This window comes from Rattus rattus, chromosome 8 (genome assembly GCF_011064425.1).
Source record: "Rattus rattus isolate New Zealand chromosome 8, Rrattus_CSIRO_v1, whole genome shotgun sequence".
NCBI lineage: Eukaryota > Metazoa > Chordata > Mammalia > Rodentia > Muridae > Rattus > Rattus rattus.
In genome coordinates, this window is record NC_046161.1 from 26,626,459 (window position 1) to 26,698,080 (window position 71,622).

Below are 71,622 nucleotides of genomic sequence, written 5' to 3' on the forward strand. Positions count from 1 at the left end.
CAACTCTGAATTAAGTTCAGATTCCCAGTCACAGGTTGGCTGGCCAAAGATCTAACCCCCGCCAGAGACTTGGCTTCCTTGAGCTGACAGGAAGCAGAAAGAGGTGGACCTGAGCCACTGTGTACACACAGTTTAATGAGCTACCAAAGCCAGGGGAACATGGGCTCAAGAGTTGCAAGGGATAAAAGCTAGAGATCATCACCTAAGCAGAAGGATCTAGAAGCCTGATGCTGCAGAAGGTAGGCCTCCCAGCAGCACACTGTATTAGGAATTATTTCCAGGGGATGCTAAGGTCTTTTTTCTCAAAGACCTTATTCAGTGTTATAGGCCCGTGGATCATCTGGTAACCTTGAGAACTAAGAGGTTGGAAATGGGATAAAACACTCATGCACAATTTGTTTCCCTGAGAAGCTGGATGTTAAGTCAGTCACATCAACAAACTCTTCTTTATGCCATTGTCTTTAAAGCATATGGGGATTTGGTCCTCACGACAGTCTTATCTATTTGTGAAGAGTGGAAACTAAGGCGTATAATTAATCATGGCCACAGTTCACTAAGTGCTGACACCATGCATGCGTTACACATGCATGACTCTATCTAATCTTCACTGCAGTCCACTGAAGCAAGGGCTAGTTATCCCCTCCCACACACAAGAAGCTGATGCTTCAGGAGCCTCGGATCACATTGAAGACTCGTGACCTGAGGGTCTGTATGCCTGGGGATTTAGAGGTCACCACCAATGACTCAGCAATACTTGAGAAGATGTCATATTCTTCTGTGAAATCTAGGAGGTCAAGGTAAACACGCATGCAGAACTCTACTCAATGTTGTTCCCTGTTGTGTGTGTCTGTGTCTGTCTGTCTGTGTCTGAATGTGTGTGTCTGTGTGTGTGTCTGTCTGTGTCTGAGTGTGTGGGTGGGTGTCTCTATGTATGTCTGTCTGTCTGCCTGTGTGTCTGAGTGTGGATGGGTGTGTGTCTGTGTGTGTGTGTGTCCTAGTGTGGATATGTGTTTGTGTTTGTCTCTATGTGTTTGTGTCTATGGCTATGTGTCTGTGTATATCTATGTATTTATCTTTATGAGTGTATTTGTGTGTATATGTGTGTTTGTGTGTGTATGTGTGTGTGTGAGTGTGTGTGTATGTGACTCTGTGTATGTGAGTGTGTGTCTGTCTGTCTGTGTCTGTGTGTGAGTGTGTGTGTGTGTGTGTGACTCTGTGTATGTGAGTGTGGGTGTCTCTGTGTGTGAGTCTGTCTGTGTCTGAGTGTGTGTGTGTGTGTCTGTCTGTCTGTCTGTCTGTGTCTGAGTGTGGGTGTGGATGTGTCTCTGTGTATGTCTGTCTGTCTGTGTCTGAGTGTGGGTGTGTATGTGTCTCTGTGTATGTCTGTCTGTCTGTGTGTCTGAGTGTGGATGGGTGTGTGTCTGTGTGTGTCTGAGTGTGGATGGGTGTGTGTGTGTGTGTGTGTGTGTTGTGTGTGTGTGTGTCTGTGTGTGTGTGTGTCTGAGTGTGGATGGGTGTGTGTCTGTGTGTGTGTGTGTCTGAGTGTGGATATGTGTTTGTGTTTGTCTCTATGTGTGTGTGTCTATGGGTATGTGTCTGTGTATATCTATGTATTTATCTTTATGAGTGTACTTGTGTGTGTATGTGTGTATATGTGTGTGTGTGTGTGTGTATGTGACTGTGTGTGTGTGTGTCTGTCTGTCTGTGTCTGAGTGTGTGTGTGTGTGTGTGACTCTGTGTATGTGAGTGTGGGTGTCTCTGTGTGTGAGTCTGTCTGTGTCTGAGTGTGTGTGTGTGTGTCTGTCTGTCTGTCTGTCTGTGTCTGAGTGTGGGTGTGGATGTGTCTCTGTGTATGTCTGTCTGTCTGTGTGTGTGTGTGTGTGTGTGTGTGTGTGTGTGTGTGTGTGTGTGTGTGTGTGTGTGTGTGTGTGTGTGAGTGTGTGTGTGTGTGTGTGTGTGTGCATGTGTGTGTGTGGGTGTGTCTGTGTGTGTGTGTGCTGAGTGTGGATATGGGTATGTGTCTGTGTATATCTATGTATTTATCTTTATGAGTGTACTTGTGTGTGTATGTGTGTATATGTGTATGTGTGTGTTTGTGTGAGTGTATGTGACTGTGTGTGTGTGTGTGTGTGTGTATGTGTGTGTGTACATGCGCTGTCCTGAGGGGAGTGGGAAGCAACAGGGTTATTGGGGCCAGAAGGCATGGGTCATAGTACAGACAGAATCAGCAAAGTTTAATCCAAAGCACTCAGAAGTTTACCACCCGGGCAGTCAAACTCGGCTTCACACAGGCAGGTGATAGTCACACCTCCTAATGAGTTAACAGTTTTTCTGGCCAAAGAAAATCATGAGGGTGACCAGCCTGAACCCAAGGGATCAGAGTCAGTGACAGGCACTATGAATGCCCAACCTTTGCTTTCCTGCCTGTGTGAGTGATGTATCTCTTCCACTTCCAGGAGCTTCGCTAGAGACTTCAAATTCCCTTCCTTTCCCTTCCTTTCCTTTCCTTTCCCTTCCCTTCCTTTCCCTTCCTTTCCCTTCTTTTTCCTTCCCTTCCCTTTCCTTTCCCTTCCTTTTCCTTCCCTCCCTTTCCCTTCCTTTCCTTTCCTTTTTCAAGGGCCTCATGTTCTAGAAAGCGCCCCCCCCCAGAGCTCTAAAAAGCTAAGAAACAACCACTGTCAAAATATCACAGGCAAGCTTGGGACAGGAGAGAAAAATGGAAGATCTGAGAGAAACACATAGTAACGGAACAAAAGTTAGGCCAGAGCACCGTGTCCTGAACACCAAATCACAGGATCCCAGTTGGTGGAGGTGGTGACCTGGAGTTGTTAGCCCTATGAGTGAAGCCCAAAGCCTACAGGACAAGCACATTCCGTGGTTCCCAGACCACCCACACACTCACCCACGTCCCAAGCAAGAGAAGGGGGGAGACATAGGCACAGGAGCCTAGAGAACTGGGTCCCCGTGCTAAGTGGGTGTATGTCTTTGGCCAAATCCCTCCTTCCCTCAATATCTGTTTGCTGCCCTGGAGGAGAGCCAGTTCTCGACTAGAACTTGAACCATCCGATGGCTTAAGCCTTTCCTTCTTTCTCCAGTCTAAATGTTTAGTGCCTTTTGGCATTGTTGGTTACGACAAAAACACAGAGCACGGCCTACTTTTAGAACCATAAGGACCCACTAAGGTACCGACTAGAGCATGCTGAGCTCATAACTCACAGGGAAACACAGGTTCCTCTGCCTCAACTGTCACTACACTGCCTGTTCCCACCCTGCCCCTCAGAAGTGACCAGAGCAGGACCAGCACTGACGTGAGATCCTAACTCCTCTGTAGCTGGTGGGGGTTCTCTGCATCTAGACATCTTTTCTTTACAGAGAGTGAACCTCCCTCTTACACACAAGCAATTGTAGGTCCTTCCTGGCCAGGAGCAAGCTGTTCTTTCTGTCCAGAAGCCTCGACTTCATGGATTAAACAAAAGGAACAAGGAAAAGCCAGCAAGGTCCTGAGGGGAAGGGTGTAGAAGGGGACAGAGGTCCCCCAGTCACCAGCCGGTCACCAGCATCTTTGAGGTGGGAAGGCATGCTGCTAGGGCAGAGAATCTGTCCCCCTTCACCCAGTAAAGGAAGCAGACGACAAATCTAAGATGCAGAGCTTCGAACGCCCACAGGCATTTGCCCAGGGCCCAGCTGTGGCATTTATGGCATGGAATGTCTCCACCCTTCTTGAATGAACTTAGAGCCACTTGAATTGCTTTAACCTCCTTAGCTCAGGCACCAACTCTAAAATACAGAGTCTGTCCTGTTTCTTTCTCCCAGAAGACGAAGGCACCTTTCAGCCCGGTCTCTACCCAATTCATTCTGTCTGGAAATTTGCCATTTTCTCTTACAGTCCCAGTTGCTTTTCCCAGAGGATCCAAGGATCATCTTAGCCAAGAACTTAATCCTCCTATACTCGTTTCCTGACTTTTCCTCGTTAGGATTGGTGCTTTAAGTAATTAAGGCTGGCACTCTGTGGTGGCCAGGTCCCTCTTTACCAACATTGCTCCACACACAATTGTTGCCAAAATTCCCCACTAACCGCCCTCCTTACACTCTTCCTTACCTCCTCTGTTTCACATGTGCAAACTGAGACGCTGTTTTCCAGCAGTACAAAGGAGAAGAGAAGGGAACAAAAAAAAAAAAAAACCAAACACGGTTATTTTATTTTAATTTAGCAGGGAATAATCTATGTGTTCTCATGTGACCAAGTTTGTGAGCCAGGGTGCATCATGGGAGCTGTATTCTAGCATCCAGGATGGTCAAAGAACTTCAGAACCAGCCTCTCACTTTGCTGATGGGCTAAGGTAACACACCTAAGGCCATGTGCTGTCAAGTGAAGCTTAGGATCTTGAATTCATAGCTTTAGACACTGGGGTCAACACAGCAGTGTTCTTTGCTCCAAATTATATCTAACTAGGAAGGATACCACGATCACCCACAGAAAGAAACAACAGGGCCCTTGACTCATTTCCCACCCTAAGCCATGCCATGTAACACCATTTTTTGGTCCATCGCAAAATCCATTTGTTTATGATTTCTAATTATGGATTTGCTTTTCCAGGAGTGCAATCTAGCAATTCAGAGCTTATACAATTAAGTTAAAAAGGGGTATAGAGCAAAGCCCGGAAGGTGGGCTAGCACTATTAACAAATGTGGTGTGATCACTCATGTAAATCCTTCCAGATGTAGAAAAATGGTATTACCGCAAGAGACTAGAATAGTCCAAAGGACAGGAATTTCCTCGCTGAGGAAGAACAGAAGCCAACCCTTGCAGGAAAGCTGGACCTCTCTAGAAACTAGGACTTCAAGAGAGGGCACTTGTCACCTCTATGATGACAGCGAGCCTTTATTGGGCTGCCACAGGGTCCCAGATGCTGCTGCGGCATGAGTTCTACCTGGACTACTCACTGAATCCCCCTTTTGAAAGAGATGCCATTGTTAAGCCCTGTTTTACAGAAGAGACCCACGTTCGGTAAGTAATTATCCCAGGGTTGCAAAGATCCCCTGGTTGAGTAGAGTAGAGCAGAAAGGTGGAGAGTACAACCCCTGGACTGAGCTCTAGCTGGAATTCCTTATCGCTTCTGGAGTACAACTATTCCGAGATGAAGATGCAGAAGATACTAAAGAAGGAATGATCAGCCGCCCTAGACCACCAGGTCAAGACAGTGCTGGTGAGCATAGGTAGGGAGACCCCGAGGGAGAGGGAACTGGTTAGATTAAAGGCTATCAGTGGCATATGATATAGGCCATGCTGGTTGAACAAGCGACTGGCTCCTTGCCTCACACCTGCATAGACACACTGACCCTGTCCCGGCTGTGCACCCTGTCTTCTGACTCCAGAGTGGATTAACATGCTCCTTGAAGGGGCCCTACCTTTCGCTAGGGCAAAGCCTCTCGGCAGAGATCCAAGGAGAAGTGCCAGAAGAAATCAACACTGAAGTCTGACAGCCTGAACGTTGGATTAATAGTCCCCAGGCCGAGGCAAAGTACCCAAGTACTCAATAGCTTCGAGCAGCCCACACTTCCCCCTGAACCCTCCATGCACTTGATGAACCACCAGATACATGGGCCTGTGCGGGGCTACAAAGATATGACGTGATCCCTGCCTTAAAGGGATTGGCAAGTACTGGCACCCATAATCCCCACACAAATACAAAGGTATTAATCAGGCAAGCAGGATTGCAAGGGCAATGAGATAGAATGCTTTAAATCAAGACTATCTTAAATTTACATTTTGGCAAGGGAATCTGTATGTACTTGTGGAAGAACGAGAAACATAGCTAGAGAAACTGCTGAGGTAATACAAATGAGAAATGCTCCCATTGGATGACTATGCTAGATGATAGAGCAGCTCATCCTCAAAATAGCCCCCATGAGGGGAGTATCATGCCGGCTAAAGATGAGGAAAGTGGAGTTCAAATAGACTCACATTCCAGTGACAGGAAATCCAAGTGCTGAGATTCGAACTTGGCTCTACTCAACTCCTAGCCAGTGGCCTTTTCATTGGACCATGTGTCCAAGTCAAGGAATCAAGACACAGTAGGAAGCATACTGAGGTGTGGAGGGAAGAAAACAACTATGGTGGAGTTCAAAGGAAGGTAGAGAGCAATACCTAAGGAAGGAGAGATTGCTTTTGTCAACTAACCCTGTGTTAAAAAGAAGGATTGGACCCGGAGAGATGGCTCAATCGTTAAGAGCACTTTCAGTTCCCAGCATCCACATGGTGACTCACACCATCCAGAACTCCAGTTCCACAGGATCCAAAGCCTTCTTGTGACTCAGGAAGGTACCAAGAGCACCCGTGATGCTCATACACACATGTGGCAAAACATTCAATGCACATAAAATAAACAATGTTTTTAATAAAAGCAGTGGGTGAAAGGAAGGAGGATGAGGCAGGAGGATGAGGACTTTGAAGCCAACCTGAGCTGTGTCGTAAGAAAATATGAAGTAAGAATATGAAGAGGGTGGGAAGGGAGCAAGTAAAGAAGGGCCCCTCTCTCCTAATAGCTTCCAAAGTCTGACTTCAGAACAGAGCCTGATGCAATAGCAATTCCTTCTCGCCATGTCGGGAGGTGGATATAAAACACGAATCGTCACTTTACAACTCATAGCTGTTAATCTGAACACTGAATGCACTACCCACTGCAAGTACTTGATTCATAGCAAACATCAAGCTCTGCTTCCTTAAAGATTCTGCTCTGCACAATATAGAAAACATCCCACTCCGTGCCCAACACATAGGATCTGGAAAAGTGGCTTAACAGTTAAGAGCACATACTGAGCTGAGCTCAGTTCCCAGCTCCCAAGTCAAGCAGCACAAAACCACTTATGACTCTAGTTTTAGGGGGAATCTTACATGTCTGACCTCCAAGGGCAGATACATTCATTCGCACATGCACATGCAGGTGTCACACACACACACACACACACACACACACACACACACACACACACACCACTCCTCCCCCAGAAAATATGGTACCGCTCAAAACCAAATACCACAAAATCAATGTCAGGCTTCGGGGTTGTGAACGGGAAAGTTCGGAGTGTGAATGAAGACCGTAAGACAGTGGAGTCCACCTCGATAATCCCCAAAGGAGGAAGAAGGGAAGGAGAATGCCGTGAAACGACACCGAGCAAAGAGAAATAAAATGCGTGAAAGCAGGAGGGAGACGTAAAGTGCAAGTCATAAAAAGGAAAGTGAAGTCATGTCAAAAGAGGGAACATCACAAATAGCGAAGCAGTTGGAGAGAAGGTCATTTATAACAGAGACAGACAGCTCCTCCTCCAGTGCTCCATGAGAGAGAGAGAGAGAGAGAGAGAGAGAGAGAGAGAGAGAGAGAGAGAGAGAGAGAGAGAGGAGAGGGGGAGGGTGAGGGGAGAGGGAGAGGGATAAGCCAGGACCCTTTCTGCACAGGAGGAGAGGGAGAGGGAGAGGGGAGAGGAGAGGGAGAGGGAGAGGGAGAGAGAGAGGGAGAGGGAGAGAGAGAGAGAGAGAGAGAGAGAGAGAGAGAGCCCCACAGGGAAGCACTTAACATACTATGCTGTGATTGACAGCTCTTGGTCACACTGACAGTTCCTACGAGGGCTTGGGCCACACCTTCTTAGAATGAGCAGCTCCAGCCAGAATGGTACCTGAAAGTCATAGATGCTCAAGAGAACGAAGGAATGAATGGACAAAAGCCATTTGTACCACAAAGGGTTACAGAAGCAGCAGAGGCACTGGGCCTAAGAACAGGGGGGAACTCAGCAAATCAGGGCCTAAGGAGTCACAGCAGTAAGTACCTGGCATCTGCAGCCCCCATGCAAGGAGAAGCCAGAGAAGTCGCACACTCTCCGCAGACATAAATGAGAAGGACTCTGGCTCGATCTGTTCCTGGGCTGACCTCACCCTGCTGTTAGGAGCCTGGATGCTGGCTGCTTTGCAAAATCAGATGTGCTCTCTTTGTCCACGAGCTTATTCTGAATCCTTACAGAAACTCTTCCAATTGTCAAAACACTTGCTGTATGATCAATGTATTCTCTCTTCCGGACAGCTAAGGTTCCTGGAGACCACATTTGTCTTGGTCTAGAAAGAACAGCTGTTTGCCCATGTTCTCATCCAATACTGTACCTTCCCCGGGGGAGATTTGGGGGAGGAGGGGTTGTGCCTCAGGAATGAGATGTTCCTAGGACTCTGAGAGCACAGCAGGCCCCAAAATCCGCGCTGGTGAGGAGGTGGGGGAGGAGCTGTTTATCCAAGCTTGACACTCGAACCTTGATGACCCTCTAGCTTTACCCTCTAAATACCTAAGAGAAAACCCAGCTTCTCACACTCACATCCACACATCACCGCTCCTGACCCAAGTGGCCGTGCTGCTTTTACCCACTATGCTCAGATGACATGGCCCACTGGGGGACCACCACTGAGAAACAGAAGCTGCCATGCTGTTTGATTGCTTCTTCAGAAAAGGCCACCTCTTCTGATGGAGCGGCCTACTTTCCCAGCGGGGGCTCTTCTCGGGGTGGACTCCAAAAGTCAGCCTTAACTGGACTGAGCTCTGGTACTCCAGAGCCAGGGAGTGACCTCCACAGGGTCATCTCAGGTAGCGGATGGGACAGCAGCTGCTTTACTCATTAAGATATCCTGTCCTTGGCCTTTGCTTTTTCTCCCAGCAACCTGGGTGCAGAAGCTGAAGCCTCTTCCGCAGTTTCCCCGTGACTCAAGCAGGGCTTCTAGGGCTGGGGCTGCGGCCGCGTAACAGACCTCAGTTGGAAGAATGAGCACAAGGAAGCAAGGCTCGGGCCAAAGACCTCCCTAGAGAAACCAGGTGGTGGGAGGGGAAGAGGCTGGGAAAGGAGGAAGTTCCAGCGCAAGAAAGGACTAGCCGTGCCAAATGGGTTACTGTGGAAGACTCCGGCTCCAGCTCGTGGGCGCCAGACCAACTCTAAGTGGCCGTTTAGAAACAAGGAGAATGAGAGCCATGGAGGTAACAAAGAACCCTGTACGGTGGCCAGAATGCCGTGGTTATGATGATAAAAAAATAAATAAAAAGGATGCTGCAGGGATTCAAATCACAGCTCCGAAAATCAGAGAAAGCAGGGCATTTGGATGACTCTTCTCCAGTGTCTAAAGAATTTCAGGAATCCAGATCTTCACAGCACCCAACTTTTAGGTCAACATTTAGGGATCTAAATGTTCACAGGTTAATAGCTTCTTGAGATAGAAGATCTGCTAAAGACGCTAGGAAGGCAGGGCTCTCTTCCCACATCTGGATCCGTCTCTAGTCCCATCTTCCCAAGCCTGCAGCTGGACTGTCCAAATACTCTCGACTAGGCTCACATCACCTTGCACAAGGGCTGAGCAGGAGTCCTGCCCTTGACAGAGGGTCTTCAGACTAAAGCGTAAGCACTCTTACCTGCTCTACTGCTTAGAACACAGCTAGGCGAACAGGTCACCATCTACTAACAAGGATCAGAGAAAACTGAAAGGCAGTTTCCCCAGCTCAATTCTAAGTGAAGCTCCAAGTGAAATGGCTCCAGTTCCAAACAGGTGGCCTTCCGAGACTGCGCACTAGGAATCCTATGGACAAGGCCCAACAGAAAAGGATGTAGGGAAAAGCGGCAGTGGAGCGTATACTCAAGTCTGGCCTTTCACAGCCACTCACAAACTATTGCCATGATCCCCTCCATCTCAATCCAGGATTCCCAGACCCAAGACAGAGAAAGAATGACATGTTGCCCACTAGAAATGTAGCGGGCACTGACCTTGAATCTCCTTCCAGTAAGTACTCCATCCAGCAAACGTTAGCCTGCTAGGAGACGTCAGAGAAAACTTAGCCACCCACAGAGGAGAGGGGAACGAGTTCCCATTCCCACCATCTACAACATCATCCTCATAGCGCCTCCTATCGGCCTCGAAGACAAACTGCAGCGCAGGGGCGGCAACTTCCCAGGTTCCAGCCCCTCAGTGCCTGGTCCAGAAGGCGCTGATTGGCCCCATCAGGACAACACCTTCGGAAAAAAGCAGGATCTCCTCCAACCTCCCAGAAACACATGAGGAAGCTCGGCTGAGCCTAGGAGAGGACTCTATTTAGAACTTCCATTGCTAGGATTCGAAAGAAACCAGTTTAAAGGGGACATTGGGTGGCACAAAGGATCTTTGGAGCTCTAAACTCAAATGACCCTAAGAAAAATAGGGTTGAACCCAAAGAGGTGACAGATCAACTCACCTGTCTGGTGAAGAGGATGGCTGTGTCCCAGTACTCGGGGTGCTTGTCGCTCACTTTGTTCAACTTTTTCTGCCAGGCACAGAAGTTGCGCAGAGTCAGGGCCGCGTTGCCTGTGACCTTGGGCCCAGTGTCACGATCTCCTAAGAGTAACACCTTGACCACAACGATGTTGATAGGGTTGAGGATGCTGGGGTGGCGGTAGAGTCGCGCCGCCGTGGCCAGCAGCGTCAGCAGATAATGTTCCAAATCCGCGCCGTGAAACTTGACCATGGACTCGTCCGCCACCACCAGTGTCTCCACGTACCGTGGTATAGACACGAAGCGCTTGGCGCGCCCAGACCTGCGCCGGTTGTGGCTTTCCCCCACGCCCGTCCGCCGTGGTTTATAAGGGTCCAAGGCCCTCAGGATGGCGGGGTTCCAGCCCGAGGCCACCCCGCAGCGAGAGGTAGGGTCTCCGGAAGGCCCTACGGGAGCACCCCGGCGCTGGAGAAGGTGTGCGCCCTGGCTATGACGCTGCGCCTCAGGCGCGCTGGTGTTGGGCAGAGGGCTAATGACATACTCCGCACCTTGGTAGCCAAAGGCTCCGCGGAGACCCCCGCATAGGCTCACAGCAGCAAAGGAGTCTGGCTCCGCGTTCACATACCCGGAATAGAAGCAGCGTCGCAGGTCTAGAGAGCTGCCAGTGAGCCTTTGCAGGGGGACACCTAGATACTCAGTAGCAAAGGCGGGAGCCAGGAACTGGGCATCTGGCGTCAGGTGTAGATAAAAGTCCTGCTGAAAAGCTGTGATCTGAAAAATGAGACCCTGATCCCCGGAGTCCTCCGTACCCCTCCTGTAGTAGTGGCGGCCATTGATGTCCGGGTCCCGTCGGATTGGAACGACCACCTCCCACTCTGGCTCGGAGCTGCCAGCAGGTCGCCAGGCGAGAGCCAGGATTGAGATGCCCAGTAGAAGCATGGCGCCGGGCCGCGCACAGACGCGCTCTGGGATGAGACTTAGCCCGGCTCCCACGGCAAGCACTGTCCCTTGTAGCCCACACACCAACGCCCGGGACAATGGGCAGTTCCCAGAAAGGACAGCCAACCAAGTCCCGGAGACTCCTCCCAGAACAGCGAGCGTGCACAGGGCAGCCCGCGCCTCCTACCTGTTCCTCCCTAAGCAAAACGCGCTCTGGGAGCTTTAGTAGGATCGCTGTCAAGTGCACAGGCGAAAATTTGCCGTGGAGAAGTGACGCGAGGTGGCGGGCTGCTCTGCGAACCGTAGCGGTTCGCGGTGCAGCAAACTAGGCGCTGGGCGAGCCTATTAAAGGCCCCCTCCTCTTTGGACTGCCCAGTCAGCGCCCCTCCCCTAACTCCCCTCCCAGCCTCCCAGAGCTCGCAGCCTGGAGCCTCCAGGGGCCACTGGAGAACTCGGTCCCGCCTCCTGAGCAAGAGCCACTTGGAGGGGAGGGAGTGGCGTTATGCTGAGGCAGGAGGCGTGGGCTGACCTAAGAAACGAACGCTGGAACCTACTCACGGTTTTTTGCGCTAGGTACCCCAGTGAAGAGATGCATCAGTTACTACTGCCTTGTGGACATCTGTGAACTCCCTGAGTCTTAGCCTTCCCAAGGCAGCTGGCCCCGGGAGCACAGCACTGACCTCCTTTTCCAGACCCACCTCTTTCCTCCCATTGCAAAAGCTCCCACCCTGCTTCTTAACCATCAAGTCTCCAAACGGACCTCAAACCGAGGAGGGCCCTTTAAACGTCCTAGTGTTGGGAGAACAACCTTCAAGAAATACAGCCAGTCCTTCTTGAACCCAGAGCCACCCGGGCCCACAGGGGCTGCCCTGTGGGGTCAGCACTGTGCTAGATGGGCTCAGACCAGACTACCGGGTTTTCAGGATCTCTGCCAGGCAGATGTTAAATGCAATCATCATTTAAAACTAAATGATATAAGCTTATAACTAAATAAATTGTATTTTAAAACAAAGATGATAAACTCTCAAAACTCCATCACTTCCTAACTATCTGATTGTTGTCTCTGGTCCTGAGCCACTGAGGCTTTCAACCCCCCTCCCACCCCCACACACACACCCCAGAGCTTCCAGAGAAGAGCAGAAGAAGGTGGGAATTCAAATGGACTTCCACTTAGTGTCTCCATCTCCCCATACAGCCACATCGCAATTGGCTTTCAAACTAGGTCCTGGTGGAGGTACAGCTAATGCTAGTTAGCAGGCCTTGAAGAGAGGTGGCAAGCCCATAATACACATTTATTAGTATCCTAGTGCCTGAAGGGAAAAGACAAGCAAATGCCAGCTGTCTTCCAGCGGGGCGAGCCAACAGACTGGTGGGCAATAGAAAAAGTAGACCCTGCATCCTCTGTATGTATTTTGATCCTTACCCAAGTGTAGGGCAAGGCACTGGAATGGAAGACTGAGTGTGGATCAGCCGGAGAAAGCACAATCACATTGCAACATTCCGTTCCAGCTTGGAGAGAAGGCTGGGTACCTGTACGTAGCATCAGACCTCGAGATTCCAGTATCTTTGCAGAATCTGGAACTGGAGATATAGCTCAGTGGTTAAGGGCCTTTGCTTGTCCTTGCAGAGAACCCAGGTTCAGTTCCCAGCACCCACCACAGTGGCTCACAGCCATCCATAACTCCAGCACATGGGGATCTGATGCATTCTAAACTCTTTAGGGACAGACACACCCGGTCACACGTGCAGACAAAGCAGTTGTGTACATAAAATAAAATAAATAAATCTGTGCAGAATCTCCCCCCACCCCCAACCAAAAAGAAACCTAATAGAGGAAGGAGGCTTTCCTGCCTAGTCTTTCTTGACAACTAGAAAAATCTTTGAAGAAACAAATCTCCCTGGCTTGCAAGGGAAAGAGAACGCTTGAAGGGAGTGTCACTGGTTTAAGGATAAAGAAGGTGCTAAGGTTGGAGAGTTGTACTGGGATGTGACATTGGAAACAGGTTCCATTGTCAAAGGAAGGAGAAAGCTCAGTCAGGTCCACCAGCAAAGAGCCTATTATCTTCTCCCCATAAAGAACCTTGAACGAGCCCTCCAGGGCCTTGCAACAGGAAGACTGACAGATGCCCATAATCCTACTGAGGCTCCTCCTCAACTGAGACAAAGGATCTGAAATTCATTATGCTGAATGAGTAAGAGATGGGTGTTTATGCTCTATAAATGAAAGGGAAAGTAGCCATATGGGAGGAATGTGTGTAAAAGGGAGTTACACTTTACAAAGGCCTTGTGTCTGAGTGTTCAAAGAGCAGCTCAGCAACGAAAAGTCATTTATTTAGAGCGAGCAGTTCCTTTCCTACACCGGACAGTTTTGATGTGGGTTACAAGGTTCCCAATCACATCTAACTTTCACTATGAGGGGGTTTGAACAAGGTCTTGCTGCCTGTCAATCAACATGGCAAACCCCGGGAGAGCAAAACTTGTCCCCTCCCAAGAACTTCAAATCTCCCCTCCCCAGCCCAAAGAGTGCATACCTGACCATGGAACCTGACCTTGTGGAATGACTCAAAGACGCTGACATGTGTGTTGCACACTTACTAGGTGCTACGTACTGGACCAAAAGTTTTGTGTGTGTATTATCTTCTTTAGTGTTGGGAAGACAATTCTATTTGGTCACTTCTGCCAGGGGTTTCCAGTGAGGAAGTCAAGGCAGAGGGATATGGGGGTAGAAAGCACAGATGAATCAAAGTTAAGAGAACTCAGTACTCACAGTGCTTTTATTACTGATCTGATTCTCAGAGTCCAGATTTCCTTGTCTGTCGAGTGAGCAGGGATCAATCTAGGTAAGGGGTCCTCTGCCATTGGAAGGACCTCACTGGAAAGCTCTGACTTCTAAAGACACTTCTGCATCAGGTATTTATGACGATTTGACTGAGGCCTACAGATGGCAGTGTCACACAGGTAAAGGCACGGGATCAGCGTAATGAAACATAGATAGATAGATAGATAGATAGATAGATAGATAGATAGATAGATGATAGATGATAGATAGATGATAGATGATAGATAGATAGATGATAGATGATAGATAGATAGATAGATAGATAGATAGATAGATAGATAGATGATAGATAGATGTGAAATCAATGGAACTCTTTACATATATAACAAGAGAGAGAATGTGAGAGAGAGAGAGAGAGAGAGAGAGAGAGAGAGAGAGAGAGAACAGAAACCAGATACCAGATACCAGATACCAAATACCAAATACCAGCTGCAAACTCTTGGGCACATTGCAATATTTTCCTATTCTTCAGTTTCTCCTTTGTTAAAATGGGGGAGGGGACAAGGATAACACCTTAGTTCTAATAGTTGTGAAGATTCTATAACGAATACTTCCAAATGGAAGAACAGTGTTTAGAATACGTAAAATTGTCTCTTAAAGTATTATGTACTAGAGATGTTGCCTGCAATCATCATCATTGCCATCATCATCATCACCGTCACCATGACCACCGATACCAAGCTTTACCAAGCCCTTCCGTTGACATCATGGCCTTCTGAAGTTTTCCATATTTCCAACAGGCAAGGGGAGAAAGCTTACAGAAACATCCTCCCCTTCTCTGCAAGGGACTCCCTTGTGGCTTCAGTTGCCCAATCCTGCGATAGGACCCCACAGGTACCACCCCCTTGCTTCTCTCTGTCCTCTATGATGTGATTATCCTTGGGAGGTAAAGGTAACACCTCCTCCCTCCCAGAGAGAGATCAGGAGCCTAACCGTGTTGTCACTCTTAAACAGCATTTCAGTCTCGTCTTTAATACTCTTGAAGTCTCACCCGACAAGCAGCTCCTCCCAGGGCTCTCTAAGCCACCAAAGCTAAATGTCACAGTGCCATTATGATGGCATATTGTGTTTAAATCCTAGCACCTATCTCTATTTTTAGAAACAAATTTATCTGTGAGTGTACACATATGTGTTTGCATGTATGACTGCAAGGCAGAAATGTGGAGATCACAAAACACTCACCAGGAATCTGTTCTCTCCTGCCACCTTGTGGGGTCTGAGGCTGGATCTCAGGCATCAGGTCGGTGCAGATATCTCTGTCTACCAAGCAATCCCTTTGGCCCTGGACACACACACACACACACACACACACACACACACACACACACACACACCTCTGATAGAACAAGAGTGGGACCTTGTTTGACTTGCTCACTATTCTAGTCCTCCAGACCTGGCATAGTTCTGGGCCCTCCGGACTCTCCATAAATCCCGATTGAATGATTAAACCTGCTCTATGCTCAGCTTCGTGAGCCACAGCTATAAAACTGACAGGCTATTTTACCTACCAGGTGGAGTAAACCTGCCCCATGATGTAGACTCCCCAATACACTGATTGCCTTTGCAATTCTCCATGACTCCTCCCCTACCCCCTCCACCTCTCCGACACAAACTGGAGCTACTACCTCATTACCTCACCCAGAACCTTCATTTCAGGGTTGAGACATCGAAAGTTCAAATGAGTAAATTGGTTTGTACAAAGTCAGCCAGCTAGCTGAGACAGCCCTACAGCCATCATGCCCTGGAAACTCATCAAAACCACGGCTCCTTTTTCTTCTGTGCCAATCTCCATGACTGTCTCCAGCACAGGAGTTGGCTGCATGGCTGGGCTAGGTTCATTCAGGAGGTTCCAGGGAGAAGGTCAGTTCAACAGGAACACCGAGGCCAGGTGAAGCCACAATCGGGTTATATTTTACTTCTGTCAGAGGCGAGGCTGGTGATTTTCTAACGTGAATACCAAAGATATTGGCCCGGGCATCCTGGGAGTCCTTCCCAAAATACCAAGATGAACCAAGCAGCATACCATGGAGACTAGGGGAGCAAGCACTGTGCTGGTTCGATGAGATTTTTTGAAAAATGATTGGAAGCATTTTGATCTCTCAGATTGGAGACTAAATCATTGGCTCACCGAGTTGGGATTTAGACCATGCTCTACACCACAGCATGAAAATGGATGTGTGAACTTATCGATTCTTCCCTTGTATCTTTATGTCTTTATCGCTCTTTGTCAAAGATCCCGAAAAGTTGTCAGGCAGTCACCTGCCCATCATGGAATCTACACCAAAGAGGAGAAAAAAAAGCAAAATAAACGGGAAATAGATTGGCCCAGCCTTACTGAGGAGCACCTTGGAGGACCAAGGGAATGTTAAACCATAGAGCTGAGAGCACCCACTGGCTTCTACCACCGCTTGGCCCTTCACTGCTCTCCTTCCAGATGGGAAGGTTCATCTAAGTCCCTGTGAATGATAGCTCTGGGCTGGGTCCATTCTTCATCGCTCAGGGAAATATTTAACTCCACTTTCCCTCTGAGCCACCCACTCCTGTTCTTTTCTCTGGGTCTAACTACTTAAGTAGAAGTTCCTCTGTCACTTCCTATACTAGTTCCTTCGAATGCCAGATCAGAACAAAGGGTCTTGCTTCGGCTTACGCAAACTCAGCAAGTAATTCCAGACTGTGTCCTTCTTCTGGCCTGAATTCCACTCGTATAGTCTTAAATACCAGCCACCACCCCTGGAGCTCAGGCTCCCCAACTCAGCCATTTACTTTATAGCTTCACATGTACACGCCCCAATGTCAATTGCTTCGGACTTCTTGTCTGTTGGCTGCGTAACCACACCTTTGGCTTTTAGCTGGCTGGATGCCTTCGGTGGAGATGAACTGAAATGGCTGAAATGTAAGTTCTCGACTCCTGCCCAGAGACTTCAAAAGCAATCCAATTGCTTTGCCAAACAAGTTCCTGCCTCCTCTGCTCATCCACCATACTCTTTTCTCCAAACTCTATCCACGATAGAACCTCCGAGATTGGGCTTGCCCTGTAGCCTGAGGCTCCATCTGGATAGTAATGAAGAACAGCCTCTAGATAGTGGATGAAGCTCCGAGATAAAGTCCACCATTCCAGAGGACATGGTGACAGGAGAAGGACAGGCTGCGGAGTGGGAAGGGGAGATCAGAATAGATATAACCAAGCTATATGGATTACATATATGAAGTTGCTAAAAATTAAAGAGAGTGTTTAAATTTTCATCATTCTCCAGAAGTAAATTCATTTCCTCCACCAACCCATTTTTCTTTCTAGTAGAACACCAGGAACCTACAAAATTCTATGTAATTTAGAATTCACACATATCTTCTCACTTTACCCTTATGACTAATAGGAGTCTTTAATACCTCTCCTTTGGGTAAGATAAACTTAGTCTTGGGGTAGCATGATAGCCCAATAGATAAGGAAATTTCTAAGCAAGTCTTATGACCAAACTTCCATCCAAGAACCATAGTGGAAGGATAAAACCCCTCCTAGAAGTTGTTCTCTGACCTCCATAGGCATACCATAGCACACACACATATGTGCTCTCTCTCTCTCTCTCTCTCTCTCTCTCTCTCTCTCTCTCTCTCTCTCTCTCTCTCATGCACACATATCATATCACATGCACACATCACATATAAACACATTCATTAATAATAGACAACAATGAAGGAATCAGAGAAAGGACTGGAAGAGCTTGTAGGGGCTTGAGACCCCATATGAACAACAATGCCAAGCAACCAGAGCTTCCAGGGACTAAGCCACTACCTAAAGACTATACATGGACTGACCCTGGACTCTGACCTCAGAGGTAGCAATGAATATCCTACTAAGAGCACCAGGGGAAGGGGAAGCCCTGGGTCCTGCCAAGACTGAACCCCCAGTGAACGTGATTGTTGGGGGGAGGGGTGGTAAGGGGGGGAGGATGGGGAGGGGAACACCCATATAAGGGGAGGGGGAGGGGTTAGGGGGATGTTGGCCTGGAAACCGGGAAAGGGAATAACAATCAAAATGTAAATAAGAAATACTCAAGTTAATAAAAAAAATTTAAAAAAATAATAATAGACAACAATAAGAAATGTTTTAAAATAGCAAAGAATTTAAGCAAGAAAAATAAATAAGACTCACACTTTGAATGAGTGACACAAATCTCCTTGTTAAGAGTCCATGGCAGAGTTAAGACCATGACACTTATTTTCTATTAAGTTCTACACAGGGACCCCTCGGCCCTCCTGATTCCACATTCACTACCTTCAGTATCCGTCCATGAGCGACTCTATACCTTCCTTCCAGTCGCACACTCCTTAAACACATGCAAGTTGGCTTACGTGGAATTCCTAAGAATCCAATCCAATGTGTTGCCTGGGTCAACAATTAACACAAGAGTCTAAAGTGGCGTTGTCTACCTTCTTTGGAGCTTCTACAAAGAAAAAAAAAATCTATAGTCAACTCTCAGAATAGAATGGCACTGCTCAAGTTGAAGTCCAAGAGAGTGTTTTCCACGTTACTTATTTTAATTAGGCACCACTCCGCCACCGCACCACTGGGAGGACTCAACTTACTGGAAATCTGCAGGAATCGCCAGGGCTCCAGCACAAAGAGTCTTAATGATTTGGGAACCTCAGAAAGCACCATAAACAGCGAGGAGCCTCCCCTTGAAAGGGCACCAAAGCACATACACATAGATATTACCCATAGCTTTGGTTCCATGTAGCCCCTTCTTTGACTTCTAGGATAGCCAGCCCTGTCCAGGGCCAAAAAAAAGTCGACAAAAGTCTCTTCTCCAATTGATTAGATGTTTGAAATATTATAAAAGTTTATGCACGGTGGGAGCACAGTGAGTCATGGCGGAGAAAGAGGACCAACAGGCCAATCACAGTACAACCAGAGGTCCACAAGCCAGGCCCTAGGCAGCGTTGTCTGATGCTGCTTCATTTGGAGGCACTAGCTACACGCTCTAGTCTCCTGGAGCTTTGAGTTCCTTATCCTGTTCCTTAGAGACAACATTCTTATTATCACAGACACATTGGATCAGCAGCGTGAGTAGCACCATTTGGGACTCATAATTAGAAAGTGTGACACAGTTCTCGCTTCAGAAGTTTGAAGTTTATTTGTTCTGAGAAGAAGAACTGGGATGAGTTGTGGATTCTCGCTCACTCCGTTTAGGCAAAAATTAGAGAGTAAGGCCTGGGCAAACCCAGAGATGGCAAACTCCTTTTTCGCACACTCCCCCGCCGCCCGCTCCACGTCCCCCCTCCTGTCTCCTCAGAGCCTGCCTGCCTCCCTCTGAGCACACATTCGCTGGCTGCCCCTCCCACCACCACTATGCTTTCTGTGGCTCTCTCTCTCTTCCCACGCATCTTCACTCCCTTTTCTCTAAACTGTGTTGCCAAGCATTTCATTCACACTGACGCGAAAGTCATAACAGCTCAAACATGGCTGCCATCGGTATGTCTTTATTTACACCTTAAAAGATTCAAATCATTTCTCAGAGCCAAGTTCTGATAGTGGAGCCTCAGATAGTACCCAGAAAGGACGATCTTTGCTGTCAGCACGCAACTCTAAGACTCGTGACGCTCGCCAGTGAAGACCAGCAGAAGCAGAGCGGCAGCTGAGCCCACCTGCTAACCATGCTCCAGCCAGCCAGCATTTTCCTGACACCAATAGCGTCATGATGGGGAGGCTTGCAGTAAGTCGGTTTCTGCCCTCGAGTCTTTGGTCTGGCGGCTCATTTTGAACTGTGTGGTAAGATGCTCATCTCTCAGGCGTTCTCTCTTTGGCAGTAACCTAGTGGATAGATGTTGCCTTCCTCCCAGCTTCCTCCATCTCTCCATTCCACTCCAGAGGTGGAGAAGTGAGTAAATCCTGTGAGCACAGGTTCCTCTTCCAGAGGACCCAGGTTTGATTTCCGGCACCCACGTGACAGTTCACAACCACCCATAACTCCAGTTCCCAGGGACGATCTGGTCCCCACAGGCACCAGGCACACACACTGTGTACATGCGTACATGCATGCAAAGCATCCGTGTTGATGTCCCTCTTCTTGCCGGGCTTCGTTCTGGCTTGAGTTTGCATGGGGCTTGTGTATATATTGTCACAACTGAGGTAGGTTCACATTCTTGTCTGAAGGACGCTTTTCTTTTGTCACCCACCACCCCTTGTCTCTTACAGTCTTCCCGCCCGTTCCTTCACAAATACCATTGGGCCTATCGATATCAAGGAGGGAACGAGATACAGATGCCTCATCTGGGGCGGAGAATTCCGAAGTCTCCTGGCCTCTGCACCTTAGCCAGCTGAGGGTCTCTGTGATAATTACCAACTACAGCAAGGCAGCCATGTCATTTCCCTGCTTAAAAGCCCTTGGTGCCTCTAGATGGCTGCCCGGAAGAGAGTTCATTTTTTCATACACTCCCCCCCCACCCAAACTTCCCCAGCAGTGTTCCTCCGCAGTTTCTCACACTGCGAACCTGTGAAGCTGCTCTGTCTCTAGGGCTGAAGATTTAGCTCAGGGCCTTGGGCGTGATAGGCAAGTGCTCTACCAGAGAGCTGCCTTTCCAGCCTTTTCTAAATCAGGATCTTCCCACAGCCTAACCTCAGACTTGCATCCCTCTTGCCTCCGCCTTCCTAATGCTGGGATTACAGACTTGCTACAATGTATCCAGCCAATTCCCCCGTTATCAGAGCCACCTGGCACTTCAATGTCCGTGTGTGGGAGAGCATGCACGCACATGCAGCTGCACATTTGTAAGAGTTTTCTCCTTCTAGTGCCTAATAAACTATTCATTCATTAAAGTTAAGAAGAAAAGAGAAAACACGCAGATGGGATCTTCCACAACCTGCTCTCTTCCCATCAAAACACACATATCTCTGGGCTCAGATAACTTAATGCTTTAGTCCACTGGCAGTGTTCACTCAACTCTCATTCTCTGCTCCAGGCTTTTCCATACAGTGTCACTCTTGCACCTGTAATGTCACCTGGCAGTTACCTGACTGTTTCAAGAGCGACCAGGGCTGTCTTGATGAAACAGACAATCGGAACACCAGGACTACCTTTCCTCATTTCTTTGTCCCGATGTCTAGAACCAGTTCTGGCACACGGGAGGTTTGTGAAATGATTAAGAGTGAAGATACAAGTGGAGAGCAGCTAGGAGAGGAAAGGCAGGAAGGAACAAGATGCAGAAAGAAGAAAAACTGTGAATAAAGTCAAGGAGAAGAGAGGAGAATGAAGTAGAAGCCAGGGGTCCAGCAAGAGAAAAGTAGGAAAGAAAAAATAGAAAAGTGGGCCTTGTTTCTTATCACCACTCCTGTGTGTGTGTGTGTGTAGTGTGTGTGTATGCATGTGTATCGGTGCATAGGAAGGTTGTGTATGTGTGTAATTGAATGGGTAGGTTAGTTGTGTGTGTGTGTGTAGATGGATGGGTAGGAAGGTTGTGTGTGTGTCTGTGTGTGTGTGTGTGTATGTGTGTGTAGATGGGTGGGTAGAAAGGTTGTATGTGTGTGTATGTGTGTGTGAATGCATGGGTAGGTAAGTTGTGTATGTATATGTATGTGTGTGCATGTGTGTGTATGAGTAGGTAGGAAGGTTGTTGTGTGCATGTGTGTGTATAAGTGGATCAGCAGGTAGGTTGAGAGAGAGAACTACACACACACATAATGCAATAATTCAATGAAATCCTTCAACATTTGAAGCTTCAGTATTATTTAAATCTTAGTATTGATTATTCAAGAAGCCACATCTGGTCCTCCCTCCCTCTGCCTCTACTTCTTGAGGCTGTAAACCCCATTCTCTTTCTGTGTCCTCAGGCCTGGCCCCTTTCCCAATCACCTTTAAGACAAACAAAAGTCAGCTTCATGTTCTCAGTGAGTTCATGTAAACTGCGGCACTCCTCTGTAGTCCGTCATTATGACTAAAATCAGGAGACTTCAAATTCTTCTGTGATGGGATATTCTTTTACTGAAAGAAAACATAAAGGGCTAGAGAGATGGCTCTGCAGTTAACAACACTTACTGTTCTTGTAGAAGACCCAAGTTCATTTTCCAGCACCGTATTGACTCACAGCTACCCGTTAACTCTCTAGGGGATTCGACATCCTATGGCCTCTATGAGAACTTGCATGCATATGGTGCACATAAATGCACACAGGCATCCACACACATTCACAGAAGCAAAATTAGAAAATAAAAAAAATCTCACTTTTAAAAGAAGACAATCATGAAAGGAAGGGGTCAGAATGAAAGTGCACAATCCACTGTGCTAAGAAGAACACTGAAATACATCAGTACATCCCCTGCACTCTGATAAGCCAAGTTCTGCTGGCAGCCCTGTCAGTGGACAGTTATGGGTTCTTGGTCACACTATGCACAGATGTGACATGGAGACATTGAGAACCCAAGGTCCAGCCTTAATCTCCCATCAGCCATGTGGCTCTGGTCAGATGACTTAAGAGTCTCATTCCATATCTGTCAGAAAGGGGATCTCTTAGGTCCTACCCCCCTATACTGTCTATGCCTCTCTTCAAAATTCTTTAATGAAAAAAACAAGCAGGATGAGACCCAAACAGACTGGGCTGCCTGGAAGGACACTTGGGGACAATATAATCCCTGCAACTTAAGGAAGACTGGCAGACAGGGGAAGAATTCTCAATAAGAATGATGTCTCAAGACACAGCAAATAATCGAAACAAGATGTTCTTACCCAGAATCAAAAGAATGTCCCATCATTCAATAATATTTGATAATCCCAACAGGTGAGTCTTACAATATCATCTCCTTCCCCCTTCAGAATCCTCCTTTTGAACATTTTTACATGTGTCTCTTGCTATTGCTTGAATACTTCCACCAACCTATTATGGTTACAGAGTTCTGCCTGGAAGCACGCAGCGGTAGGCAGCCCAACTGCTGAAGAAGACACGGCCTGTGGCCCTGGACCCTCCCGTGCTGCACTGACAGTGCCTGAAACCCTTTCGTTGTTAATTTCTCTTGGGTCTCTTTTGTCAGCTCTCTTACAACTTGAACGTTCCTAGTGGTTGTTACTACCAAGCCTAAGTGTTCCTAGCTTACTGATTCTCTGCTGGTCCTCAAAGCACAAGGTCAATGATGACTGTGGTGGTGGTGGTGGTGGTGGTGGTGGTGGTGATTTATAACTGTTAGTTGTGCCATGACACGTCACATTCTAACTTATAGTAAACATATTAATAAATGACTTGCTAGCTTTTCCCTCAGTTCCCTTGATAATCTTTAGTAAGCACCTTGCCATATCTGAAAAATCATTCTCTATCCTGAAGTGCCTACCTCCTTTTATTCCTCTCCCCTCTCCTTTTGAAATAAGGTTAAACGGGTACAAAATCAGGAGAGAGAGAGAGAGAGAGAGAGAGAGAGAGAGAGAGAGAGAGAGAGAGAGAGCTCGCACGCACACTGCACGCTTGAGAAATGGTTATATGGAGATGAGACCATTGTTTAAGGAGGTTTCAGACCCTCTTAGAGCAGCTAGGGAAGGTAAATGTAACAAGACTTCCATCTGGTGGTTGCAATAAATACTGGCAATTTAGGGAAATGTACTGCTTGCATTAGTAACTAATTGGGTGTACAGGAGCCAGGGCATTCTTGAGACGGATGGGCACTGGAAACATCTCAGCTTTTTCTGCTTCTCTTGAGTTGAGAGGCGCTGGTCTTAATGAAGACCAAGGATGGAGGTGAAGAAAAGTTAGCAAGGAAAGAAGCACACAGGTTCCGTTAAATAAGATGGGCAGCTGTCCTCCTTCCACGAGTGGCTGCCAGGAATCTGGTGAACATTCAGCTTTCTGGTCTGTAAAATTAGGAAGGACTGCTCTTTCTAATCTTACATGACATGATAGCTACTTCTAGAAATACTAAGTTCCAACAGCACCACCTTCTGGTCACATGCAGCCACGCCACTATTCTCATTGTGGCCATAGTTAGTGCTCAAATATCCAAGGAACCCTTGCAAGTCAATTACATACTAATCACAGATTGTAATCGTGGAGGCATTCTATCTGGAACCCTGGACAGCCTTTTGTGTGCGTGTGACTTGGAAGACAGGGGCCATCTCTTAAGCAACGTTGTGCACTCGTTAGCATACACAGAAAGCTCAAGCAGGGTTATTGGCACTTTTACTTCTCTAAATCCATTAAACTCTTGTTAGGAAGAAGAAGTCAGTATTACCATAAGGTCGTTCATGCTAGTCTGCTTCCCGGTGATAGCCATAACACAACTGGAAGCATGGCTGTGAACACCGTCTGAGCACACCACAGAAGCCAGATGAGAGCAGGGATTAATCAGAAGAACTGGTTCTGGGGTTGGGGATTTAGCTCAGTGGTAGAGCGCTTGCCTAGCAAGCCCAAGGTCCTGGGTTCAGTCCGCAGCTCCGAAAAAAAGAAAAGGAAAAAAAAAAAAAGAACTGGTTCTCTGCCACGGCGGACTTGAGCACATGAACAAATGGTTCTGGAAATACTGAATTCTATCCCAGAGGTTTCACTTGGGACTAAGAAAGGACCAAGAAGATAGAGGTACAGGTGGAGCCTCTCTTACACGTGACTGACGAACACTGAAGCCTGTGTTGGGGAGAAAACAGAAGGTGTGAGTCTATGCGAAATTGATGCTGGAAATGGATTGAGGCTTGCCTGAAATGCGTGTTCCATGGCAGGACAGAGAGGCACTGTGAAGTCCTTTCTCCAGTGACTGTTAGGTGGAGTTGTGGCCACCTCATGATAGTTTCAATAACAGAAAATGAACTTACTTATGGCACATAAAGGTTTAAAAAGAGTGAACTTTGCTTATGTATATTTAAGGGCTGTGGCTGGACTTTGAGAGGAGCCATTTTCTTTTTTCTTTGAAACCTTGACAGAAGGGCCGGGGGGGTGGGGAGAGACTTTTAAGCATCCTCCCAAAGAAGGACATTGGTCCATTGGTCCATTGTATCCCAACATTCCTCTCTAGTTCTATAATACGATGGCTTAACTCTGTGTGAGATGTTCTTCCCAAAACAATGATTAGCAGTTTGCACACTTTGGTGAAGAATCCTGTATCTCCCGAGTGTTACCCAAGCACCCCAAGCCTGCACATCACCTGTGTAACCCTCCCCGCCCCCTCAGGTCAGCGTTTAGCAACTGCAAGCACTCAAAAGAGAGCAGCTATCACCGCTAAGGAGCAAATGAGGCCAAGTCAGTGAAAGTGAGCACACAAGACAAAGCCTTACCCACAGTTGAAACTCAGTCTTAATGGAGAAACACAAATTACAAAGGAATCTTTGGGGCGATGCAGTCTCTGTCTCCCTGTAGAAGGGACCATAGCCTTTACAGCAGGAAAGCCACCATCATGTACACAACTCTGGGTAAGTGACTGAATTCTGCATTTGCCCTCTTCTTCAAAATGCAAGCAGAAGTGGATTAGTTGACCACTAATGTCTCGCCCGGTTTTGAAAGAATCCGGAAGCCTAGAGACTACCAGATCTTAGTGCACACTACAAATTCATGGGGTAAGTCTCTTATTAGTGATAGACAGAGATAGTATGAATTAATTTAAAACTTCAAATAACAAACGTTCAGAGCTACAAAAACCATGCACCAGTTGAGAGAGCTTGCTGCATATTCATGAGTGCCCATGCAAGCCCCATAGCCAGTTCCAAGAGAAATGGAGATGGAAAAATCTCTGGGTTTTGCTGGCTTCCAGCCTAGTCAAGAAAAAGCAAATCCCAGGCTCAGGAAGAGACCCTGCCTCAAAAGAATAGGCAGAGGATGGTAAGGCAGGATACCTAGGGCCTTCTTCTGGTCTCCTTGCATGTGTAGAATTATGCACAAATGGACAAATACTCACACAAACACACACACATAAATAAATGAATATGTCAAGAAAAATGAAGAGGCTAGAGAGAGGTCAGCCGTTAAACACACCGGCCACTCCTCCAGGGGACCTCGGTTTTGATTCCCAGCACCCATCTGGCAGCTCACAACTGTCTGTAGCTTCAGTTCCAGGGGATCCCATGCCTTTCTCTGACCTTCGTGGGTGCGCATGTGAAGCCTACAGTTGAAGCCGATACAAAAGCAATTAATCATTTAAATGCCAATTAATGAATAGCTGTTAAACATAGAGTTGAAGACATCTTAACTTTTCAAATAATTTCTTATTCATATTCACAGCAAAAAAAATATATATTATTTTGAGCTTCTTACTTCCTAAGAATCCTATAGGTGGCATCTACCTCCCACGCTCCAAATTTAAGAAATTCAAACCAATGCTGTTTTACATTTGGTCATCAACCTCTTTCTAGAAATAGCCAGATAGTAAATATTCTAAGCTCGTTCTTCCATATCCTCTACAGCTCAAATGCAACCAGGGTCGTGTGAATGTCTGTGGCCAGTAAACTTTCTTACAAACACTGAAGTTTGAGTTTCACAGCGCTTTCAAGGTCGTGAAATAGTAATAGTGTGTTTTTTTATTTACCACTGAAAATACATAAAACATTTTTATTTAGCCCGTGTAATATATGAAAGCAGCCTTAGTCCGGGCACCACAGTTTGCCAAGCCTTTGGGCAATTATATTGAGGCTCAAAATGGCAACGTAGGAACTCCACGATCGACCCATTTGGGATTTTCCCTGGTGGGCTGGGATAGTGTTTGTTTTGCTGCATGGACTTCACCCACCAAATTTCTCAGGGGCTTCTCTGCAAGTCACCCACCATCCCTGCAAGGCTTGGGTAAGCATAACTAAGGTACGGATGACACCTTGTGGCTGCATTGCAAACTGCAGGCACATCCCTGGAAGTTACCATAAGGGCACAAGGATGAACCCGGCAGGTTTCTACCTAGCAGCCAGGCCGGCTCCCGGGATAGTTTGCCAGACAGCAATTGTTGTGTGGTTGTAGTTGTGGTTGTTAATAAAGTGGGGCAGAGATGAAGTCCACAGTTCAGTGTCTGTCTCCAAAGGCAGTTTTTCTGTTTTACAACAGTAGCAGCTGCAGTTTGCAGAGCTTTCCCAAATGAAAACACAAGCGACATTTAATTTTCCCCAGCCTGGTTATAGCTACTAACATGTAAGGAGAAAGGAGAAGCTGGGCCCTTGGATAGGATAGTCACAAAGGAGAAAGAAGGCTCAAATGAAGGGCCTAACTACTATTGGAAACCAGAAGTTGAAAGCCAGGCATGAGGTCGCAGCACTTATCTGTGACCTCGGCACTCATAAGTCTAGAAGGTGAAAGGCTAAGAAGTTTGAGGCCAGCCTGGACTATGCAGTGAGAACTTGTATCAAGAAAGACAAGAACAACCAGGGAAAAAAAACAACGGAGTTCCAAACTGGAAAATAATGAACAAGGAACTTAATAGCAAAGACCAGTAATTGAAATGTCACCACAGCCCTGAGGCGAATGGGATTGCCCATTTAACTGTACAGGTCACACTGTCCCAGGGATATTAAACTGTTGAGGGATGAGCATCTTGTTCATTTTTGGTAAAAAGCAGAGATGCTTCCCGTTCCCCTGCCTCTAGGAGTGTTTCACCCAAACTTCCAGTTCTCTGTATAGGAAAAGGAGGAGATTCTGCACCTTGAAGGTTCTCAACCGCTCCTTTGCACTGCTAAAAAAATGGAGAGAACTTGGGGTGTCGGGGCCTTTCCCGAGGTTCTGTAGTGACATAAGTCACTTTAAGAGCCTCCTCTTCGTAGGTAACAAGCCCTAAGGAATCCTTCACAGCTACAGAAATGGATTGGGCTGGCTAAACGGAAGGAAGGCTCTGCTGTAGGCACGCTCTGTCCACATAAGCAAAAAGCTGCGTCGTAGTTGGGGATAGGCGAGCTGCCAAGTGCTGTGCCCTCCGTGATTTGCCACTCAGAAAGGACGCAGGGCAGGGGCCTGGGAATTGTACTGGTGCTGAGAGAACATGATTCTGAGTCCAATCTGGACCTGTACCCTTAATAATGTAGTGGATACAAATGTTGCGTTCTGTGGTCTTAAGACCGTCATCACTCTTCTGGATCCCACTCTCTTCGGCAGGAAGGTGTGGTGTATGGCAGGGTGAGTTAACTTCTTACATATTGATATGTATTTGGAGCTGTGGGCAATGCCATCGAAGGGACCTGGCCACCTCTCCCCATGTCACCAAGGCAACTGGAAGAACTGTATGTCAGAAGACAGACTGGTGAAGTACTTCCTACCAGTAGGAAATGAGAAATTAGTGGTGTTGAATCTATTTTGCCTTGCTGGTGGTAGCCTTTCACCCCACTATGCTCAGAAGCAAGCCATTAAGCGTCCTGGCCAGCCTTGACCGGTGGCATTCTTAAAGTTCTGCGGTGGTTCTTAATGGACAGTGTGGTTTCGGTATGACTTTCCTACCTCTCACTTTGTATTTGACCATTAAGGACTTTAGAACCTTCCCCACAAACCTCTTTTAACACTGCCAGGTTTGTACAGGAATCTGAATACTGTCGCTGAGACCAGTGCAGAGTGTGTCTGTCCCCAGCACCTGGCTCTAGCACAAGAAGAAGCTAGTGTCTCTCCCATCCAGGACTTGCCTTCAGAGAGTGTCCAGCATTACAGGAATTGGCGTGGGTCTTCACGTGGTCATGTAGAAAGGGAAAAAAAGCTGTAGTTGACACTTAACTACTTAACTGTCGGGAGGGGCTCACTGACTCCTGATTGGTTTTACATTTCATCCCTTTTTTTTCCCCTCCTCTCCTTCTTTTCTGTTTCTGTCTCTGACCCCAGGGGAGGGGAAACGGGAATAGTGAGCGATCAAAAATAAACCTCTTATGTCAAAGCCGGGAAGGAAGTATAAATACTAAGGGCTCGGCAGCCCACTCGGTGTTTCCCGAGGAAGGAGGCGACTGCACGGGACGCGGCGGAGGACGCGCGCTCGCAGCCCCGGACGCCAGCTGCTCGAGTTCTGTAGGTTGGCTGGCGGGCGCAGGAGGAGCGGGCTGCGCGATCCAGAGGGGCCGCCAGGGGACCGCCACGCCTGCTGCCGCTGGCCGAGTCGGTCTCCCCATCCGATTGATCATTTTTCCTGGACAGAGCGGCCCGGCCGCCTCGGGCCACCAGCACCTGCCCGAGCGCGGCGGTCTTTTTCCCTCTCCCGCGCTCCGCAGCCCTCTGCCCCCATGCTCCGCGACCCCACCGCCACCCGGTGGCCGCCCCTCCTGCTGCTGCTATTGCAGCTGCCGCCGCCACCACTCGTCTGCGGCGCCCCGGCGGGGCCGGGAACCCGGGCGCAGGCCTCGGAGCTAGTGGTGCCCACGCGGTTGCCCGGCAGCGCGAGCGAGCTCGCCTTCCACCTGTCCGCCTTCGGCCAGGGCTTCGTGCTGCGCCTGGCGCCGGACGCCAGCTTCCTGGCGCCGGAGTTCAAGATCGAGCGACTCGGGGGCTCGAGCGCGGCGGCCGGGGGCGAGCCGGGGCTGCGCGGCTGCTTCTTCTCTGGCACAGTGAATGGAGAGCGGGAGTCGCTGGCGGCGATGAGCCTGTGTGGTGGGCTGAGCGGCTCATTCTTGCTGGCTGGCGAGGAGTTCACCATCCAGCCACAGGGCGCTGGGGACTCCCTGGACCAGCCGCATCGCCTGCAGCGCTGGGGGCCGGGACAGCGCCGCGAGGACCCCGGGCTCGCTGCCGCGGAGGTCTTCCCCCTCCCTCAAGGACTAGAATGGGAGGTGGAGATGGGTGATGGGCAGGGACAGAGGAGAAGTGACAACGAAGAGGACAGGGAGCGGGACAAAGAGGGGTTGCGCAAAGAGACAGAAGACTCCCGCGAAGTGACACCACCCTTCGGATCCAAAACTAGGAGCAAGAGATTTGTATCCGAGGCTCGCTTCGTGGAAATACTTCTGGTGGCTGATGCGTCCATGGCTGCCTTCTATGGGACCGACCTGCAGGTAGGACTCGAGAGCCTTCCGCAGACCCTGTCTAACAATCTATTGCTTCCTCTAACAATCTATTGCTTCCCGGAGGTTTTCAATTCTTCCTTTCCCATTGGGAGAGAAAAATCCCTCGGGTTTCCAAGCCCAACCCCGAAGGGGACTTTCTTCTTTCTGAGAAACAGCAGTAACTCCATTAACTTCTGCCATCCCGGCTTCCTACTTCCCAATCCTTAAATCCCTTCCAATTTACAGTAGAGGCGCTGGCTCTGTCTCATCTGAGCCGGCATCCTTAGTCTCCTGCCCTTCCCAGGCACCTGCTTCTCCCAAAAGGAGATAAAAACTGTGTTTTTGAAAGAACCCTGTCCTTCCTGGTTCCACTTCCCTCAACTCTCTCTACTATACTGGGATTCTCTGAGACTCCCCAGGAGAGGAAGCTGGGCTGGGACAAGGTGGCTGTGACTGTCTTTGGGTACAGAACTGAGGTGTCTGTAAGTAAAAGTCGTTAGAGGGAAGCGGACCTGGGAAGACGCTGCCCAACTTCTGTACGCCCAGCTGGTTCTGATCAAGGGGCATGGGCTACCTTGCCAACCTGGCGCTCAGCCCCGGCAGAACTTGGCAATGCCAGCATCCAGCTCAAGAAGGAAGGAGAACAGAATTTCTGCCTGGGGGCTCAGCCCAGAAAACTGAAGTTTCGGTGAGAAACGGGAGGGAGCAGGGCTGAAGGATGAACTTTTCCAGTTATTGTATTCAAAGGAACCAGGGCTGAGGTTGGTCCACCCAGCCACCCTTACAGCTTTCAACTGACCTTGGCAGAAAAAATTGAGTCCAAGACATTATTGCTAGTAGCTGAGCGTTCCTTACTACACGCAGTTGGTGCTGACTCAGCAAGAAGTGCTCCCACTACCTCCCCTCCCAAGATAGGGCAAAGATCTTACCAGAAGCAGAAGAGGTAAGGGTCCCGTTTTCTGGAATATATGAAACCATAAGTGTTAGCTCAGCTAGATGAAACTGTCCAGAGCTCATAGTTCCCCCAGTCAGGAATCCCAACACTGCAACAGCCCAGTCAGCACGTTGGCAGTGATGGTGTCCTTGATCAGGGTCCCTATCCTAGTTAGATTCCGCCTGAGCCCGACTCTGCTTTGGGTGCCAAGGGCATGGGTGTTACCTTTGCAGAATGACCAGACAAAGGCACAGCACACCTTCTGCTTGTCATCTGGTCTTTCCCGCCTCCTGTGACGAAGAGGTGCTTGATGAGAAAGTTCTGGTGCAAACCATGTGGGGAGGACAGGAAGGACTGTAGGCAAGCGGTCCACCCGATGGCTGTTCTATCTGCCGCACAGACCAATGAAACCTGGGACGGGCTCTCTGCATGGTCTTGTGGTATTGGCTCCGCTCAAAACACTGCAAAAACAGCTCTGGGCCATTGGCCCCTTAAGGTTTGATCTGTGCTGATGTCATATTTCATTCTCTGCTTGCCCTAAGAGGAGGTACCAACCATTTCTTCTGAGTCCTTTCTCCTGGTATGTATTAGAGAAGTAGAGAAGGAGGGGCTTTCCAATTCACCAAGACCACTACATCTGGCTCTAGGCTTCTCCAGGAACAAACCCAAAGCTAAAAATTATATCCGCCCCCAAATAAGACCCTGGCATCTGCTTGAAATCCAAAAAGTAGAAAGACCAACAAGAACATGGAGAGATTTTGAGACAAGTCAGTTTTTCAGAATGCAGAGCCAAAATGCCTTCCCTAACTGCTCTCTCAACTCCTCATTTAAACAGTGAGTTGTTAAACATTTCCTTCAAGGAGGTACTTGGGGTATTTGACATCCCCAAATCTCACAGCTGTCCAGGCTCCAGTGTCCCAGAGCTACAGAAGCGGGACATCTGGTTCAAACCCAGATTATGCTGGCTTCTGAGTTCCAGGTGTGTCGCTCATATCTCTGTGAAAACCACCAAGTCTGGGTACTTTAAGACCTGTCTTACTCAAAGCCACCTCCTCCAGTAACCTGGGGGAGACTCTGAGAATCCATTCGGACAGATTGAAGTCACTTTGGGATGCCTTTGGGTAATGGCGCGTCCCTAACGCTCTAAGGAACAGCAAGGCACTTGGAGAAGGTAATGCGCTCTGGTCTGAGCATCTGTGAGACTGTTTCACCATGAGCCCAGTTTCTAAAAGGTTCAGCTACTCTCTGAGCACTTTCCACTTACAGAATGGTTTTACATGCATGATCTCAGCGAAAATGCTTGTGAGAGAGACAGGGGAAGAAGAATATAGGCTCAAAAAGGATTTGGAAGTTCCCTAAGGTCACACTGGTAGCACACACCCCAGGTTTCCTGAACCTAAGTCTATCACTCTTTGTCTCTGTACCATACTGTATCTTCTCATGAGGAAGATCTGTAGTTCTATTCACCCTCTCCCAACTGTCCTCATTGTGGTACGGCTCCTTAAATCCAGCAGGCTCAAGATACCCCATCAAAGTGCCAAGCCCCATTCTAAAAAGAAAACAGCATTGCCTTCAAAGCTTCAAGAAAGAATTGGCTATGATCCAGACTGGTGTCATTGCCTAAGTGACAATGACATTTGAAAGAATTCTGGAAGTGAGTTCACTTAATCCCTTCACAAGAGGGGCCCCTCCCTCCCACTTTCTTATCTGGCTTCAGAGTTAAGGGCTCATCATAAGACAGTCTCACAAATGTTTAGACTAGAGCTCATTACCTTGTCCAAGTTCCTTAAAGAGCCAGGGGCTTTTATCGTCACCATCAAACACCCACCCATTACCCAAAGACACCCCAAAGTGACTCCAATCTGTCTGGATGGATTGCTCAGAGCCTCCTTACAGGTTACATGTTAAGGACTGGCTTCCGTACGGAGGAGGTGACTTTGAATAAGCCAGGTCTTAAGGACCAGGACTTGGTGGTGGCTTTCACAGAGAAAGCCACCTGTGTGAGCAGCACACCTGAACCTCAAGCAGAAGTCAGCATAACCTGACAGAACCAGACGTCCTGCTTCAGTAGCTCTGGGACACTGGAGCCTGGACATCAGTGATTTCTGTCAGAGTTGGGAAAGGGGAGCCTTTCTGAAAAGAGGGACCATCTCAGAAGAGTCCACTAACTTTGCGTACATCTCAGATGCTGCTAAGTGTCCCCTGGGTGGACTTGGAGCAGAACAGAGTTCCAGCAGGGAAGGTTCCAGACCTTCTAAACCTACTTCTCAGCAGGGAGAGTCTAGGAGTGGTTCTTCCTCCTCAAAACAGACCAGAGCATTTCCCGATGCAAGGTCCTGGGAGCTGATTCTAGGGAGACGCTGTTATGGTCATCTCATGTCCTTCTGCAGTGAATGATCCCCAGAAGACTTAGTTCTATAGTTATCCTATACCCTGGCTTGCCCAGAGGCATCTCTGCCTGGTTGCATAAAAACAAATAATGCCATCTTTTGATGTCAATAGTGAGCTGGTTTCGGTGACACACAGGTCTAGACTTCATCAGCTCTGTATTTAGGCCAGCTTTCGTGGGAGAAAGGAATGTTACATTAATTATGTTCAGCCCACCTTCCAAACAATGTGTCCTTGCCGTCCCTTGCTGCAGTGAGAATGACCAAAGACACTGACTATTTCCCAAAGAAAATATCCAAATACCCAAGTGTTTGGGTATGTGTAGTTCAGGACAGGGCTTGCTTATTTGCTTGCAAACTTTGGGTTTGGTTTTCCTTGTAGCAACCAAGATTGATGATAGTGTAGTAGCTGGGAACATAGCCTTAGAAGGAAATGAGATGTAACTGAGAGGTCCAAGGCAACTATCCATCTCTGTGTACCTCGGTTTCTTCACCAGGGAAATGGGACCAGTCATACCCAAGTCCTAAGACTGTCTCAAGAAAGTAACAAAACATGAAACTCATCAGAGCCTGGTAGATAGTTGGTGCTTGGCAAGGCACAGTTCTATTCCTAGAGTTGCTGTTGGTGATTAAAAGCATTTGACAGTGCGGGTACAACGGTGTAGCTACTCATCACTGGAATGCTAGCTACTGCGTTTCAGCTTTGCTGTCCCACATGGCCAAGAGACCATCTTTTCAGACTGCTCTAGCTCTGAGTGTTTATGGTGAGCTTCTGGCAGTTCTGAAGAAGGGTAGCTTCTGCAACAACACCTTTCGCTGTTTGGGGAACAAGGTGTGATAAAGGACGGCTACGTGAGTCTCACTCTTCCCTCTCCCTTTGCTTCTCCCTTTCCTACTTACAGAGCTATCCTAGGCCGTAGGGTCATATCAGGAAGAACTAAGGATACCACATGTGGACATACATTGCCACTTTTCTGATGTCCCCAGACATGCCATATAGAACTTTGTTCTTCCTGTGCAGAAGCCATTAAGCAAAGAGCTACAAAGTACAGGTGGCATGGTAACCAGGATGAGACACCGCTGCTAGTGCACTTTGCCAAAGCTCGGCTTCCACAAGAATCCCAACAGTAGGTTTTCACTGCCATAGGAGCATCTAGGATCCTGGGGAAGGATTTTTTTTACTTGTAGCTCAAAGAATTCTGGGTATACTGAGAAGGTCCCCAGACAAATGCCACCTTTACCTGAGGAAACTTAGGTTGCTTGACTCACCTTGACTGTGGAGACGATGGGCATAGTTCTGGAGGTTCCTGCCAAACAGCAGGGGCCTCAGTCAATAGGGGAAGAATCTCATCCCCACTCTTTAGCTGACAGTTTGTACTTGTGTGGTAAGCAGGGAGGTATAAATAGACACCAGGTGGCAGGTCGAGCAAGCCATTTGACCTTTTCCTCGACTGGCACCTGGGCCTGCTCCCTGCATCAGTAAGTCAGGTTCATCCTTCAGGACCTAGAGAGGACAGATGGAGAATCAGAAGCATACAGATGCCAGGTGACAGGCTTATCCCAAGCTTGGCAATCCTTGTCCCTGGAGAGCTATGAGATGAACTGTGATGCAAAGCTCCTGCCATTGCATCTAGATGATAGAGCTGGCCATGGGAGATAGTGGGGATGCCCTACTTCTCAGTGAGATGAGGACTGGAACGTCTAAAAGGAACATTGGACCACAGAACCTTTGTGGTCCTCCCCCATGAAGATTATCTTCTGAGATAGTTGGTGACAGGAAAGAACTTAGGTTGTCTTCATAGTCAGCTGTTGCCTGAGGCAATGACTCCTTGGCCTTCTCAGCCTAACCACAGCCCAATATCTGGAGAAAAGGATCTCCTGAGTTCCCTATGCTGCCCTCCCTCCATAGAGCCCATTACCTTTTCTCTGAGGGACTAGGGAATCATCTGTCACTCTGCCTAAGTCAGTCTGGCCTGGTAAGCTTGAGTATACAGAATACAGACCATTCTTGGTCCCCAAATCTTCAACACCTCATTTTAAACCACCTTCTTGAAAGCCTAGAAGCCAGCATCTTGGCCCCAGACTGTTTTAAAAAGACCTCACCCTCCCTAGTTTTCATACCACAGAACTGGGACTCAAGAGAAAGAAATCCTGGAAGGATAGTTGTAGATTTCTTCAGAAGAGATCCCCAGGGGTTGGTCCAGTCAGATTCTAGTCTCACTAGACAGACCAGGAGACTGTCTGTCCTCCCTCAAGATCTGGCCAGGAACTTGTCTCCCAAGCTACCATTCCTCAGGACTCACCCTCCGTTGCATAATGATGTAGTTGCATATTTCCCCCTCAGCCATCCGACTCAGAGAACAAATGCCAAGTTGCAGCTTTGCTGATAAGATGTTTACATCAACCTAAACAAGCTGGAGTGCATGGCATGCTGAGTCACCTGAGCTGAGAAACCTGCCAAGCCGTTTGTAGGAGTAACGAAACATCTGGTCTACCGCCTGCAGGATGAACAGACAGGTCCCATGCACGAATAATGGAATGCATCTGGAACTCCCACATAAGGCCTTCCTCAATGGAATGTCCCCTCCGTAGCCTTCCCTCCCCTTCTACTCCCACCTTTTAGACCACAGGAGAACAGAGAGAGAGGAGCTGAGGGCGGTGAGGCTCCAGGAAGCAAAAAAGGCAAAGCATGCAAGCAATTGCTCAGCTGGCCACACCAGGGGCTCAAGGCATGCCAGCTTGTCACCCGCTGTCTCTGCCTCTGAAAAATAATCCACAAGGTCCCCAAAGCAGGACAATAAGCTCTCATCTGGCCTCCCCTCAAAGCCTTGGAATCCAGGAAAAAAAAAAAAAAAGGCAGTTGGAAGCTCAAGGATAGGCCAGAGGCCAACTAATGATGTAAGGCTATAGGCCTTTCAGTTGGCCTGGGGGAACTGCAAGCAGGTGGGATCCTCTCTGTATGTGAGGCTCATTAGGCCCTCTGGCTTCTCTCAAGCTCCAAATAGAAGTGAATAAATACTGGGAGTGGGGGCGGGGACTGTTCATGAAGCAACCAGAAGGCTGAACTCTAGGAAGGAGTGTGAAACACACATACACACACACACACACACACACACACACACACACACACACACACACACACACACACACACACACCTGAGCCGGCATCTTGACTTTAAGATGAGTAGTGTGATCTTCAAGAATTTATTGAACTTGAGTGACTTCTATTCATAAGCAGAACAGCAATGCCTCATCTAGAGTCGCTATGAGAAGCTAATGAGGTAATGCGTCAACTATGGCCAGTGACTACTGCAGGGTAGCTGTTGCTAATGGTAATCATTAGAGCAAAGTTTTCAGAGTTAACAGTTCTCATGCTGAAAAGTAGAAGTTATCCCAGTGAACAGCAGGAAAATGCTCAGACAGATTCTAAGAGGGAAATTCCACTGACTGTAAGTCCTCAGACTGTTGCTTCTGGAGTGAAGCCAGGGAAGATGGGGATGCTTGGCAAGGTTGGTGTCCTGGGCAGTCAGAATAAGCCATTCAACCCAAGAGAATGTTTTATTTGCAGTTCCCATGCAGCAGCCACGTTTCATGTACAATTGTTGCTGCATTTGAAATGTTGCTGGTGCAATGGAAGGACCGTGTGTGTCGAATTTTAATTAATTAACTAGGAAGTAGGTCACCCATAAGCTGGTCTAGATATTCAGTGCGTAAGTTTTGTGATCTAACAGGACAGGGATCAGATGATGGTTCATTAGTTTGTGATCTTGGGCCAGCCACTGAGGCTTGATCTTCTCTGGGGAAATAACACCAAGTCCTCAAATGCTTTTCTACTCCTCATGGGATGCTGCATGTCTATAAAGCCCAGTCAGAGCCTGACATTTATAAGATAAGCATCTCCTAATGAGGTAGTAGGAGTGGGCAGCCAAGGCAATGAAAGTGATTGGCATTCTCCCACTCTTCCCCCTTCCTGGTAGAACCACATCCTCACAGTGATGTCAATGGCAGCCCGAATCTACAAGCACCCGAGCATCAGGAACTCCATCAACCTTGTGGTGGTGAAAGTGCTAATAGTGGAAGAGGAAGGCTGGGGCCCGGAGGTGTCGGACAACGGGGGGCTCACACTGCGCAACTTCTGCACCTGGCAGCGGCGCTTCAACAAGCCCAGCGACCGCCACCCCGAGCACTATGACACGGCCATCTTGTTCACCAGACAGGTGTGTGGGCTGGTTCTGAAAGCCTGGGGAGGCTTTTGGAAGATGTGATGGGCAGATCAAAGGGAGGGCTTTGAGGCTTGCCCAAACATGGGAACTGTCTCCCTGCTGGCCCCAGCTGGACTTTGGAGGCCTCTTGCTGGAATGATGAGAAGAGGGTCATGAGGACAAGTGTGAGGCCTTTGCAAGGGGAGAAGAATTTAATAGGGGCACTTTTCCAAATGTTTGGGACCAGCTGTCTGCTGAGGTCATACCAAGAGGAAGCAGGCTCAAGCAGCCCTGCTTGAGCCTGGAAATGAGAGGTCTGGAAATGAGAATGGGAAAGGGGTTCTGTCTTCAGTCTGGTTAGGCATAGGAATGGTCGCCTAAGGATCCCTGGAGTTTTCACACAGGAGGGTGGCTACAGTGACTTAAACAGCTTTCCTGAAGACCAGTGGGCACCGTTGAGTATGTCAGGCCCAGGTCACCGGTCCTCACAGAAGCCACGGGTGGAAATAAAGTGGTGTTGTATCCATTTTGCAGCCGAGGTAAAAGAGGCCATACAGCAGTAGTGACCAAAGTTAAGCCCACGCAGTCTTACTGCAGGGCTGGCCTCTGAGCGATTGGGAAGATCTACCTCCTAAGGCAGGCCTTAGAAGTCCCAAACAGGCCAACTGTCACTCACTGCCCCCCACACTGCCCTGTGTGTGTGTGTGTGTGTGTGTGTGTGTGTGTGTGTGTGTGTGTGTATACTCGTGTGTGCACACACATGCACATATGGTGTTAGTGTTAATGTTGGTGTTGTCTTAACAATATATGTTTCTTGGACCCCTCTCCAGGTTAGAAAAACAAGGATGGGTGAACCAACTGTCCCAACTAAGACAGAAAAACAAGGAGTTGGAACAACTAGGTGGACTGTCTAGGTGCTGAGCTCTACTGATTTTCCCATTTAAAAAAATAACATGTTAGAAGGCTCAGCAATGCTCCTACCATCAGGTGTTATCTCTCCAAAAACTGAGTGGGACATCGGGCACTTACCTCTTGTCTCCGTGCCTATCCTAATAACCTAGCATGCTCTCTTCACCAAACAGAACTTCTGCAGGAAGGGAGAACAGTGTGACACCCTGGGGATGGCAGATGTTGGCACCATCTGTGACCCCAACAAGAGCTGCTCAGTGATCAAGGATGAGGGACTGCAGGCAGCCTACACCCTGGCCCATGAACTAGGTAAGACTTATCATACCAGGGCTTGCTTCTGAAGTCAGCAGCGCTGCCTGGCTTCCGAGAAGGAGGCGGTCTCACAGGTAGCCATTGGCAAAGTAGTTCTATGTGTGTAGATGTTGTACTTGATATTACTAACTCCATTCCTACGCTGAGCATAAAACCGAAATGCCAAATTGGTGTCCTGGGCCAATAGCAGCATTACCCAGAGAATGCCAAAACATGGAAGAAGTGGTTACCATGACGATCTAAGGAAGCTAAGTAGTCGGGCTTCATGGGGAGGTGGATTATGAAGAGAGAGATGTGTTAGACAACCAATAGTAAAAGGGGATGTGAGATCCTCTTTGGTCCAAAACTAAAGGGGTCTCCAATGGTCCTCTGAAATCTTGAAAGACTTCTTGAAAGTAGGACACTGAGAATAAGACCCAAAATAAATGTGTTCAGGGAGTCCCCGTGACCATGGCAATGGGAGGTGGTAACAGGAAAGAACAGCTGAGACCTTCAACACTGGTGGCCACGTAGGGATCATCTAGGCAGGACAAGGCACCTGGAGGTATGGACAGCTGGAATGGACCACAGCTCTCTGCCTCCCTTACCCCCAACCAGGACACGTTCTCAGCATGCCCCATGATGATTCTAAGCCATGTGTGAGACTGTTTGGGTCCATGGGCAAGTACCACATGATGGCGCCATTCTTCATCCACGTGAACAAGACGCTGCCCTGGTCTCCCTGCAGTGCTGTCTACCTCACAGAGCTCCTGGATGATGGTCATGGTATGCCCCACTCAGCTCCTCTCATATTCTCCCCACCCATCTGCTACAGAGCTGTCCATGGCTGTTGGCACCTGCTGTGGCCTGGGGACTCCCTGCAGCTGCGCTTTCTCACAAAGCTCATAGGGTGGGGAAAGCCTTCAGAGGCACGTCATTCTAGAAAGGCATGCTAAGCATCCCCCCAGAATGCTCCTCCTTGTCCTCATCTTCCCATAGCCTGGGCTCTGGGCTGACTTAGATTTATTCGTTCCAACGCAGAAGGAATTAGTCTGAGACGGCTGTCCAGAGGCAGTGAGTTTAAGCAGAACGTAGAGGAATGGAAGGCTGTAGTTTGAAAGAGCAGAGAAGAGAATGTTCCGGGCTGGGGTGGTAGACTGAATAGCACCTCAGAAATGACAAAAAGCCTGTGATGGGCAGGTCATATGAGAGCCAGGATCAAGGGCAGGGGTGCTCAGTTAAAGATGTTTAGATTGTGAAACAAAGCAGTGAAGCAAGTACTCTAGCTTCTTCTGAAGGAGGCAGAGATAGAGCCAAGGCAAAAATAGTGTACAAATGTCAATCTTCAGGCTTACTTTGCACATCAGGGTTCTTAAACTTTATGTGGGATGTGGTTTTATACTGCAAGTGGCTGGCCATCATGAGGTGCATACTGAAATATCACAGGAAATACAGCCGACACATTCCGGACAGCCCGAGAAAACTTGTCCTACAGAAATGTTTGCTACGGTTGCCCAGAATTAAACAAGTTCTATGTACATGGTTGGATGTTGGTGGTGTTTAGATCAGGGATGAAGAAACTGGGCTGCCTAGACACTAAAGTACGTCATTCAGAATTGGAGTTTTGTGCAGGAGCTCAATGTAGGAGATTATGCAGAGCTGAGAGTGGAGCCTTGTCCTTGTTCTGACTCATCTGTTTCTTCTATTCTCAGGAGACTGCCTCCTGGATGCCCCCACCTCGGTTCTGCCCCTCCCCACGGGCCTCCCAGGCCACAGCACCCTCTATGAGCTGGACCAGCAGTGCAAGCAGATCTTTGGGCCTGATTTCCGACACTGCCCCAACACCTCTGTGGAGGACATCTGTGTCCAGCTCTGGTGCCGTCATCGGGATAGCGATGAGCCCATTTGCCACACAAAGAATGGCAGCTTGCTCTGGGCTGATGGTACGCCCTGTGGCCCTGGGCACCTGTGCCTGGATGGTAGCTGTGTGCTCAGGGAGGAAGTGGAGAATCCCAAGGTAAGGGAAATGGAAAGAAAGAGAAGAGGGAAAACACAATGAGAAGGCAAAGGCCCCTCCTACATGTGACAGTCAGGATCTAAGATGCTTCAGGCCAAGCTGCAAGTGTTACTCATGAGAAAAAAAACAGTCATCTTTCAACAAAACAAACCGTAATTACCCCCACACACGGGGATCACTGAAGCTTGCTCATGGTCAATGGGATGTTGCACTGCTCCTCAAAGTTTAGCATCTCCTCCTTGGTGTTGTTTATGGGTGTTCTGAGGGCTCGTGCAGATGGTAAAGGCATGAAAGCCAGAAGGTGGGCACTCAGCAAGTGAGAGCCCAGAGGAATCCACTATAAATAGAGAGTGACACGGAGCAGGAACATTTCATAAGGGCTGAGTATCGATAGCTTGCCATGTTTGAGCTGAGTTCCTTAGTAGAAATCAGAGAGTAACTGTAATGGTAAGAATGTCATACTCCGAGAGGAAGGGAGACGGGATCCGAGTGGCCTGTGTCCAGAGAGAGAAACCTTGGCCCAGTACAGAGGAAACTTGCTTGAAACCCCAAGGCAATGCCAGTGAGGGTTTTAAGTGGTTCACGTCTTCTCTCTGCTCTTAATACATCCAAACAGCAAGGCTGATCACATTTCTCCTACTGCAAGCCATGGAGCCTTCGTGATGAAATGCCATCCGATGAGTTCCACAGCCTGGGCCCTGCCCAGCACTGAATCGCCACGGTGGCCTGAGCACGTTCCAAGGGTTGTCCTTGGTGGCATGCTCTTGTGTTGACTGGGGAGCCTCCCTGGGCTGTGGAAGCCACGCATTCTCAGAGAAGCCTGAGCTAGTGCAGTGTTCATGGATTCCAGCTCAGCCACCTCCCGATCTCCCCATTCATTCTCTTCTCACAGTGCTGACAGAGGAGAAGGGTCCAACTACCTGTCTCAGAGGCGGAACCTTGAGAGTGGCATAAAACAGTCACAGGATCATCTATCCTCCAAACGAAGAGGGCGGGGTTGGAAACTGAGCTTTGTACACAGTATCATGGCCCTGTCACAGTAGCATGCCCCTGTCAAATGAGTTCATCACTGCTGTAGGATTTTATGTTGAGAGCAAAGGGATGAGAGGATACTATGACAATCACGGGAGCGGTATCTTTCTGGGCCGTGGTACATTTTTAAAGCTTTTTTTTTTCTCTTTCTTCCTCCCTGTGTTTATTTTTACAGTCTTCTGCTTTCATTTTATATGGGCAATCTGTTGCTTTAATAATAGGAAAAGACGTGATTTAGACTTGATGGCACTGTCAAAGGAAAGGCTTTGTTCTCCTAAGTCAGTTATGAGCTTGGAAGTGATCCTGTATGTTGCCTAGCACTGGCCTAGCACTGCAGCCAATAGCTTATAGGATTCTGCCAAGACCTCTCAGCAGCCATTTCTTTAGACCAAGGGTCCTCAGCCTCAGCACTAGTGACACTGGAGCTGGAAAAGGATTGGTGGGGATTGTGCACTGTTGGTTATTTCGAAGAACCATTGTCTTGACCCACTACTAGGGTCATATGTTCTCCCCGAGTGAGGCAGCTACATTGACTCCAGACCCTGCCCATTGAGGGCAGCATGAGCACCAATGGAAATTTGCACCAGACCCAAACTTACCCATAAAAGACTCTCCCATACCCAGTCAGTCGTTATTGTGTTGGGCACCTGGGTAGGGTAAGGTGCTGCTTATATACACTGCTCATGAAGCCACATCCAACCAAACCACAGTATCATTAACCAAGCAACTGAAATCATTTACAGAAGTCCAGACACTCAGGCAAGGAAGTTAGGCCCACGCCACCAGGTGGCATAGAGGACTGAAACCTCTTCTCCTTTGGTCCTGATTCAGTGTCATTGTGTGTTGCAGGCTGTGGTTGATGGAGACTGGGGTCCCTGGGGACCCTGGGGACAATGTTCTCGCACCTGTGGTGGAGGGATACAGTTTTCGAACCGTGAGTGTGATAATCCAGCACCTCAGAATGGAGGAAGATTTTGCCTGGGTGAGAGAGTCAAGTACCAATCTTGCAACACAGAGGAATGTCCACCAAATGGTAATTAATCTGTCAGAATAGCTGATGGTGTAGGTGCACCAGGTCCCAAGAGGAGGAGAGGGGATCTCCCCAGGGACAGAGCCCTCATCCAGATCGATATGTGCTCTGCGAGATGCCAAGCTTGGGAACCCTCACTTTAGGAAGAGGATGGTGATATCAAAGAAGAGATTACTCTTGTCCTGGTCTTCTGAGCTCTTGAGAGAGACAAAGCATGTCTCTCCCGACCAAATCTGAGAGGGACCTTTGAAGACAGATTAAGTGGAAGGTAGTAATCCTCTCGGAGGCATCTGAACCCTTCTCTGTGCAGATGGCAGCTCTTTCCAAAGCAAGTGTCAGAGCCAAACCTCCAAGGTCTCTCCAGCCAGCACTCAGCCCAGGCAGGAGGGAGGGTTTCTGGGTGTGATTGACTCCTGGGTACATTCCTTCTGAGAAGAGCTGCCCATCTTCCCTTGGAGCCATAGCAACTGCCTGACAGCCTTCCACAGAAGGAGCACCACCTCTGACTCCCCTTGCTCACCAGCTAGGTCATGCTAGAAAGCACACTCATGAATTCAAAGTGGAAAGGGGGCAGTAGCCAACTTAGGAAAGGGAATCAGATTTTTTTCTTTTTCTGGCCACCTTCCCCTCCAGTGCCAGTTTGGGCAGCTCCAGGAAGCGCTGGCAGGATGAAAAGGCAAGGGAAGCTTTAGGAGAAATTCCAAGATAGATGCCCTGGCATTGGGCTGGGTATCTAATCGGGAAATCTGTAGGCTCCGCAGTTTTGCTAAACAGGGAGGCTCAGCCGCGGTATAAGCTCTAGAAATTTCTCTCTGGTAATGAAGACTAATGAGAGTCTCCAAGGTAGGCATGAATGATAGGTGACGTTGTAACTTAGAGATCAGTCATTTCTATCAAGTGTCAGTCAGTGCCTCTGTGTCTGTAACCACAATAGATGCAGAAGGTATAAATGCACGCAGCATGGTCTCTGTCCTCAAGGACTTTGCAATATGTCTAACGGTGACCTCTTCTGCACAGCACAGTAATCGTGGCTTACTCTGCAACCCTGAGCATATGGGGAAATCAGGGAAGGAAGCTCAGAGAGTTTAGGCCAAGGGCGGTGCAGAGGATGATATGCTGGCAAGACAGAGAGTTATATGCCAGGAAGAGACAGGTATAATAAACCCCATCGATTGCTCAAGAGGAGCCAAACAGGAGTTGCAGCATGTCAAAGACAGACCACAAAGGTCCTTAAAGCCCAAAACAGCATACGTGGATTGTCCACGACAACTATCCCATCAGGTCACCCCAATGCTTTTCCAAGTACAGCCAGGACCCCTTCAGCAACATGAGCTAACAAGCTCAGCACTGTGCGTCTGTGTTTAGAAGTCCCCGTGGGCCATTCAGATGCACAGCCAGGGTAGAGATGCATGGTGGGAAAAGCAGGCTTCGTTCAGGATTGTGCAAGGAAAACACTCACATCTGAACAGTAGATTGGTCGGAAGGCTGTGCACATGTGCTTTCATGTATGAGCAGTGGAGAGGATCGGCGGAAGCTGAGTACTGGGTCCCCAAGGGGTGCCTGGGCTTGGGATTATGAGAGTTATATGCAGCCATTTGAAATGACAAGTTTTCCTGAATTTAGCAGAAGATGCCATGACAGATTAGAAATAGCACAGGGAGATGCTTGAACGTCCAGGATGCCAGGTGCCAGTCTCATTCTGGAGCCTAATAAGGAATAACAAACCAATTATCGAAAGAATAGGTAATTCTGGTTGGGGAGTAATTATAGTACCTGCAGATGGAGCTCTCCCATAGATATTCAGAATTACAGAAAGTGAGCCGAAGCGGCAAGACCAGGGCTAGAAGTGCCCTTGCCACATATTTGATGTTACTAGGGAAATCAGCATAAAGTATAAACAACAGAGTCCTGAAAATATAGCTCTGTATCAATCATACATCCTCAGATGGAAAAGATATTTGTATCAGAATCCAAGTGTGAGGCTGGATGGCTCCTTTTCATGGACCTTTGAGAAAAGGTCATGCATACCTCCCCAACCCAGGTATGTCTAGAAATAGTGGGCTTTTGCCTGTGTCCTTGGTCTGAGCCCAAAGCCTAGAGAGAAAGGAGGCCCAGATTTAGATCTTTACCAGAGTCCTTCAGCAGGTATGTGACTCCATGCTTTTTTTACTCTTCTCAGGAAAAAGCTTCAGGGAGCAGCAGTGTGAGAAATATAATGCCTACAACCACACGGACCTGGATGGGAATTTCCTTCAGTGGGTCCCCAAATATTCAGGAGTGTCCCCCCGAGACCGATGCAAGCTGTTTTGCAGAGCCCGTGGGAGGAGTGAGTTCAAAGTGTTTGAAACTAAGGTAAGAAAGAATCCCCCGGACTCTGACAGAGATGTCCTCCCCCACCTGCAGACAGTTTCTGTGTGCTAGGTTCCCCCTCTTATCTTTCCTTTCCCAGGTGATCGATGGCACTCTGTGTGGACCGGATACTCTGGCCATCTGCGTGCGGGGACAATGCGTTAAGGCTGGCTGTGACCATGTGGTGAACTCACCTAAGAAGCTGGACAAGTGTGGGGTGTGTGGGGGCAAAGGCACTGCCTGTAGGAAGGTGTCGGGTTCTTTCACCCCCTTCAGGTGAGTCTCCTAGAGGTTGTACCTAGGCAGAGGAACATAAAGGGCCTTGGACACTCAGAGCCTCCAGCTTAGATAACAGCTGGGAGTTAATAGTTGTGTTGATGGGTGAGGGGGTCTTATAAAGACTTCAAGGTTGCCTCTTCTCACAGTCATTGTCAGGATTTACTGAGGTGGGAGGCGTGGGGCACCTGGAATAGAATCTGGCTCTGAAGAGAATGGATTGGGGTAGCCGTTATTTTATTAGAGCTGAAGGCTACATGGATGGGAATGTGTCAGCTCTGAGTCAGTTAGCAGGAGAGCAACACTGAGTAACACAGGACTCAGCCACAAAGCATTTCCCCTAGGCCTGTTATGGAGAGGACATGTAACCCCAAGGCCAGTGAGCCCTGACTCCCGTGACTGGATCTTCATCAGAGCAGAGGATGCAAACCAGTGGTTCCGTAGCCTTGTGGATCTAAGAGCTCGGAGAGAATCTCACACGGAAGCACCCCACATTCATTAGAGCATCCCACATGCGTTAGAGCACCTGGGGTTCTCCAAAGTGCTTTTATTCTACCAGACAGGGACAAAACTGTTATTCCCTACCTTGGGATTGAGGGACTGAGACAGGAAAAAATTAATTGACTCTTCTAAGGTCACAGTGAGAGTTGGTGATAGACAGAAAACCTGAATTTCTTTTTCTTCCTCTGCTTCCTCTTCCTCTTCCTCTTCATTTTCCTTCTTCCTGCCATCCTAGAGATTAAACCCAGGGCATCTCTGGGTGGCAAACCAGGTTCTTTAAGTACCAGGCAATTGTTTGTCCCTTGCACTTCCTGGAGAGGAAGGTCAAGGTCAAATATTGTCTTTGTCTCTCTGGTGTCAAGTACATTCATGTGACTTTCTAGCATTCAAGCCTTCTAGCCAGCTCCAGTACCTCAGAGTTTTTGTCCCTTTACTGACTAGTTTTATACCTAGTGAAGCTCGTTCCATACTTCTCCATATCCCTCCTCTCTCCTTTCCTTCCTTTCTCCTTCACTCCCTCCCCTCTCTTCTATCTTCTTCTTTACATATGTTATGGTAGTACATATCTCAAAAAAAAAATAGAACCAGAAAACACTGGAGTGTTTTCAAATGTAAACTCAAATAAGTATGAAAAAAACATGAGCTATTCAGATCATGGGTACCTTAACCACTTTCTCCTACCTCCTAAACATATGGCCTTAGATAACTCCCCTAACCTTAGACTGCACATACAGAAAGAATAGCAAAGAATCCACCTGATGGTCTTTCTTAATAGTTTATCCCAACCCTGAATAGCCCAGATTCCCATAGGAACTGGGTTTTGACATCCTACATAAAGCCCCATGTTTACAATGGACTGGAAGCATTTCCCCCAGTAGTACCCCATCACCAAGAACCATGGTGCTCCTGGTGTTTGGGCACACTCAAGAAATGGTTCCAAAGAAGCAAGCTTTATGCCCCACCCTTCCCAGGTCCATAATAATCAAACACTAGATGCAGGTTGACTCAAAGAGATAGTGTCAGTCCTCTGTCCTGGTTGGGTTCTGGCATAAGGAAAGGACCCATATGTTTCCACAAGAGTTTGAGCTCTGAGTCTGGAGGTAGCCAAGCCCAGTTTTACCACTGCAAAGTAGTAAATGTATGTTGCCTGCCCTTTTCTCCTAGGCTCTCCTGTGTTGCTGTCAAAATCAATGCATCTAACTGCTTCAATCGCTGCAGTAGATTGCCAGATGAAGCAGAAAGCCATAGAAAGTCCAATGCCCAGGACAATTCTGTCTGCCTTGGCATCTAATTTATTTTGAACTTCGAGTCAATCACTTTGTTATTTGCTAGTTGCTTTTGTCCGTTCACCCCCAACCACCTGGGGGACCCATTTCAGTTTCTAGGCTGGGAAGCCACCAACCCTAACAGAGTTTTTCTCTCTCTATCGTAGTTATGGCTACAATGACATTGTCACCATCCCAGCTGGTGCCACAAATATTGATGTGAAACAACGGAGCCACCCAGGGGTCCAGAATGACGGCAGCTACCTGGCACTGAAGACAGCCAATGGGCAGTACCTGCTCAATGGCAACCTAGCCATCTCTGCCATAGAGCAAGACATCTTGATGAAGGGGACCATCCTGAAGTACAGTGGTTCCATGGCTACCCTGGAGCGGCTGCAGAGCTTCCAAGCCCTCCCTGAGCCTCTTACAGTACAGCTCCTGACTGTGTCTGGTGAGGTCTTCCCTCCGAAAGTCAAATATACCTTCTTCGTCCCCAATGACATGGACTTCAGCGTGCAGAATAGCAAAGAAAGGGCAACCACCAACATCATTCAGTCCTTGCCCTATGCAGAGTGGGTGCTGGGGGACTGGTCCGAATGTCCAAGCACATGTGGAGGTGGCTGGCAGCGGCGGACTGTGGAATGCAGGGACCCCTCAGGTCAGGCCTCCGACACCTGTGATGAGGCTCTGAAACCTGAGGATGCCAAGCCCTGTGGAAGCCAGCCATGTCTCCTCTGATCCCCTTGGTGGACATGTCTAAGGCTTATGGATTTGGGCTATGGGCATACAGACAAAGGTCCCCTCTGAGGTGACACTACATATCAAGATGGCATGGCCCTTCCAGGCCTTCTATTACTACAACCCTTTGGGTACCACCTAATTCATAAGGAAGAGAGAAGAGGGTGTAAGGGTAACAGACTGTAAAGTTGGCTGTCTAGTGGACTGGACCTTGTTTATGACCAAGAAGACGGTATAGGTTAAAAGGTAAAAGTGTGCTTATTGATCCAAAGGTGAGATTTCAGAACCAGCCTCTTTGCAAAGGACTAGAAAGGTTAAATGAGAAAGAAGAATTTTTTTTTTCTCTTTGGTTTCTCCAATAATCAATCTACCTCACAGCGGGAGGAACTTGGGTGTATGAGGCCAGGTGTTAGTGGTGAGTGCCAAGGCACTCTCCATAGATATCTCCGAGCCATCTTCAGAAATGGCCATGGCTGTTTTCAGTATTAAAACTCTGTTGTCTCAAAAGGTGGTGGTGTCCATCACGGGGTTATAGAAAGCCACTTGTTCTCAGGCTGCCTCCTGCTGGGGCGGACCCCTTTCAAGTATTTATGCAAATATGTCTCTGAACTAAAGTGTGATCTTATGCCAATGAAACTGTCTAGTCTGGTTCATTACTTCTTTGGAAGAGGCAGAGACCCAGCATCCAAAGGCAAAGGTTAAACAGAGCTTACCTGGGGTACACACAGGGCAGCCGCTGTCTTCCCTGGGTATCTTCAACTTTCAGTAAGAAAGTGATGCCTTAGGTTCTAAAAAAGGCCTGCTAAATCCAGCTCATGCAAGCAGCTGTTCATCTGTGTGATGCACATCAGTGTGGTTCTCAAACCCCAGTGCCTTGTAAAGGGCTCAGTCCAATATGATGGCTGAGCAGACTGTGGATCTGCATTCCCAGCAACCATCAGGTGATAGGAGGGCTGAGGTTTTAGAGACTGCATTCCAAGAACCCTGCATTTAAGAAAATTCCAACCTGTAGGTTATGTAGTTTAGGACTCTGGGATCCCTATCTTTTCATTGATGTTCATTGTGTTTTCTGATTTAGAGAGAGAGGGTCTCATGTAGTCCAAGCTAACCTTAAACTCTCCATGTAGTCAAGGGTGGTCTTGAACTTCTAATCCTCCTATCTCTACCTCCCAAGTGCTGGAATTGCAGGTATGGACCACCATACCTGGTTATCTATCAATCTGTCTGTCTGTCTGTCTATTTTGGAGGCAGGGGCTTGTTATTCTGGAGAAATAGTATTGTTCTACTCAGCAAGCTGCTGTATCATCCCTCTTATGTGCTGACCTGCCTTATTTAAGCAAAAACAAAAACAAACAAAAAGCAAAACAAAAACAAAAAACATAAGAGCCTTTTAGGATCCCAGAATTCATACCCTCTGCCTAGGGACCATCACTCCAGAGACATCCCTTCCTGCTCATCATGTGACCCCACCACCACCACATTTCATCCTTATCTTGAAACTCTTTGTACTCCAACTTCCCAATGAGCACTATTAACCTGGACCAGTCCCTACCCATTGGAAGTCTCCCCAAGAGCCTCTAAAATCCTGTCTTCCTCCCTCATCTCTCTCAGGGTTCAGCAGAGCTCCCTGGCTGTCTTCCATATAAGGAATCCAGTCCTTGGTCACAAATGGATGAGATGACGTGGACATTAAATATATATATATATATATACCCTAGGAGCTGAGGAGATGATTCCATGCATAAAGTGCCTGGTGTACACGTATGAAGTTAGGAGTCCACATCTTTTGTACCCATGTCAAAAGCCAAGTGAGCTGGACAGCCTGCGTGTGATTCCAAGCTCAAGAGGCAGCGACAGGGCACGACAGGCAGACTGACTGGCTAGAGTAACCGTCATCACAGGGTTCAGCCAGATGCCTTGCCTCAATAAAGAAAGTGGAAGACAATCAAAAATGACAGCTGATATCAGCCTCTGACTGCCACATGCATAAACACACACACACACACACACACACACACACACACACACACACACGAAAAAAGAAAAGAAAGGAAAAAATAAATGACATTCTGGCAATAGAAGGGAAATGCCTTCTATTTACATCTTCCTGTTTTTCATTACCCTTTTTCCTTCGTTCCAAGTTTCTCTCAAGACACAGGGACAAACACAAAGCTAAATGGAGTCCGAGTATAAATAAGAACTTAGACTCTTGGGACACAAGGTAAAGCCAGTAGCACTGCAACCACCACTGTCCTTCTCCACTGGCCTTTAGACAGTTGACATCTACTTGTCTGCTTGGTGCCTTTTTCATGTCCGTCTAGTTTTTTAGTGAGTAGGAGGCAGGACTTACGCAAATCTAAACAAGCATGTGCACACAGGCATGTTGTTGCTGGCTGATAAACGCAGGGACTTTCCCCCCTTTCTGTGCCCCAGTTTGCTGAGGCTGGTGTGTGTTCGCTCCAAGTCCTTCCTGCCCTTCCGTTCCTCATTCTCTCCCAAATAATCAAAGACAAGTGTGTCCTCACTAACTGCCCATGTCAGGCCAGCTGTGCCATCCGCCCGCCTGTATCATTACCAGACACAGCGTTTGCCCTGGAGTTCAGCTGGCAACAGAGTTGCTTATGTGCAAGGCAGAATGGAATCCGGCTTGGCTCTCCCTTGCTGTGTGGGCTCAGCAAGGCTCACAGAATACATACTTGTTTGTGTCTGGAAATTCAACAGCTGCAGCTCAGCACTCAACAAACAGAGCTGTGGAGGAAGACCACACCGTTGTAGGCCCTAGCAAACCACGGCCACCCTTTTAGCTCATAGAAGGAAAGACTGGATTTCCTCTGCTGAGCGGTTAAGCGTTACACCCGTTGCTCCTGGAAAGTGGTACCCGTGCTTTCTCATTGGAGGCCCTAAGGCCCTGATTCAGCAGGTAACTCAGCCACTAACCTGGATACTCGAAGCATCTAGCCAAAATATTCCAAAGGTAGTGCATTGGCATCAAGGATTTTCAGTTTGTTTGTTTCTTCATTTCTTTCCCAATTTTTCATCCTTACGATAAGTAAATCCAGAATCAGTCATGGTGGCACACCAATGCAGCCCCAGCACTCAGGAAGCCAAGACTAGAGGATCTTAAATTCAATGCTAGTCTAGGCTACATAATGAGACTCTGTCATAAAAATTAAAGATCAAGTGAATTCTTGTCTGGGGTTTCTTCTGTGTCTGTTATTCCCAAATACATGAGCAGAGACTGAAAGTTTGGGAAGGGAATTCCCCAAGTGAAAAGGGGTGCATCCCTGCCAACAATCCACACCCCTAAATTCTTCATCATTCAGATCCTCAGCCACCTCAAAATCATTCGGAACGAGCAGACAAAGGGCAGAGGAAGTGGGAAACAGACCTTCCTCCTGAGATTACAGAAGATAAACTGTGGTTCGCAGTTTGGTGGCCCATGGCAGGAGGACAGCATGGCTTTATGAGGAAATCTCTGTGCATGAAACATAAAAGAGAAGTCACCCATGGAAGCTGACGTTTCTGCAGGCTCGTTGTGGGCAACTATTCAAGGAGCAAACACTATATATGTGCTTTGCATGGGAAAACATTGTAGAAGGTCTGGGAGTGTAGCTCTGGGGTTGAAAGCATAGCTGCCATGAGTGAAATCCTGGGTTTTGATTCCCCAGCACAGGAAAAAAATGGGGAAGGAGAAAAATGTAGGCTAGAGAAGAGATAGAGAAAGAATATTCTAAACAATATTATCTAACACACCAAAGGAACTAATGGAAAACTGTAAGTGAGCTGAGACTCCCATTCTACCTCAGGAAGATTGGGACCCTTCCCAGGCACTTGTCTGTTTCTAGCTCACATATTTCCCTGGTTTGTGCTTCAAATGGGAAGATTCTCTGACATTCCACTAAAGAAGTAGCCATCCTTTCTTAACATTACAGACTAGCCCAGATAAACACCACAGAAGAGAAAAAGGAGTTCCTCTCAGAAACTGCTGGTAAGGGAGAAAAAATGCCAGTATGTAAACACTGAAACTCCAAGCTAAGGCAGAGAAGGAGGAAGACATCTGCCTCCTTTAGAACACACTTTCCTTCTAGCCTTGGCTCAGAGAAGAGATCAGAACATTCTAGTGCTCCCGCTCACCTCTCCTGGCAGGTGATGTACAATCGCACCAGCAAGGAGGAAAGTAAAGAAACCTTCCCCAGGCCTCGCTGTTCCCCATTCCAAACATCTTGTCTCAGGAGCACTGAGAGAGTTGCCCTCAGCCAAACACAACTTCCTGTTTCTAAGAAAGGGAAGGGGAAAAAAAGAGTTGAAAGGCTATTTGGACACTAGAGATTTCGAGTTTCTGTAAACTCAAGTGAATCAGACACATGTGGAATAAATTTCCCCGGAAATAAGAAGAGATGCTGTTGAGTTCCTCTTGCCGGACAAGAAAGAGGAGAAAGGGGAGTTGGGAAAGGAGGCACATCAGATGCTAAAAGGGGAGAGAAGAGCCTTGTCAGTGTCAGATCAAAGACCGGGTCCCAGTGATGACAAGGGTCAACAGTGCCCCTCCCACGACCACTTCCTGACTTGTGGATTACTCAGAGCTTCTCCACCTCTGAAGTCATAAATCCAAATATCCTGCTCCCTGACCACAACTTACCATCTTTCCAGATCTTTCACTAGCCCTACCACACATCCTTCATCCTCATGGCCTCAGATCCTTGACCATCCCCATGTTATGTACTTTCTTCATCTGCCTTTATTCCCTTGTCGTTGTGTCGTTTCCTGGGTCATTTAAACTCCATGTTCGAGCACCTTAAGGACATTGAACATCTCAACATCCTTGCCCCACTGACTTTCTTCCCAATACTCCAGCCTCAGATTGATATATTCAGCCCTTTCTGAGGTTGCCAACTTCCCTTACATACATTCTTCTAATATGCAAGGGGCCTGCCACAGATATATGCACAACCCAGAATCAGATGTATACTTACTCCAGATCATCAAGGGCCAACAGAAGCATAAAGACCTGACTGGAGTTCTAATGCTTTCCAAGACACAGGTTCCTCTCTCAGGCCACCTACTTCGTTGAGTTTCCTTGTCCTCCACTGCAGAGGCCCACTCTGGACTCATTCTGCTCAATATTCATATTCATTATAGAATCAAGCAGAATCCACACAACTGGTAAAATTATACCACAGACCATCATGTGCCACTATAAAACCATGGTGTCCACAGACCATCATGTGCCACTCCGAAAAAAAGAAAAAAGAGAAAAAAAAAAAAAAAAAAAAAAAAAAAACCATGGTGTCCACTGGGAACTGTTCCAGGGACCCAAGCAGACAGCTCTAGCTCTAGGTTTCCAGGAAAATGATTTTGTGATTTCTCCACTAGTCTCAAGTTCACAATGCTGCCACATTTCACTGTGATAAGAAGCATTAGGCTCTAGTACTCAGTAGAACCCAACAGTGCATTTCTTATCACAGGAGACAGGGAAGAAACACTGTCAACAGATCCAGCAAAGACAAATCTAGAACATTACAATTTTACATTATTCTGGAGTAGAGAAGCATATTACAATTTATGTCAATTCCATAAATAATGAAGATACAATAATTAACTCTATTAGTTTATCAGTTCATTATTCAGCTCTTAGGAGAGACACAAATCAATGCTCACACGGTTCCTCATGACTCAGCCTTTGTTCCCCATCATCAACCAAGCCCTCTGGTTCCCACCACTTGCACTATATCTTGGCTGCCCATGATCTACAAGCCATGAAAGCATCTCACTATTGAGTAGAGATAACTCTTCAGATCCCAGCAATGGAGGAAGGGAGAGGAAGGTCCACAATGGAACCAGACCAACACAGCACACATAAAGACAAATGATTTCTCCCAGTGCCAGTCTTGGCTTCCTGCCAGCCTATCTGTAATGTGTTATAATCTTAAAGAACATCTCCTTCTCCACTTTGAGTCTTATTTGCAAAAGTCCCCTTCTGTTTTCCTAGCATACAGTTATGTCAGATTGAAGGAATATTTCATTCCCTTATTCATGGTAGAAAAAAAAACACCCTCATTCACAGAAAACAGAAGTTATAGAACTCCATCTATTTCTCCCACTAATTCTGAAGTTACACCTAACTGCTGAAACCATCCTTTAAAAAACAAAAACAAAACCCCTCCCCACCCCACCCTCACAGTGATAATTTGAGGGGAAATCAATCATAAGCAGGTTAAGAGAAGCTCCTAGGCTTCAAGCACCATGCATGGAGCTCTTAGGTGAGAAAAGTATTGGGAAGAAACTGACAAGAGAAGCTGGCACCAGAGGAAGAATGATGAGAATGGAGGCTGGCATCAAGCAGGCGACAGTTCCCACGGGAACTGTCAAGAAGTTGGATTTATATCCTTAGGGTATTGGAAAGCCATTGAAGGGTTACAGTGGAAAACTGAAAGGATCTGATCTTCTTGTTTAGAAAATCACTGTGAGGGGAAAAAAATAAAAAGGTATTTGTCTCACAATGTGGCCCTGGCTGTCTTGGAACTCACATTGTGGACCAGGCTGGCCTTGAGCTCACAGAGACCTGCCTGCCTCTATCTCCCAAGTGCTGGAATTAAAGGAGTGAACAACCCCGTCGGCCTAAAATTATTTGGGGGTACTCTGTTCTTATTACATGGAAGGATATGTTTCTCCTGTCAAAATGTGTCCTTTGGAGACAGCCAGCTTTCCACCTCCTTGAGGTTCATACTTCCCACCTCTCACTCCACTGACCATTGCATGTTCTAGAATGTTGACTGGGCCAAGTCCACTCACTCCTGTCATTTCCCACTCCCCTGTGCTCTCCACACCCCTCAGAAGCACGGACTGTCTCTCTTTCCAGACATCCACATATGATCTTCCCTCTTCCAGAATGCTGATTTCCTACACTTCTATGATCTTCTGCTCATTAGTCAAGTCCTGAGTTAAAGGTCACTGTCATCCTCAGGGTGGGCTAAACACGTTGCAAGCACATTGCTTTCCAGATACTCCAGGACACTGCATTCCTTCCTGCTATCGATGCTGGACCACATGCTTTGCGAGCCACATAGTACATCTCACTTGCATTACTAGATCTTGCTCCAAGACTGTCACTTTTTCTTCCATCTTTCAAAATGTGTGCACTTCTCTCACATGCCCCTGCCCCTCCCATATTTGAGAGGACAGCTTCCCTCTCACGACCCCTAACGAGCCAGTTCTCCCCACGACTGCCCACAGGAACTGTCTGGCCAAGGTCTTTAATGACTTTGTGCTGGATCCAGCAGACATTCCGCAATCGTCGCCTGAGCTCTGGCCCTCCTGTGTATGTTGCCTCCTTTTGTTTAGGCCTCAGTTGTGGAATCCTAGAGGTTCTACCTCACGCTTCCTGGCTGACGTCACTGTTCCTCTGGGTTTTGGTTTCTTCTGTGTTCTGTGTAAGTGTAAATCCTGAGGTTTTTGAGTCAAGGACCTCCTAAAAACACACCAGCTCTTGGAGGTTCTCCAGGACTCAAGACCCAGTCTGCAGCTGAACTCTGACTAGGGTTTGTTATAGAGGTGCAGTAAAGATACTCATATCAATAATACAGGCAGTTCACACACAGGCAGAATCTGGGGAAATCCACATGCGGCCTGCCTATGCCAGCTCCCTTCTGTGAAGAGTGGGATTCATTCACTCTCCCCTGGCCTCAAAAACCCAGCAGCACAGGGGTGATATTTCCATGTTAGGAAGTCCATTAGACACTTGATGATATGGGGCTTAGTTGAGGTTGACCATTCACGTTGCCCCCTTCTGCTTAATACTATCAAACATCTAGTAGACCTTCCTATTGCTTGCATAGTCTAACCACCTTATCACTTAACCATTTGGGAGCCATTCTGAAAGCCAGGTTCCCAGATGTTGGCCTAAGGACACCCTGCAGCCAGTGATCTAGAGAACAGCAGTCAGGCCTGTTGCACTCACTACCCTTCTGCAATGACTAGGCCTGGCTCCATCTTCCCCCTCAGATTCAACACTCTTCCTCCCACAGTTCTTATACCTATGGACCCTCTTTTGTTTTCCCCCTCCTTTCTCAGCCAACCAGTCCACTGACGCTCAAGTATCAATATTTCTCTATCTCTTATCACTGCCACCTTGTTGGAATCTATGAATCCTTGGCCACAGCATGGCTACCTAACCCTTTCCTGGTCCGTGTGACCACCCTCTAACCCTATCCTCACTTTATTCACAGTGACTTTTTAAATAAAAAGATTTGTTTATTCGTGTACTTCATATATGTGAGTGTTCTGTCTCCATGCACATCACAAGATGGAATCAGATAGCATTGCAGATGCTTGTGACCCACCATCTGGTTACTGGGAATTGAACCCAGGATCCCTGGAAGAGCAGCTTAGTGTTCTAAACCACTGAGCCATTTCTGCAATCCCTTTAAGAGTTTTATTTTTCTTTTAGATGTGACAAAAATTCTGGTTTCTTCCCCTTCAAGTAAGACTTTTCCAACAAGTAAATCTATGAACACTACTTCTGTCCTTCACATATGTTAGTGGTGTTCAGAGAACAAGTATGTGAAATACAGATAAGCAACATGGCTGCTGGAGAGATGGCTCATTAGTTAAGAGCACCGGATGCCTTTGCAGAAGACCCAGGCTCAATTCCCTATGTGGTGACTCACAGTTGTCTGTAACTCCAATCCCAGTGGCATCAGATACCCTCTTCTGGCCTCCCTAGAAACCAGGCTTGCAAGTGGTATACAGATACATACACAGACAAAACATTCATACTCACAAAATAAAAATAACTTTAAATCCTACCAAATCCAATAAAAAAATTAGCAAACAAACAAAGTGGTGAGAGGTTTGTCACCTTTCCTCAGAGCTCCTCAGCAGCTCCTGCTTAAACCTAAAGTCTCCAGTTCACTTGTCGAGCCCACAATCACCCCCAGACACTACCTCTGCATTTCACGGTCTCTTAGCAGTACCCCCTAAAATGTGCAGCTTTCTTCTGTAGGCCTAGGTCCTCTGTACTCTATAGCAGCAGAAGCAGCAGAAGCAGTGCTCTGAGCATGTGATGTGCAGTAGACACAAGTGGTAAACCTGCCCAGACCCTGTAGCTTTGAAGCTACTGGAGAAAAATCCCATCTTTAGGGAGTGAAGAGTCTTACTGAGCTGGGTTTGAGTCCTCGAGAGACAAGATCATTCTGAGATGAGCACAGAGCCTAACCCTCTGTCTTGATACCATCAGTTGTGAGTCCTTTGTCTGCCTTTGGGAATTGCCCCATCTGCTGGGTAGAGCATTGCATGACCTGACATGAATTAGTGCAAAGGTCCTTTCCAAGTCCTGCAAGTGATGGATGGGTAAGTATGCACAATATGTACCCTCCATGTGTGTATGTTCTTTCCTTCTGTCCTTTTTCCCTAATTGCAGGCCCACATCCTGACTTCCTCATTAGACACAAGCTTCCAGTCAGAGGCTTCCAAACTGGTCCTCCACAACAGACAAATGCCATTGTGCACTGTCCTAACAGATAGATTTAATCAATTAGTAAATTTATCCATAATTCCTCTTGTTTGAATACTTTACTATAATTGTCGATTGAAATACATCTTGGGAAGAATTTTCTAGAGTTTCAGTCTCCTATCATAATCCAAAAGCAAAGTTTGATTTCATAGATATGACAGAGAGAAACAGAGGCAGAGAGAGACAGAGGCAGAGAGAGACAGAGAAGGGAGAGGAAGAATACAAGATAAGTTGGCTGGTTTCAAGTTTTATCTCTGTCATTATCAAGTGGATGACTTTGGGCAACCTTCAAACTCAGCTTCTGTGGACCCTACTTTCTTCACCCAGTTAATACCCCATTGACATTATTTATTAAAAAGTTTAATTAATAAATAAAGGGATGAGATGTGAATGTGTGTGGCAAATTATAGAATTAATATATAAAATTCAGTTAGGTGACAGGTTGGAACGGCATTTCAGCTACAAAAATCCCTGAATGTAAGAAGTGGTGGAGAAAGAATGTGTAGTTACTTAACCCAGTGGACGGCCAGATCTGAAGCATAAATGCTGTGTATCACAGCCTGTTGGAGAAAAGGTGGGGGGGGAGAAGGTGATTATTAATAATGCTTATTATAGTACATGTATAGGAATGTTATAATGAGATTCATTATTATTGATGTCCACAATTAATATGTGTTAATAAGATTTTTAAAAGAAAAAAAAAAGGCAAGACAAACAAAAGAAAGCTTCACAGGTCTGACTGTAGGTTCTGGTTCTGATGCTGAGGTCCTGTTCCCTACTTGGTTCTTGATCAATCAATAAAGATGACAGAGGCTGATTGCTGGGCAGAAGAAAAGGCGTGGGACTTCTGAGTCTCTGCAGGCAGGCTAAGAGACTAAGGAAGAGAAAGGGGGATTTCACCATGCTTCAGAGGAAGAAAAGGTAACCAACCATGTGATCTTAGGTGGAGTGGCCATAGGCCACTTCTCCAGGCGGGAGATTAGAAACACAACTAAGGTGAGGGCAGTTGAGGCTTGTTAAACAAGGAGAAGGTAACAGGATCACTAAGCTGAGGGCAGATTAAGAGGTGTTAAGAGTATTGGGAAGGGCACCCTAGCCATGGGAGATTAGAATCACCTAGCAATTGAGCCAATAAGCAGGTTGAAATTGAGCTCTCTCTCTCTCTCTCTCTCTCTCTCTCTCTCTCTCTCTCTCTCTCTGTGTGTGTGTGTGTGTGTGTGTGTGTGTGTGTGTGTGTGTGTGTGTGTGTGTGTGTGTGTGTTTCATCCTCAGATCCAATATTCTCCAGGTGGGGGTTGATAGCACAGTCTGCCCAGACCTTAAAGCAGGTTTATAGGAATTATACACAACATCCAACCATATGTGTGGCACTTTAATTCTAGTGTTGGGCTTAGCAGAAATATAGAACTCTAACCCTGGTCCTCCATCTTAGGAGAGTGGAAGCTTGGAAAATAAGCATAAGTTATGGGGATCATTAGAAGTTACCTTTTATAACATCAGTTAGAAACAACCTGGTGCCCTTCTGAGTATGACTAATTACATTATAAATGTATAGATGTACATTCAGTAAAATACCATACAGCCATTTCAAAAGTGGAACAAGTAAGGTACAGAACAAAATGAACAGCTTGCCATGAACTCACAGTGGCTGTGACTGACTGCACAAGACCTGTACAGTATCAAACCAACCAATCCCACCATGGTTAAGTAGGAGCTTATGAAGTCCCACCACTAGCCAAAGAGCTATTGACAATCCATAGTTGTTGCAGTAGTTTGAATGAGAATGACCATCATGGGATCATATATTTGAATGCTGGGTCCCCAGTTAGTGAAACTCTTCGAGAAGGATTGGGGGCGTGCCCTTGTTGAAGGAAGTGTGTCACTGGAGGTGGCTTTGGGGTTTCAAAAGCCCCCACCAGGCCCAGTCTTATTCTCTCTCTGCCTGCAGATCAGATATGAGTTCTCCACAACTGCTCTGGTGCTATACCCACCTGCCTACATGCCACCACCCTTCCCACCATGGTGGAAATGGATTTATCTCTGAAACTATATAAGCAAGTCCTGAGTTAAATGTCTTTCTCTATAAGCTGCCTAGATCATGATGTCTCTTCATAGCAATAGAACAGTAACTAGGACTGCTATTGAGGAAGGGAGAGTTTCGATTGCCTTTCGGGTTTTGACCCCTAGAGGATGCCCTCATTTCTAGTAGATGACCCCAGGCATCTACTGGCTGTGCTGAGTGGACTCAGTGAATTTAAAAAGGAGCACACAAAATTGAGAGAGAAAAGTTGTCTCGGTTTCAGTTTCTGTTGCTGCAATGAAACACCATGATCAAAAAGCAAGTTGGAGAAGAAAGGTTTTATTCAGCTTACACTTCCACAGCACTGCTTGCTCATCACTGAAGGAAGTCAAGACAGACACTCAAACAGGGCAGGAACCTAGAGGCAGGAGCTGACACAGAAGGTATGGAGGAGCACTGGTCACTGGTTTGTTCCCCATGGCTTGCTCAGCCTGTTTTATTTTGTTTTTTAATATTATTTATTTGTATATTCTTTTAATGTACGAGTGCTCTGTCTACTTGCATGCCAGAAAAGAGTAACAGATCCCATTATAGATGGTTATGAACTGCCATGCATTTGCTGAGAATTGAACTCAAGACCTAAGGAAGAATAGCTAGTGCACTTAAACATGGAATCACATCTCCAACCCTCAGCCTGCTTTTTTTTTAATCAAAGCCAGGACCACTCACAATGGGCTGGACCCTCCCCCTTCAATCACTTATTAATAAAATGCTCTACAGGCTTGCCTACCCTGATCTTACAGAGAGTTTCAATTGAGGTATCCTTCTCTCAGATAAATGTCAGGTTTTCATAAAACTAGCCAGCCAGCAGTTACGTAACACCAAGTGGTCAGTCTGGAAATCATACACATTCAAGTAATTATATGGACTGAGCACGTTGTATTCATATATTTAAGAACAAATGCACATATGTATGTGTAACAACAATTAAAGAAATAGAGTCTGTGAACTTGAGAAAGAACAAGTGGGTACATGGGAAGGATCAGGGAGTGAAAATGAAGGAGTGAATAATGTGATTATATCTTAATTTCAAAGTAAAAGAGTTTTTAAAAATATAATAAAGCAGTGTTCTACTAGTGGTAGAAACATGCACACACACACACACACACATACACGTATTTTTCTCCTTTGCACATGCATATTGGGAAGGATAAAGGACTTATTTACATATGGGCTGCCTCTAAAGAGTAAAACTAGAAAGATGGGAGATATGATTGTTTGAATAAAAATGGTCCCCCTAGGCCCAAAAGGAGTGACACTATTAGAAGGTGTGGCCTTGTTGGATTAGGTGTGGCTTTGTTGGAGGAGGTGTGTCACTGGAGGTGGGTTTTGAGATCTCAGAAGTCCAAGCCTAGCCAGAGTCAGCTTCACTTCCTGCTTCCTGCCAATCCAGATGTAGAATTCTCAACTCCTTCTCCAGCACTGTGTCTGCCTGTGTGTGGTCATGCTTCCCACAACAACAGACTAAACCTCTGAACTGTAAGCCAACTCCAGTGAAATGTTTTCCTTTATAAGAGTTACTTGGTCATGAAAAATAGAGAGAATGGTACCTGGCAGCTGTGGTCCCTTCCCAGTTGACAGGAGGGGAAGGAATTGCCATTGCTCCAGACAGATACTCTCTACTTGCAGGAGCAATGTGACGAGCAAGGGGATATAGGCAAGATGCCTTCCAGGGGAAGAGTAGACCTGGGACATATGTGGGAAATGGTGGGCTGGGAGGCAGCTGGGCTTGGGGAGTTGGGGTGGAGGGGGGAGGCGGAGAAGCAGCCAAGAGAAGATAGAGCTGAAGACTGACAAGGACAGTAAGAGGAGTCAGAGCCTCATGAGGACCAGAAAACAAGAGGGTAGCACTGAGTGGGACCCAGACATTTTATAGAGTGCCCACTAGTGGACCAAAGCACACAGGAGATCGAACCTTTGGCCTTCCATAATTAGCAAGGATGCTGATAAGGTGCTACCATGACAAACCTCCCCCAGAGCCTGATTCCGTAGGGTTCTGAGGAAACCCCTCGCTTTCCTATCCACTTCGCTCCCTCCCCCAGGCTGAGAAAACTCCCTTGCTTTGGCTTGCCAGGGCTCTGTTTTACATTTGGCTTTGTTCAGCAGCAGCCTCCACTTAGCCAATTTCTGCTGCACAGCCCAAGTGCCAAGAAACTACACAAGGAGACAAGGCCTGGACAGGATCAGAAAGTGCCAGAAAGTTTGCCACCAAGCCTCATCCACGGAGGCTGCCAGGAGAGCTTTGCAAATGAAATCAATCTGAACGTGGTTGATGAGAACCATCTGAACGAAAGCAGCCAGGACAAACAGGAATCATGGAGTTTCCCACCGCCCTCAGGCCACTCTGGCTTCCCCAGTTTCTGCTTCTATGCATCGACCTTTCCATCCCAAGGAAGACGTGTTCCTTGCTGGAAGCCTGTCCAGAACATGCAGATGAGCCCTGACCTCACAAACCCTGCTTTCCCTCCACTTCCTCCTGAGAGTCTATGCAAGTCTTCCCATCGTCATTGGGCCTTATTGCTGTGTTCAATACTGTTTGATGGACGTAAACATTCAGTCCTAATGTGGTCTCTTCTTTTCCCTAGAATTTGAAAAGGTCGAAAGCCTTCTGTGCTAACCAGTTATGTCCCCGCTGCCCACAGTGAAAGACCAAGGAGCCTCTTCAATCTGGTCAAGAAATTTGGTAGACTTTTCTCACTATTTTCTCATAGAAACATACCTGGTGGCAAACAAGAAGGGACTTAAGGGGTTGGGGATTTAGCTCAGTGGTAGAGCGCTTGCCTAGCAAGCACAAGGCCCTGGGTTCGGTCCCCAGTTCCGAAAAAAAGGAAAAAAAAAAAAGAAGGGACTTAACTCACGGTAACACATCTCAGATAATGCACAACAAAGGATGCTGATTATGAACTTCAAGTTGATAGGGACCGGGCAGAGGAGAATTAGATAGGGAAATCTGGACATCGGCAGTCTAGCAAATTCCAAGGGATTAGAGCCAGACTGGATGTTGAATTGGTATGGACATCACAGAGGAAATCCAGAATATCCCCCAAGAGACTCTACCTGCAGAAAAATATCATTTCATCTGTATCCAATTTCTTCTCCCCACCTATATCTTCACTACATAGTCTCTCCATTTTCATTCAGGGATGTTAGCCTTCTGTACCCAGCAGAGAATGGCCGTTAGCTCCACTACAGGAGCCTTGTCCACCAGGTGCTCTCCAGTCAGCTGGGTGAATCTGAGCAAATGCCAACGAGCCTTCTGGCATCGGTAGAGCTTTGGTTCAGACCTAGGGCAGTGACTGATGGCTCTGTGATTTGATAATTAGGAGCTGCCAAATGGCCCAGCCAGAAACATTAAAATGGTTGGACAAGGAGTTGCCCTGCTTCTTGGTTTCTTTGAAGGATAACTTGGCTGTGTGTTTCATTGAGCCTAAACATTGTGCTGAACTTAGTCCAGGAATTTAAACAGAGTCATTTAATGTAAACGCTGACAAATATCTTCTTGCTAAAGCACTCTGTTTTCAGGATGGGTTCTCTATAAAGTTACTTTGAATTTGTTTTAATTGAACTAACAATTATTGTGGTGGTTTGAATATACTTGACCCAGGGAGGGGCGCTAAAAGAGGTGTGCCCTTGTTAGAGTGGGTGTAGCCTTGTTGGAGGAAGTGTGTCACTGTGGTCTTGGGCTTTGAGACCCTAGTCCTAACTGCCTGGAAATTAGTCTTCTCCTCTTTGTCTTCGGAACAAGATGGAGAACTCTCACCTCCTCCCGCCCCATACCTGCCTGGACACTGCCGTGCTCCCACCTTGATAATGAACCGAACCTCTGAGACAGCAAGCCAGCCCCAATTAAAGATTGTCCTTTATAACAGTTGTCTTGGACATGGTATCTGTTCCCAGAAATAAAACCCTCACCAAGACAGCCATCTTTAGAGAATATAATGTTGGGTTTGGTACTTTATAAACTGTGTAAGGGACAGCTTAAGATATATCATTTATCCATCATTTCAACCATCTGCTACTTTTCTGTGATAAGAACCTTTAAAATCCTCTCTTATAGCTATATTGTGGTATTTTTGTTTTTAAAATATTTTATAATTATATTTTTAACTAAGCATAAGTATATGCACATGAGAACAGGTACCCTCAGAGGCTCTGGCCCAGAGCTACAGTTACAGGAGGTTGGGAGCCACCTAATATGGTTGCCGGGAATTGAACCCCAGTCCTCTGGAGGAACAGTATATGCTCTTTATCACTCAGCCACCTCCCCAGCCCCTTTTAGCTATTTTGAATCACATGACATAGTATTGTTGACTACAGTTACCCTTCTGTGTAACCCAACACCAAAACTTATTCTTCCTGTCTGGCTGCAACAGGTACCTTTACCCAATATCTCTCATTACCTCATCTTCAGCATCTGGTAACCACTGTACTTGTCTATAGTTCTGTGAGCTTAGATTCCACCTATGAGTGTCTTTGTGTGCCAGGCTTATTTCACTTAACTATGATCTCCAAAATCAGGAACAAGACAAGGATATCCACTTTCACCACATGTATTCAGCATAGGACTGAAAGTCCTAGCCAAAGTAACTAAACAAGAGAAAGAATCAAAGAGCATCCAGGTTAGAGGAAAGGAAATCAAATAGTCTTGTTTATAGATGGCTTGATCATACAGAGAGAACACCCTAAGAACTCTAGTAAAAGAGCTGTTAGAACCAATAAACATAAAGTTACAGGATACAAAGCAAATATACAAAATCAAGAAGCGTGCTCGCATTTCTAATTGCCTTAAGAAAGAAAAAGGGGGAAGAAAGAGGGGAAGAAGGAAGGAAGGAAGAAGGGGAGGGAGGAAGGGAGGAAGGAAGGTGGGAAGGAAGGAAAGAAAAGAAACTAAGGGGACTAGAAAGATGGTTCAGTGGTTAAGAACACTTGCTGCTCTTCTGGAGTACCTAAGTTCAATTCCCAGTACCCCAAATGCCTCCATATATATGACATCACATTCATACATATACATCATAAATAATTAAACATAGAAAAAAAGTTTAAGACCTTATTTTTATTATTCTTATTCTATTTAAGCAAGGAGGTGAAAGGTCTCTACAGTGAAAATCGTTAAATATTGACAAAAGAAATTAAAGATGACACAAACAAATAAGAAAAGTATTTTCTACTCACGGGCTAGAAGAATTAATATTACTGGTGTAATCTGCATATTTAATGCAACACCTACCAAATATCAATGTTGTACTTCATGAAAATAAAAAGAACACTCCTGAGATTTGTATGGAATGTTAAGTTTAACACTCACAGTCAGAGGTTCACCCACTCACATTGGTTAGCCTTCCAAGCGTTCCTACCAGCTTCTATGGCTGAGGGGGCCCTCTGCTGATGGCTTGACTGTAATTTCATAGCACATAGCAGGGGAAACTGGATAAACTCTAAACATCTCCTGACTCTGAGAATGAAATTTGTCTCTCAACCTAGAACAGACTTTCATCGTGAAAAGACACCTCTAGAAATGCCTTGCTATTTCCACGTTACTTTAGATTTTATTCTTTTGAGTAATAGAAGAAATCAGAGCCACAAAGAAACACCTAAGGACACACACGGGGAGTGGGGGCCAAATTCTTTCTTTGGTAGTAGTTAATGACGCCATTACTGTAGTCTCCCTCTCCCTCTCACTCTCCCTCCCTCTCCTCTCCCCCTCTCCCCCCCCTCTCCCCTCTCCCCCTCCTCCCTCCCCTCTCCCTCTCCCTCTCTCTCCCTCTCTCTCTCTCTCTCTCTCTCTCTCTCTCTCTCTCTGTGTGTGTGATTGTGAGTGTGTGTGAGTGTGTGTGTGTGAGTGTATGTGTGCGTGCGTGTGTGTGTGTCTCCTGGCATAAATGAGTGGGAGGCACCAAAGTATTTATAGAATCCCAGAATCATGGGATTAGATGGAACATTTACCCTTTGTCTGAATAGAAGATTCGACAAAGCCACAGCTTGAGACAGAGGAATTCTCTTCAGTGTCTGTGGCCTTGATTCTGGAGGTTAACAGCTTAACACCAGGGTGCGGTGCCTGATATGAACTCCAGAAATTAATAATGATAAGGGTGGGCTACCTGCCAGGACCTGGAGTGTGAATCCCAAGAGAAGCGCCTTCTATTTTAAGATATCTCTCAAGCCGTTGTGTGCTGATCTATGCTTTGACCCATACCACACCTCTGCCTGTATGCTTCTTTTCCCAACTTTTTCCTTCATAAACTCACCTGGGTTTTCATCTGCTAGACAACGGTTAACTGCCTTCTGATTCGCCAGAAAGGACATTTGATAATGGCTGTGAAAGCAAACACTTGACTTAAACCTTAGCAGGAAATACGAATGAGATGATACTGTTTCCTCTCTTGCCAAAGATGTGCAAGGAAAGACATGAAGAATGGCAGAGTATCAAACAGAAGTTGGGACCGACAGGAATAACAGTATAAATTCATTTTCCTTGGGAGAGCTGCTCTGGACAGGAAAGAATAAACACACACTGTCCCACCACGTCATACAGCTAGCGCTGCATACGCCAAGGGAGACATCTCCAGGAAAAAATTCCCCTGCTCTAAAGCCTTCATCAGTGCCATTGTATACTAACCCTAAACTATTAGGCTAGTGAGCTCACTTAGTCACTAAAACATTTGTCTTCAAGCATGGGGACTTGAATTTGATCCCTAGAACCCACATTTTTAAAAGCTGGGTGTGATGTGCTTGAAGTCCCAGCCAGAACTTGGGAGGCAAAGATAGATCTCTCAGGCTCTCTCACTAGCCCAGCGGAAAGCCCAGCCTGTTTGGCGAACTCAAGACTAGTGAGAGACCCTGTCTCAAAAAAGAATGTTGATTATATCTGAGGAAAGACATCAAGGACTATTCTCTTGCCTTCACACATACCCATAGGGCATACCCACACACATCATCATCATTACCAGCAGCATCAACAACGACAAAAATAATACCTTCTCTTTAGATTTATTTATATGTATGTATATTTATGTACTGCATGTACTTCTGTTACCACTGGAGGCAAGAATCCTCAGATCTTCAGTTGGATCATCTGAAACTGTATTTACAGATGGTTGCGAAGCTACTGTGTGGGTGCTGAGAATTGAACCAGGATTCTCTGGAAGAGTCAATTTTCATTTTGACCATTAGGCCACTTCTACCTCATGTTTTTCCCACTAATCTTTCTCTTTCTCTTTGTCAGGGTCTTGCCCACTCTTCAAGCATTAAATCAGATACGACTCTTCCCTGAAGTTTTCCCTAACTCTATCACAATGTATTCTTCTTATTCCCATGAACCCAAAGATTTTTTAGTCTATCTTCCAGATGCCACAACTCTAATGCAAATAGTCATTTTAATTCAATTTTTCTCCAGCTTGCTAACTGAAATCATCTTTGCATCCTTCCTTGAAGTCTATGTCTATGTGGCCCTCCGTCTTTCATCTTCCATTCTCAGGATCCTTCTCCCTGTTGGATCATTGCATCTCCTGTATATGACATCCATTGCTCATGGTGCTGCACTAAATTAGCACTGAAAATTAGGAGTTAAAAAAAAAAAGAAGGGGTTGGGGATTTGGCTCAGTGGTAGAGCGCTTACCTAGGAAGCGCAAGGTCCTGGGTTCAGTCCCCAGCCCCGGGGGAAAAAAAAAAAGAAAATTAGGGGAAAAAAGTAGGGGTAAACTGATGTCCAAAGAGTCAGGGCATCAGTTATCACAAGCACAAGTAAGTCATGGCACCCACTGGGCATGATGGCACATACCTTTAATTCCATCACTCAGGAGTCAGAGGTAGGTGAATATGTGTGAGATGCAGGCCAACCAGGACTACACAGGGGATTACTATCTCAAAAAAATCTCATCCTAGGCTAAGTAATATGAACTCTGATTTATCTGTACCAATACAGTTTATCTAGAAGTTTCTTAACATTTAATGCCTCCAGTTCAGTGACCTTCCCTATGCATGTGACAAAGGAATGCCAAGACCAACGTTTGAGCAACTGTGAATTAGAACCCCTCTCCTTCTTAAAAACTGCTCCTTCTAGCTCTGGAGATTTGTCAGAAAACCCTCAAGATGTTACAAGCAGTCAGGTGACACCCTGGAACTGAGACATGAGCAGCCCTGGGCTACCTTGCACGTGTACCCAGATCTATCTAGCTGGTGTCTGTCCTTTATGATGGGGTTTATGGTAGGGCATGGACTTTGGAGTCTGAGAAACCCAAATTCCTGTCCTGGTTATAACCTGCAGCCTCAAAACAGAACTCAGAGCTCATTAAAAATAAAATGCCTCTCACAGGAATGTTTTTATCTTCAAGTGAGATTTTTTTTTTTAAGATGAGAGATGGAGTACTTAATAACCCACAAAAAGTTGAGCCCAGGGACTGGGGAGACACAGCTCAGTATTTAGGTACACTTATTTTCTCTCACAGGGAACTCGTTTGGTTTCCAGCACCCACTCAGTAAATGGGAGTTGTTACTACCAGAGTAATTTTTCAAATGTACTACATTTCTGACCATTCTCTTTTGAGTGTATCTTTGAAGTCATTGTATATGCATATCCAAGATTCTTGTATCTGTGGGGTGGGGGAGCACATGCGTATACACACACTCAATGGAAACACCATATGGGAATCTCCATCTTATTAGTCAAAAATAGCTTTAAATTGTTTCCAAAGTCAAGTCCAGGGATGGAGACATGGCTCAGCAGTTAAGAACACTTCTTTCTCTCAAAGGGGACTCAAGTTTGGTTTATAGCACCTTGGTCAAGCAGCTCTTGATTGCCTGTAACTCCAGCTTCCAGGGGATCCAATGCTTCTGTCCTCCATGGGTGTCTACATTCATGTGAACACACACACACACACACACACACACTCACACACACACATACAAATACACATACACACATGCTTAAAAATAATGTAGATAAATTGATGTCAAATCAACTATTTAAAAACAACTTTTACAGTCAGAGATGATATATTTAGATATGTAAGGCATTTCAAAGGCTGTTTGGGTGTCTGGGGGCTTGGCTCCATAATAGAGCACTTATCTAGCATGTACGAGGCCCTAGTTTCAAACATCGATATCATACTCACAAAACCCCTACATTTGCTATAAAAATAATTTACCTCTTATACATTTTCTTTAATATCTTATAAAATGTTAGCCCATGGCCTTTTAATTCTGGTCGATTTGTAGAAACTATTAAGGCTCTTAAGATAACAATCATAAAAATTAGGTCTTCTGAGTTCATTAAATGAAATCCTGAGAAACCAAAAGCACTAAAAGCAATCCGACCTGGAAGCTCAGTTCCAAGCTGACATTCTGGAGGGCTCTGGGGCAGCAGGGGTATGATGTTCTCTGGGCTCCCTTGGATGCTTGAGAATAACTTGAATTACTGCTGCGTATCCCAGCTCCCCAGGATTTAGACAGAGAATGCCACTGAAATTTCAGTGGATTTACTAGCAAGTACTCAGAATTCTGTTTTTTCAAGAGTGGATTGTTATTCAATCAACAAACAGACTGTTCATCGCTGTGTGTGTTACAAAGACACACAGATCCCTCCCCTTTCCCTGTGGAGTTTCTAATCTACAAGAGATCTATAGTCCAATCTAAAATCTATCTGCTGCAGTCAGCAGACAAGGTGATAAAGAAAATACCACACGTAATAAATTAGTCACTGAACAAATACTAGGAAACAATCCATGCTGTCTTGAGAAAGACACAGAGGAATGAGAATGGTCATGAAGGCCTAGGTGGACGGAAATGTTGTTGCTAGCAGAGAAAGAGAGAATTAAACTAGAGGGAATGAACAGTAGAGTAATGAGAGATGATCTTGGGAAACAGACCATTCTTTACACAGACACTGGAGCTCCAAAAGTAGTCTCCTCTTCCGGTCCAGGCACTGCAGGAGCTTGCAGACATGGCCGAGTCCAAGAACCACACCACACACAGCCAGTCCCACAAATGGCACAGAAATGGCATCGAGAAACCCCAGTCACAAAGATACGAATCTCTTAAGGGGGTTGATTCCCCCTGTTCCTGAGGAACATGCGCTTTGCTAAGTAGCACAAAAAGAAAGGCCTGAAGGAGCTGCAGGCCAACAACGCAAAGGCAATGACTGCACTTGCAGAGGCCATCGAGGCCCTTGTGAAGCCTCAGGCCGTCAAGCCCAAGAGGCCAAAGGGGCCCAGCCGCAAACTCAGCTGGGTGGCGTTCATGGCTCACCCCGAGCTTGGGAAGTGGATTCGAAGCTACATGGCCAAGGGTCGTAGGCTCTGCCAACCAAAGCCAGAGGTACAAACCAAGGCAGACGCCAAAGATCCAGCTAAGGCCCAGGCTTCAGCTCCAGCCCAGGCTCCCAAGGGTGCCCAGACCCCTGTGAAGGCCCCATAGAAAAGGCTCCTGCCAGTGTGAAGACAGATAGACGGCTGTGACACACCTACCTATACACTATTTGCAGATGACCAGGGTCCTATGCTGTTTTTACAAATAAACTCGAGACAAGACTAAAAAGAAAAAGAAAGAAAAAAGAAAAGGCAAAAGTAGCTCAGAGTTGCTGGTCGCTGGAGAGAAACTGTTCCTGGCAGTGAACGTGCCCGTCTGTGCCTGGACTACAGCAATGGGATTAGTTGGTTTGCCGACCTCACAGTATGGTCTGTAGAGCTGTCAGCAGCCTTTAATCAAAACATGACGGTGTAGCACACGGGGTGGCTGTTTATGTTCTGGATATTAAATGCAGGCTTACGTGTCCCTCTATTTATACATGCTCCCAGGCCTGCTGGATAACTGCCATTCCATTCAAGGGAAGTAAAATAAAACCCTCCTGTGTAGCGCGCGCACACACACACACATGCACACACACACACATTCCTGGAAGCAGCAGGCAAGAAAATGTTTGTCCTCCAACCACAAAAGGGAATCCGGCAGGGGAAACCACACAGTGGCCTAACTGACCACAGAGAGAAATCCATCTTGAGAGTGTGGAGAGATGGGCTCCGTAAAGCAGTGGGTGGGACTTGGGATAAGCCACTTCAGTCTTGAGAGACGGGCCGGCAATGCGAAAGGCTCTGGGATCCCACCTGCCTACTTTTGCATCCTGTACATTGGCAAACTTGTCAAACTCCCACCCTTGGGAAACCATCGGGCAGACACCAACTTCATTGTCAGTTCACCAAGCGCGTGCTGCAGTCGTCCTTCCCCAGTGTGATACAGTTCCGACCTTGTGGAAGGAGGTCTGTGGAAGTCAGGACCTCTGAAAGAGCAGTCAGTGCTTTAACCACTGAGCCGTTTCTCCAGCCCCAAAATAACCCTATTAAAAATGGGGTACAGACAAACAAAGAATTCTCAACTGAGGAACATTGAATAGCCAAGAAGCACCTAAAGAAATGTTCAACATCCTGAGTCATCAGGGAAATGCAAATCAAAACAACCCTGAGATTCCACCTCACACCAGTCAGAATGGCTAAGATAAAAAACTCAGGTGACAACAGATGCTGGCAAGGATGTGGAGAAAGAGGAACACTCTTCCATTGTTGGTGGGATTGAAAGCTGCTACAAGCACTCTGGAAATCAGTCTGTTGGATCCCCAGAAAATTGGACATAGCGCTACCTGAGGACCCAGCTATACCACTCCTGGGCATATACCCAAAAGATGTTCCAAAATATAACAAGGATACAAGCTCCACTGTGTTCATAGCAGCCTTACTTCTGATAGCCAGAAGCTAAAGTCATTTAAGAGGTGGGTACTTCAATTGAGAAAATGCATCCATGAGATTGAACTGCAGGCAAGCCTATAGGGCATTTTTTTCTTTTATTTTTTATTGGATATTTTTATATTTACATTTCAAATGTTATCCCCTTTCCCGGTTCCTGTCCATAAACCTCCTATGCCATCCCCCCACCCTTGCTTCTATGAGGGTGCTCCCCACCCATTCACCCCTTTCTGCCTCCCCACCCTGAAATTTCCCTACACTGGGGCATGGAGCCTTGGCAGGACCAAGGGTTTCTCCTCCCATTGGTGCCCAACAAGGCCATCCTGCTACATATGCAGCTGGAGCCATGGGTCTCCATGTGTACTCTTTGGATGGTGGTTTAGTCCCTAGGAGCTCTGGTTGGTTGGTATTGTTCTTATGAGGTTGCAAACCCCGTCAGCT

General features: G+C 47.0%; 2 protein-coding genes across 2 annotated transcripts in view; one reads left to right on the forward strand and one right to left on the reverse strand.

The window, feature by feature from the left end:
• Adamts15 (ADAM metallopeptidase with thrombospondin type 1 motif 15) overlaps positions 1-11,651 on the reverse strand; it is a 24,423-nt gene extending 12,772 nt beyond the window's left edge. The window contains exon 1 of the mRNA XM_032910017.1: positions 10,251-11,651. Coding sequence (XP_032765908.1) covers positions 10,251-11,207 — 957 coding nt within the window. The 5' untranslated portion in view covers positions 11,208-11,651. The remainder of the gene's footprint in view (positions 1-10,250) is intronic.
• A 17,369-nt stretch (positions 11,652-29,020) lies between these two features.
• Positions 29,021-48,486, forward strand: Adamts8 (ADAM metallopeptidase with thrombospondin type 1 motif 8). Its single transcript, XM_032909854.1, has 9 exons — positions 29,021-29,939; positions 37,229-37,468; positions 38,536-38,671; positions 39,272-39,439; positions 40,366-40,670; positions 42,552-42,735; positions 44,912-45,084; positions 45,182-45,357; positions 47,291-48,486. The coding sequence occupies exons 1-9, from the start codon at positions 29,175-29,177 to the stop codon at positions 47,859-47,861; spliced, it is 2,718 nt and encodes a 905-aa protein (XP_032765745.1). The 5' UTR covers positions 29,021-29,174; the 3' UTR covers positions 47,862-48,486.
• The last annotated feature ends 23,136 nt before the right edge of the window (positions 48,487-71,622 follow it).

What these genes read in the sequence shown, in the direction of transcription:
- Adamts8 (XM_032909854.1), top strand. Translation starts at nt 29,175, where the DNA reads ATGCTCCGCGACCCCACCGCCACCCGGTGGCCGCCCCTCCTGCTGCTG. An exon ending in GCTCCTGGATGATGGTCATG is followed by an intron (nt 39,440 to 40,365) that starts GTATGCCCCACT and finishes TTCTATTCTCAG; the next exon opens with GAGACTGCCTCCTGGATGCC. An exon ending in AGAGGAATGTCCACCAAATG is followed by an intron (nt 42,736 to 44,911) that starts GTAATTAATCTG and finishes TACTCTTCTCAG; the next exon opens with GAAAAAGCTTCAGGGAGCAG.